The following is a 70944-nucleotide window of genomic DNA, read 5'->3' as shown; positions in this document are numbered from 1 at the left end:
CCTCTTGCAGCAGATCCTGAGGAAGGCCAAAGAGGTGAGTGTGTGTGTGTGTGTGTGTGTGTGTATATGTTTGTGTGTATGTGTCTGTGTATTTCTGTATGTGTGTCTGTGTGTTTCTGTGTCTGTGTGTGTGTGTGTGTGTGTGTATGTGTCTGTCTGTGTGTGTGTGTGTGTGTGTGTGTGTGTGTTTGTATCCGTGTGTGTGAGTGTGTCTGTCTGTCTGTCCACACACTCAACCTCTCATGCCTTGTGTGTTCATGTGTTCACAGGTCCAGGAGCACTGTCAGTATGAGCTTGTAGCGCCGCTTGCACTCATGTTCACCTCCTATCTCCAGCAGGTATGTGTGTGTGTGTGTGTGTGTGTGTGTGTGTGTGTGTGTGTGTGTGTGTGAGGCCACAGACACACCGCAGTCAGACAGCACACTGCACCTGAACACCACAGAGGCACATTCTCACCACCTCTCAGTGTTTCTGAAACTCAACTCTGGTGGTTCAAGCAGCTAATGTCACTTGGGTTTATGGATTATGACTGTAGCCTATTATGATTGGGTGTACTTTACTGTATTCGATAGAAAATAAGCTCCTGAATGCATTAATACATTAGTGAAATGCTATTAGTGAAATTAACTGTCAACTGAGCAGCCTTACCACTAGGTTCACTCCAGAATGTTTTTAAAGGATTGCTCAAGCTGAAGATTACAAATAGACATCAGTTCCAAGTATCCAAATAGGCAGACAGCCATAGAGTGTATAAAAGAGAGAAAAAGAATACATTACTAAGAAGTCCATCACAGTATATGTGTATATTCTGAGGGCACAACATGTCATGAGTGTTTAGTAAACCGCGGTGTTGTGGTGGCGTTGGGCTCATCTGGGCATCTCATGTGGGCATGTGTGTTCTGTGGCGTTTGGCTCATGTGGGCATGTGTGTTCTGTGGCGTTGGGCTCATGTGGGCATGTGTGTTCTGTGGCGTTGGGCTCATGTGGGCATGTGTGTTCTGTGGCGTTGGGCTCATGTGGGCATGTGTGTTCTGTGGCGTTGGGCTCATGTGAGCATGTGTGTTCTGTGTCCAGATGCCCTTCTGCCCTGCTGACGGGGAGCTCCTGCTGAAAGCGTACGAGGTGTTCCATGGCTTCCTGACCTGGCCAGAGCCCTACTGTGGAGTGTGCTCTAGCTTGTTGTCCACTCTCCAACAGGAACTCCGAGCCCCAGGTAGCACACACACACACACACACACACACACACACACACACACAAACACACCACCGATGACGACAGACACACAGAAGTATGCTATGTATGCCATGATGTATTTTTACCTTCTACCTTCTTGGGTAAACAGCTCCCCAGGATGCAAAAAGCCTCAGATAATGACTTAATGCTTCCTCAGTAGGCCTCAGGCTTATCCACACAGAAGTAGAGTTTGCATATGTAAATATGCAAGGGGAAATCATAAAGTCATAATATGTTTTATTACACCTGGGGAAATACAATGTATAAAAATGTATAAAACAGTAAAGTGTCCATCTTTATACATTGTATTGTGTTCAAAAACATGTGCTGCCCTCTTCTGGCTTGAAAAAAAAATGATGCATCTTTGGCCAACCTCTGGAAGGAGGAATGTCTGGCCTACATGACCACAGTCCACCCCTACTTTGTTCTTTGTTTGTTTGTCTGTTTTGATTATAATGCCACCAGATTACAGAAGTGTAACTCGGGAGTGCGTCATTATTTTAAGTAAAGGGTGAATGAGAGGGCAAATTGGGGAAGTCATCGGTCTTTTTTGGTATTTCACATTCTAACCTTTCTCAGTCTCACTCTCACTTTGCGTGGTTGTCCTTTGGCGGACGTTGATGGAAAGGAGATCTTCGTTTTGACAGACCCATTGTTCTATATATACAGTCTATGGACAGACCATACTCACTGAAGTCTGTTTCTTTTCTTTTTTCTCATTCTGTTTTCTTTCTCTCTATCTCTTTCTCGCTCCAGGGATTTCATACCACAGGTTGGTGAGGGAGGAACAAGGCCTGACCACCTCCAAGCATTACGCAAAGACCATGTAAGTCCACGTGATTTCCCCAGAAGGGCAAGGATGTCCTGTTGTGTCACCCTCCCATTACTCACGCTGTCTGTTCAGAGTCACAGAGTGGCTCATATCCTTCCTCTATCAGTTCTTAGACTGCCTTCCTCTATCTGCACTTAAGTCTTTTCACCCACGTGGCCAACCTTGGGCCAACCTGGACCAACCTGTGACAGAGTGACTACCACACTGTAGGCTACAGGTTTTCCATCTATGTCCTTGTCAGGAAAACAAACCTACAAGGCAAGAAAAAAGCCATTGTAGTCTCAATTTGAGTGATTTGAAAGTTTAGCGTAGTGTAGACGAAGACTCCGTAGTGTCATAATGTTTGTCTCTGAGGAGCTTTTGTTTCTGTGAGGACTACTGTTAAACATCTCAGAGGATATGTGGCTCTATCACCTCTTTCACTCATCTTCTTTTATCACCCTTGCACGTAGAGAGAGGAGGGGGGGCAGCTTCAACATGTCTCTGGTGTCTTTTCTCAGAATTGGTTCTTATCTGTGAACTGCATGTGACACCAGCCATTTTTTAAATTAGTTTTAAATGAGCATAGAAACATTTGTAATAAATAAAGTTTGTTATCTTTTTTAAAGTACAGAATACATTTTATCAAAGGCTCTTCCTTGACTTTGGATGTAGAAAAAGGAGCAAAATAGAGTTGTTATTTTTATTATTATTATTATTATTATTATAATAATAATAATAATAATAATAATAATAAATCATTCCTGTGTTCTCCATTTATCCAGTACGGTGCTGTTGATGAACCCGTCTGAGGTTCCCGTGGAGTTCCTGTCGGTGGCGGAGCAGCTAAGCGGTGTCCAGCTCTCCCGCAGGGATGTGTACAGCTCCCTCATCAAACACGCTTTCCAGTCCAGCCTGGGCACCAAGTACCCACTGCCCAGCATCCAAGAGAGCCTACAGGTAGGACACATGGATTACCACCAGAAGGTGCGAGTTAGTGCTAAACAGAGTGAGAAGTACTCGGTAAGTTATGTTTGTGTGGAATAATTAGCCCAGTTAACTTCATCCTTCGAGCTATGAGGATGATAAACGCTGGTTTACACAAACAGTAGTCCATCATACAGTAGATGGTGAAGCCAGCCAAGCAAAATTAATGATCAGTGCAGAGGCAGAAGTGTCAGTGTGTTAAAAGAGCACTGTAAGAGCAATATGAATAGTGACCTAAGAAAAGCAGAAATCAACAAAGATATTTGGCTTGATAGTTTGAAACACTATCTGTGTCCTTTTCTTCCCAGTCTGTCAGCACGGAGGACCTGGAGAGAGCCTTCTCCACGGTAACCAAGCTCATGGAGTCGGCCGTGTGCATGTCGGACCCTCTGAAAGCCCGAACCTGTTTGGTTCAGGGCCTGGAGGAGCTCCGGGAGAAACTTGGCGTCCCACCCTCCAACGGCAGGAAATCAGGGGGTGAGTAGCCAATGCTGCCGTCGCTAGGTGATATCCCACCACCTTGCTACAGGGATGACTTCAAAACACTTTTGCCCCCTGCACGTTGGATTGTAACTTTATGCAAAGTATATAGAAAGATGTTAAACTGTGATTATGTTGATGCCAATGTCTTTGTATTTCTTTTCTGTAGGCACATTACAGACGATCCCTGTCCCTGCAGCCAAATGCTACGTGTTCCACTGGGATAAGGACAATTTTGGTAAATCAAAATAGAACTGTTTATACAGAAAAAAATAAATAAATGATGTCATTGTAACTTGAATATACAACTTTTGAGCTGTGCATTGGGTGTGTAAAAAGGGTTAAAGCAGTTAGTAAAAGCGTGTTTCACGTTTTGAGTTTTGTTTTTCACACCCTCAATGCAGATCAGATTCATCGCATGACCCTCACCACACTAGTCATTTCAGCTACTCCCACTCTCACCTCAAACTTCACTTTCAGCTACACCTCCCTGACTTTCTGTTTCTGTTTGTCTGAATCCGTCTCGTTTAGCCCCTCAGCTCTCTGCCTCTGTTTCTTTATGTGTAACAGAAACAGTAAAGCGCTGGTGTGCTCTTTGATTTCCCCCCCTCCTCCAGATGTTCTCAACAACATCCCAGAGACTGACAACGTGCTATCTGCTCTTCACTCCTCTGGCCGGGCCGAGGATGAGGACGGGGACGTGGACGAGGACGTGGAGGAGGAAGACGAGGACCTGGAGGACATGGACGCGTTCATGGGCAACGGCTGCACGCTGGTGGACTACCGTGCCTCCACCATCTCCACCGTGTCCTCGCTGTCCACCGCCTCCAAGGACTCCATGTTCTCCACGCTGTCCGTGGCCTCGTCCGAGGGCTCGCCCTCCTCCCTCTACGCGGGCCAGTCGGCCGCCGGCCTCTCGGCCTCGGGCACGGACAGTGACTTCTGCGAGGAGGCGGAGGAGGACAGCCCCTCGGAGCGGAGCCCCGCCTCCACGCTGAGGCCCGGCGGCTCCAACCACGCCTCGGGCCACGGCCACGCCGCCAAGTCGGCCAAGACGCCGCCGCGCCTGACCCAGCGTCTGTCCAGCCTGTTCAAGTCACGCAGCAGCCACCCGCTGTGCCGGGCCAAGAGCCTGTGCAGCCCTGACGGCCGCGACCTGACCGCCAGCGTGCGCTCCAAGCGCTCCATGTCGCTACCGCAGCAGGTGCGCACCTCCGACCTGGCCAGGCTGTCGTCGGCCCAGTCGTCTGGCCCCGAGGGCGCCAGCATGGCCGCCGCCACCGCGCCACACCTGCGCCACGTCTGCTTCCGGCGCCGGCCCATCCTCAGCAGCGACGAGGAGGAGGAGGGGGGCACCACGCAGGCCACCCAGCTGCGGGTGGTGGTGTTCGGCGCTGACCACGTGGCGGGCAGGGTGGCGCGCGCCTACAGCAGCCTGCGGCGGCGCGAGAGCCGCTGCCCGCGCCTGCTGCGCTCCTTCAAGATGCGCTTCTTCTTCGTGCCCGTCAGGAGGGACGCGGCCACAGCGGCGCCCACACACACCATGACACTCTCCAGGACGCCCAGCCCGGCCGCCCAGCAGCTCTCCGTCAGCCCGCTGAGAACGGCCGTCTCTAATATGGTAGGAGACTGACCAACACGTGTTTGTGTCAACATCCCTTTTTGAATTAGTAGTAGAGTGTTAGTGGTAGAAGAAGTGCGATTTCTGGGGAAATGACATGAGCGATTTTCTCCTTCCTCCCCCACTTGTCTTTTTTGAGGTTAACCTGAATGGGTGGGCACAGTGTACGTGACCTGGCTCGGATTACTAAACATTTATTACCATGGGGATACTTCAGTGCTATATCTTCATGTATTGTCTCCTGAAACGGAACAATCTATTACAACCCTCATTACAATCAAACTGCTGATAAGCAAAAAGCCAGCTAGGGATGAGCACCAACAGTGTCTGTGCTGAGCCTGTACTTAGTCTGTACTTAGTCTGTACTAAATCTGTACGGAGTCTGTACGGAGTCTGTGCTGAGTCTGTGTAATGGTGTATGTGTGTTGTTCTGACAGGACCTGAGTCTGTGTGCCCCAGAAGACAGCACTAATGATATCGCTCAGCTGCTGGGGATGCTGGACCCCTGGTACGAGCGCAACACACTCAGCCTGCTCGACCTGCCCGTCAGTGTGGTGTGCCAGGTGAGAGTACACACACACACACACACACACACACACACACACACTTACACAGACACACACACACTTTTACACAGACACACTTACACACACACACACACACACATACACACACTTATACAGACACACACACACACACACACACACACGCGCGCACACACACACACGCACACACACACACGCTTTTACACAGACACACTTACACACACGCGCGCACACACACACACGCACACACACACACGCTTTTACACAGACACACTTACACACACACACACACATACACACACTTATACAGACACACACGCACTTACAGACACACACACACGCTTTTACACAGACACACACACACACACAGAAATAAAAAAATAATGAGAAACTTCAGAACTTCAGTCAACATACAATGACCTAAGAACATACAGTATGCACACAACACATCAAACTGCCAGCCACACATTTCAGATCCTATTTCAGCTGAACTCCAGCCCATAATGTGATACTGGGATGCTGTAGTATTGTGCCCATTCATACTTTTCTAAGAATGCAGAACAGAAGTCAACGGGAAGAACCCAGCGCTCTTCTCTCTGTGTGAGCTGGTGTCACCGCTTGGCAGAGGCAAACATCCTGTTTACGGCTCTGCTTTCATGCTCGTGGTGATGGTGGCAAACTTGTGCTAACTGTTGCTTTACATGTCGTACTTCTTTCACAGCAAACGTCGAAGATAGACTCGGACTCGTACGATGATTCCCTGGAAGTGCGTCTGCCGATCCTAGCAGACCTGGTGCTGTACTACTGCCGGCAGGCCGCTCGGCCCACCCTCATCCAGCTCTACCAGGCAGAGGTACCGCTTGGGGTGGATTAGAGATGTGTACTGTGGTGTAGTTAGCTGTAGTGTGTATACTGTGGTGTAGTCTAGTTAGCTGTAGTGGGTAAACTGTGGTGTAGTCTAGTTAGCTGTAATGTGTATACTGTGCTGTAATGTGTGTACTGTGCTGTAGTGGTGTAGTTAGCTGTAGTGGGTATACTGTGGTGTAGTTAGCTGTAGTGGGTATACTGTAGTCTAGTTAGCTGTAGTGGGTATACTGTGGTGTAGTTAGCTGTACTGGGTATACTGTGGCTAACATCGAAATTTAATTTTTCCAGCTCGCAAGCCAACGGAGAGTTGCTAGATTAGTCTGGGCAGCAAATTAAATTAAATTTGCTGCCGCTAGGGTGCGTCTAGATTTCTAGGTTAGATGCACGTTACTTTTGCCACTTGTATCGTGGGGAGCCAATCACATTGGTGTATCTGATATAGGCGGGCCAAAGGGCGAGCTAAACGATTCGATGAGTGGGTGATCATGAAATGTACAAGGCTGCAAACTGATGCCATCTAGTGACTACTAGTTTAGCACTCTGCTACAGTACACTGAAGTGATAGGACTTCACCAGCGTGTTGGAAAAGTTCTAGATCAAACTTATTTACATGGAAGCTGAAAGCAATAGGCCGAGAATGATAATGGTTTGTGCTCAACCGAGTCTCTAAAGACTTCACTTGATATGAATCACTGACAGAAGAACACTACCAACACTAACAGTACACTATACAAAGTATACAAAAACATTTAACCAAAACCAACAATAGTGTTAAATGGAGGTATACATGGATTTTTATGCCATTCCAGTTCATAGACTGAACATTAAACACTTATGTTCTAGTTGTAAATAATTAATCTATTTACTTATTTAGTTTTTTTTTGTATTCTTTTGAAGCTCACATTAGCTGGTGGCGAGAAGAGGAACGAGGTGTTCATTCACTCCCTGGAACTAGGCCACACAGCTGGGACACGCGCCATCAAGGCCATGGGTGAGTTCAGTGAGCCACCAACCATCCGCTCCAGCCACCAACACACGGCACACATCGCACGACACCCATCGCCCACCTCGCGCATGCTTTCCCATGACCAGTTTGAGCTGTGCGAGCTCTCGGTCTGTGCTGATGCTGGTGCCGCGCAGGGTGACCTCTCTCTGATCTGTGCCTGAGTTCACTGCCTATCTTCAGATGGTGGTGACCGGAGGGTTGCCGGTTCGAACCCCGACCAGTAGGCACGGCTGAAGTGCCCTTGAGCAAGGCACCTAACCCCTCACTGCTCCCCGAATGCCGCTGTTGTTGCAGGCAGCTCACTGCGTCGGGATTAGTGTGTGTTTCACCTCACTGTGTGTTCCCTGTGTGCTGAGTGCGTTTCACTAATTCACAGATTTGGATCAATGCAGAGACCAAATTTCCCTCACGGGATTAAACGAGTATATATACTTACTTACTTACTTAAACAGTCCCAGTCAAAGAATGCAGAGCTTTAGGAGTATGGACAGCAGTAATGTAATTTGATTGGCTGTTGAGCTGCAATATCAATAACCAAGACTGAACCTTTGAGTGTATGAAGTTGTGTTCCTGGCTGGTTTGTTCGATGCTTATGTGGCTTTGTGTGATGCTCAGGTGCTGCGAGCAAGAGGTTTGGGATCGATGGGGACCGTGAAGCCGTGCCTCTGACGCTGGAGGTGGCATATAACAGGGTAAGAGATTGACTTACAGTTATTTCTGATTGCTTAAGCACATTTTTTGTAACTATGGCTTTTTTTGCAAAACTCTACACACAAACAGGAAAACCTTTCACCCAATAAGCAAAACATTGTACAATGTGCCAACTACACACTGATGGTATGAATAAAAAACACATCTGGCTTTTGCTTTCTCTGTGCACAAGGTAGACTATGTCAGTTTGAGGTCATACTTTTGTCATAGTTCTGTAAACATACAGGGATCCAAACTTCAAGTATTGGTGTTTATTTACAAACATCAAAACAAACACAAGTGTGTTTTTCCAGGTCAAAACACAAAATAGCAATTTCACTGAGACAAAAAAATCAGTCTACATCGTGTCGTCTCTCTCAAAATTTCGTCTACATCACATGCAATGCCCTAGTCCAAGGCACCAGGGAAAATATATTCTGGAATGCCATACCCAGGCCTGACATGACAATAACCCCACATGTAGACTGATTTTTTGCCTGTAAAAGGGCTATTTCTTTCTCTTCTTACCCTTCCTCTTCCCCCTCCTTGTCCTCCTCTTGCTCCTCCCTGTCCTCTTCCTCTAACTTCACCTCCTTGTCCTTGTCATCCTCTCCCTCTCACTTCTTCACCTCTGCATCCTCTTCCACCTCTTCTTCCTCCTACTTCTTCACCTTCATGTCCTATTCTTCGGCCTCCTCTAATTCTTTCTCTTCCCACTCATCCTGCTCCCTCCATTGTACCCATTGTACATTACCTGTGGCTTATTTATAGTGCTTAGGCTGATTGCAAAGTGAACTAATTATCTAAAACAGTTTTCACATGAGAAAGTGTGCCATAGAGTTGGCAAAATAGTGTAAATAATGTGTATAGATTTGCTAGGAGTGTGTTGATCATTTGGAAATTGAGTGTAAAGCAGTGAGTTGTGTTTACAGTTCCGCAAAAATAGTGCTGTGCAGTGGATTATGCCTACAGTTGTGCAAAGTGTGTGTTACAAAATTGCAAACTGAGTGCAGTGTTTGTGCTTTTAGTTTTGCGAACTCAGTGAGTGGTTTTGCTATAAGTATTAATAGTTTTACAAATTGTGCTATAAGAATCACGGTTGTGTTTAAGCATTCAGAAAAACTGTAACATCCATCCCATGGTTTGACTGACACAATAGAAGGGGTGTGAAGGAATGAATGCCAGCATAGGTCAAATGCCAGTGACACTGTGAAACATTTTGAAATTCTCTCCCACAGGTTGTTATTAGTGGCAGAAGTAGTTCTACGAGGGCAGAGAAGGTCTGCACGTCTATCAACCTAACAAAGGCCTGCAAGAGCCCGGAGGAGCTCGGTGCGTTAATCTTATGGTGTTTTATCACCCAGTACATTATGTTTATTTGAATATCGACAAAAACGTCAGAAAATCAGTAGATTCTGATAATTTCCTCTGGTTATTATAGGTGGATGTTTCTACTCTGTTACATGAAGAACAGCTCAGCTCAGATTTAATTCACAGTCAAGTTGAGCACTCTGAACTGAGAGCCTGTTTGTCTGTGGTTGCTTTGCAGACTCAAAGATGGAGTGTCTGCAGCTGACAATGACTGAAGTGCTTAAGAGGCAGAACTCCAAATCGAAGAAGGGCTACAATCAGGTGAGCAGGAAGTGTAAACGAGTGAAATAATGCCCGTTAATAGACACGTCGAGAACAAAAACACACAACATGTGTCTGGAGAGGTCTGTTGTGGTGACAGGGGCTGACATGAGACATGAGAGACATGAGCACCTGTGCAGAGGAACTCGACTCGACCACAGATGAGCTCGATGAGTTCTCATGCTCACGTGCCAAGAGTCTGTAAACAACACAGTGTCTCTGTGAATGCTGGGAGTCAAAATATTCTGTTTGTAATTGTGTGTGAAAGTGTGTGTTTGTTGACTGCATGACTTAAGAAAGATGTACTGTGCTTTGTGTCTGCCTCATCCAGCAACTCACCACTACTAAAGTGAAAGTGGACAAGGTGCAGGTCATTGGCGCCAGCAACACCACATTTGCTGTGTGCCTGGACCAGGATGAGAAGAAGATTCTACAAAGTGTCACCAGGTAAGGAAACAACACTACACAAACTAGATCCTCTGAACAGCAGATGTTCCCTAAAAATGTTCTTCTGTGTTTGGCTAATTTGCTAACAGTCACAGAAAGTGTCACTCTCCACACCCAAAAGCATTACTGCACAACAACCACTGTTTGTCACCATGGTTACCACAGATGGTTATCTGTTTATTTGTAGCATTATTTGAATCTTTAAGCTTCTTTACCACTATTTCTGACTAATTGAGCAACAAAATGTGAAGATTACATTATAAATGAAAAAGTGGCACAGTTTTAAGTGTACTAAGCATTGTTATTATGTAAAGTACAGTATCATTCTTTAGTAGGTCGATCCAGTAATATGTGGCGTGTCTCTGTAGGTGTGAAGTGTCTGTGTGCTATAAGCCGGACAGCTCGGCGGACTGGTCGCGTGGCCGGATGCTGTCCTCTCAGATCCAGCCCCTCCACCCCACCTTCTGCTCCCTGCTCTGCCTGCCCGTGTCCACCTTCAGTGGGCCTCAGCCCTGACGACCCCCCCCCCCCCCCACACACACACACACACACACACACACACACCTCTCCCCTCCCTCACACTGACACACACACACAGGGCTCAGACAGCACTCACTCGGGTTCGGCCTCATAGGCCGCTCACTGGGATGACCTATATGGGATGACCATATAAGAGTGGACTCTTTATAACAGAGGAGGCAAACGTTGAGCCTCTGTAAATAGAACAGTATGTAAATGTGTATATGTTGTATGATTTTTATGTCCTGAGAGATTGGATATGATAAACTGATGTAATGTGATGATATATCATGGAACATTTAAGACACTCTTGACACTTTTTATTTGTATTTACGGTATATTTATTTGACTCAGGTTTTAATGCGTTTGGTCATTTTGTCTTTCTGCTAGTCCTTATATGTTTCAGCAGAGGGTGCTGTTTCCTTGCACTGAATTAAGACCAGCAAGTTTTTTTTTTTTATGCCTTTGAAAAGGAAATTGAAACACGAGATTGCAGGGTGCTGTCTTGTGACTTGTGCAGTAACTAAAAACAATAGCCTAGGGCTCCTCAATAACTGCCCGCACTTACAAAAGCCAGGCCTGTTAAGTGGACAGGGTGTTTTAATGATCTACTGTTCCTGGAAACACACTTAAATGGTTTATGGAATGATCTATGGGGATTTCTTCTCTAATGTGGAAACTTTAAACAATGTTCAGGGATGATCAACTGTGTATATAGCAGTTTAATTTCTAGATTTTTTAACATTTCTAGATTTTTTATGTTCTTTTACATGTTTCTTTTAACATCTAATCTGTCTATCAAATGGAATATTCAAATCATGACCACAAATCGATGAGATTTGAATCACTGTGCATTTTGTAATTAGTTTTTAATTATTATTATTATTATTATTATTGTATTATCCTTTCCTATCTCTACCAATCAAAAGTAATGTTAAACATTTAGATTTGCCGGTGCTTGAATCTCTTGCACATTTTATAAAATGACTTAATAGCAACCTAATCTTTTGTCAATAACATGGTACATTTGATTAATGTCAGACAACATGGTACATGATTCACTGTAACTTTCCATAGACCTCTGCACTTATTTCTTTATTTACTAAATGTATTTGGATTGTAAAATGTAATGTATAATGTGTAAAGCGTAATTAAAACATTTATGAATATTATTTTATTCACCTTGGTATTGAATACTTTTTCAATATCCTATTTAATTTAACATTATTATTTATTTTATGATGTGTGGATGAGATTTGTTCTAAAGTAGGGGGGTCAATTAATGTCATAAATTAAATATATTCTTGTGTATTATTTTAGATGATACATTTAGTGCAACACCTGTTTTGTAACATGTGCTCTAGCTACCACTAGGACCCTTTGGACTGATGGAACGTTGGAGTGGAGGCCTGTCAGGTTGGCACCTGTAGGGGCTGACGGCCCCCCATGGAGCCACAGAAGCTCGCCACCCCCTAAAGGTGAGCTCCCTGAGAGCAGGCATGGGTAACCCCGGCTGACGCGCATGGTCAGACATCTGCAGCACTTAAACATTACAGAACTCTGGCAGTGTGGACTACCCAGGAGTCGGTGCCCTCCACAATTAATGGCACCCCTGCTAATCATCAGAAAAAGGGCTTTAAGAATTAATCCTTTTGATTAATTAGCGTAATCCTACAATGGAAGAATGAGAAAAATCTGGCATTCAGTTAAAGTAAATTTATCCTGTGGGGGAGGGGGGACTCCTATTATGAAATAAATAATTGTGGCAATGCATGTAATCAACAAGTTATAGATAAGACTAAATTAAAAACAAAAGAATTTGAGAGAAGTGAGAACTAAGAATGTAATTGGAAAACACACATAAGGTCCAACTGGAATGCAAAGACCAATGAGAAGTCAGTAGACCAGGTTAGCTGGGAGATCAAGCTTAATGCTTGGAGAGAAGTGTCAGACGAGTGTGGCAAAATATTAAAGGAAAGATTTAGGCACAAATAGCCTTTTGATCATTCTGCCTGGACACAAACAGCTGCAGCCTTTGCAAAAAATAAGTACATAGTGTTTCAGGTTAGGGGGGTAAGTCAGTGGAGGGACTGTGGACAAGGACACTACAGTAGTCATTTCTAGGATCATTTTCAAGGATACTAGTCATTTCTAAGTGACCTTTTTACTGAAGGTGATATGTATAATTCTTACGAGAGTAAAACAATCTCTCCAAATTACTACTGCCTTGGCACTGGCACCTATCACCTGATATGAGTCAGTGGTTGTTTCTTTTTAATGTTAGCCCTCTCAGTTATGTCATGTTTTGCCAAAGGATAGCTGTTGCATTTGCTTCCCTTGATGGCAATCCCCTTTTTAGGCTTTGTAAACCAAAATCACACTCTGTGGTTAAACTCACGTGGTGATGCCACTTCTCCTAATCATTACGGTGGCACGTGGGGATGACATAACAGTGTGACATTATCCATCTAAAGTGAGCATAATGTATCTATAATACATTATGCACATTATGCATAATGGTCTACTTAATCCACATTACTTACCTTGACCGTACGCTACCGGTTTGCTTACCAAGGATTCATCGGGCAAAAGCCCCAGCTACATCACAACTTACGTCAGAGTGTTGGTCAACACCTAGTGGAGACATCCACAATGTGTTCCTTGATTTCCCAAAGCATTTCTGTTAAACTACATCAGTAGTTCTCAAACTTTTTCCATCATTCCCCACTTTGGAAGTGGGGAATTTTCAAGCCCCACCTGAGCCCATTACCCTGGCAAAATGGTAATGTTAAAATATTATTTTCGCATGTTGGTTTCATTTCCCGTCTCAATCTGCTGATTCTAATTTATTGTTATACTTCATATGTTGGTCTGCCTATGACTCCTATGTTTGTGTGTGGCTATTTTGTTTTGAATCTATGATCTTCCTTGTCAAAAAAGACAGACATTATTAAAGATAGGCACAAAAAAAAAATCCTCCTGTTCATGGGCCCCACTTGTCATCTCTAATGGGGCCCGCCCCACCCTTTGAGAACCGCTGAACTACATGGTTAAAAGAAATGGCTGTTATTCTGTAGACTTTCTATTGTGATGAGAGAGTTTTCAGCAGCTATAAGCAACACATAGGCCTGTCTCACACACCGGCAGCCAGTGTAGGACAGCAAATTATACAGATAATACCTCTGGTGTAATAATGTGTCACTATAAGATAGCATCAGATAGAGCATCAGTCTTGTTTTAAGAGTACCACCATATGTCTTTAACTGTAGTTATAAAACAGAGGGACACATGCAGCAAGGAAGCATAATTAGCACCTTTGTCACTGCAGAGAGCACACGCTGTTTCTCGCCATATTCCTTGGAATTTACTAAGCATTCACTTCATCAGCGCATTCATTTGCTGTGGCCACAACTGGACGGTATCATTCAATCACAGACACAGTTAAATGGAGTCAACTGATGACAACATTAGAAGGAATCAAAATATACTTTCATTCATGTGTGGTGAGTTTGTGTATATAACCATGCCACGTTTTAAGGCACAAATACAGCATGAAACAGTCGCTAATGTTATCGAACATCAGCTCCCGACTGTCTGGAATTTAAAAATAGGACCATTCTAACGACTTGGAGCACATGGGTCATTAAATGACGCCACTTTTGGTCATCTGACCATACTGACCTTCCTCCTCACATCTCAGATGACCACAGTCGCTTTAGGCCGAGGGCCTGTCTGAATGGAGGCCTCATAGAGCTCTAGGATGGGACAGGTCATTTGGGCGTCACAAGAGAGCATGAGGCATCATGCCTTTAATGTCACACAACAAGGATGAAGGATCATTCACACAAAGAAAATGCTTCAACCAGTGATGCCACAGGCTCCATCAAAGGGGATGGTACATTATAATATCAGTTAGTTAATTATTTACCCCAGTGTGTTACAAAACAACCTACTCTTACATTGTTAAGATTACATTTTTACATTTACACAGTTACATTGTTAATGTGGCATCACTCACTCTTGGACAATAATGGACAATCCCTGAATAAGGCAACTAAATGAACTCGACTACAATAAGCTACTTGAAAGCCTAGTGGTCAGAGATGGCAATAGACAAACAAAACAGTTTATAGCGGCATGCTTGTAGGCGTTGCCAATCAGTTAACGGCGCAGTGCAGTCTACATCGCCAGAACTGACTTCTGACTTTGACAAGGAGGAACTGATAGCCTGACTAACTGTGTTGAAGTTTATGTTGTTCACGAACAGGTAAGATTGATTTCCTCTATACATTGTATCTGCTAATCATCCTTTGCCTATTTTGTCTTGTTTGGTCGATTCCGGCTCATAAAAAAATCAACTTATATCATACTGTAGTTCCGGTAGCCTAACTGTTGTGAGCGTGCATAGCCATAGTTAAACTTTTGGGGTGATCACAGTTGGTCAAAATATAGGCTAGCGTAGCATAGTGTATTGTTGTCCAAAGTAGCCTAAGTATTTGGCATGTGCTGTGGTTATCACCATATACTGACACATCAGCATCTCGCGGATTGTTATTGGTTTGTTCAGAAGTTTCCATTCATTTGGAAAAAACAAAGGCACATTAGGGACTAGACGGCCATGGACCTGTATGCTATACATTGCTCAATCGTGCACTTCAGATGCCTGTATAATTTAAAGGAATAATGAGTAGACTGATATAGGCTGATATTCACATAAACTCTTTGCGATGTAGACAGTGCACGCGATGATCAGCGCCTGTGCAGTCCTGACGCACCGTTCTTCTGCCTCAGCGAGCCCCGTGCCGCGTGCATTCTTGTCAGATTGTTTCGAGTCAACTCTGAGAAATGATACAATGAATAAAGCAACATACCGGTGGCCATAGCTGCGCCCATTGTTTCCATTCACACTCTGGTGCATGCATGACTGAACGATTGAAGGCTCAGTCAAGGGCTCAGGGTTCATGCTGTTGTCGTCTATTTGCTGCCTTGGCTATGAAGTTTGACTTCAGCTCTGTTTTTTTTATCCAGATATTAGGCATCAACACACATGTAAGCCTACATCAAGTAGCCTACATATTAGCAACCTTTCATCAGCATGTCCGAAATATTCCACACTAGCACAAATTGTATGCATACAATATTAATTCAAACACAGGTAGGCCTGCTACTACCGTAGACTAATGATGGTGATGATGATTCTAAAATAGAAAACACTGATTAATTATTCATTTCTGACCACACCTCTGATAATTGTTCTCCAGGGCTAATACTGCTCATTTGTTTTAATGATAGGCTACAGATGGATGGAATCATACTAAGAAGATAATATACCGTTATTTCAGAATTGTATGCATGTCAGCATATACTGTTTTATTCTAAAATTATATTATGTTATATTATAAATATTATTTACCATCGATGCTTTTCAAGTCATACCTGAATGGAGGAAGAACAATGCTTCTATTTTTACTCCTTTTCACTGAAAATAGTTCATCTGTATCATGCAAGCTCAAACACAGACCCCCAATGACAGGAAGGACTTTTTCAGTTCAAACAAATAATACTGTTGTACTAACAATGTCAGTGTCAGAATCTTGTAGTGCTTAAGATAATATTTATATGAATTTATGAGGTCAAGACAAAAACAAGGCATCCTTTCTCATCAGGTGTTGCCACAGTCCGCCCTTGAGTTTTGGTGACCGCTAAGAAAGGTCTTTTTTGGGAAGCTTTGAAATTTACCAGACACTTGTTAAAAGAACAAGAATAAGATGGACTGCTGCTCAGAATATTTCTTGAATTTGTGTGACTACGCCATGCCTGCGTCAAAAATAGCACCGCTGGTTTTGTGGCATGACCTCAAGTGTGGCATTAGTTGCAGGAACTGTCAGACAACTAAATGATGCAATGGTCTACTTGTAAATATTTTTACTTAAGGTCTAGTTGCCATTGACAACTTTGGTATGCTACAGATTCTTTTTGTTGCTGTGTGACTGATGCCACTTGTTCTTGAGCCAATGAAGAAACAGAAGCAAATTAACAACATGGATCAGATTGTAGCCACATTGAATTTAATCTGACCACAAAATAAATAAATCCAGAGTCCATGCCATTAAAGCAGACAGGCCAAAGAAGTCTTAAGACAGTGGTTAGATGTGTCATGTATAGAGTAGTGAGCTCAAGCCCAAGGAATGATTATTTTGCCACCATGCGGTGGCTGCCAGGTCCTGTGTGTGTCTTCTCCACTGAGCCCAAGCTTCTGGCCTGCCAAGTGTCTGGGGCCGTGGTCTTCCTTGACGCACAAGGTACGTCCTGTTCCGACCAGACTGCATCACGTCTTCTGCCGTCGTCCAATACAGTTCTCCTGCATAACAACACCTTTGCCAAGAGAACGTCGAAAAAATCTGGGAAAGGCTAACTCTAATTTTACTCTCAGAGTGAAAGAACTCTGCGACCACAGCACTGAATCTTTTTTAAGACTGTTTTTTTTTTAATGAGAACTTGTGGGTTGTATAACAAATTGTATACAAGGTGTAACAACAAATCTATTAAGACATAATTTCTACTGCTGAGAATGCTAGTGATGAAATTGTAGAGAAGACAAAAAGACTGACCTAGCCATTTGTACAGATGTAATTACATTTGCTTGATATATATTGCTCCTCATGCCTGGCACTGTGTAGAAGGAAGAGAAACTGATGTCAGCCGGGTACATACTACTGACTTTAACAGGGCATACAGTATTCTGAAAACAATGTAGCCTATGTTGTTGTTATGGTTACAGGCTGGAAATGGACTTACATTGTATTTAGTCTTTGTGTCATGTGTCATGTTATTGAACATTATCAATATTAGCCAGAAAGATGTATTCACTTATTAGAAAACTATAACCTCATAGCAGAGATGGTTTGTACTTCATCAGGTCTGTGCAGTACAGCCAGGGTGATTTTTATTTGGGTCATACTTGTCCAGCTCATGTGTCATTTTTACTGCAGCAGTCATAAATCTGAGCGCAGCCACTGAGAGGGATGAACATTAGTGTTGTCCTGTCACCGAGTCAGGTGAGGAAGCCAGAGTGCTGCTATGGGAACACATGCGTTTATGGACAGATTGAGGAATTGCCCAAAGAGTACCTCATTTTCATGACTAAGGCTGTCACTGTGCTTATTCTGCGCTGTGGGACTTCCTCAAGCTGACCACCAAGCAGCACCATCAGCGTCATGTCACATCCAGCAGACAGAATGGGAAAAGGGAAGAGCATTACTCTCAACCCTCTTCTAGTTTTTGAATTAGTTTTATATTTTCACCAAAGAATTCAAAGAGATTCATGCGGCACACAGATGACCTATTTGATAAGTGGTGTGAACCAAGAGGGATGCTGATAGATAACGCCTTAAATGAAATCATCAGAAAGAAACAACAAAACAAACAATAAAAAGGCATCCCGGTCGTTAACTGCCAGTCATCCAAACCCCAACGGCTGCAGGGGCGAAGAAGGCAGTGTCAAGTCACAATATGCATTGGATGGAAGTTGGATGGAAACCTGCTTATTGTGAATCAGATAAACCTAAATCAATTTAGTTAACCAACTGCCAGTCACCCAAGCCCCAACGGCTGCAGGGGCAGAGGAGGCTCCGTCAGATGACCCTTTCCCCGGGCCACTGACCCACTTCACACTCCGGTCCTGGGGCCCTCGCCCTCCACTTCCTGCTGACCCGGCCCTGATGCATCGTCCATGTGTGTGAGGCGCTCGTGCAAACCTGCCGCTCACTCCATTGTGTCCAGTCAGGATGGTGATAGAGGAAGCAATCCCGCCCCCCCACACACACACACCTCAACCCCCAGACTCTCCCTGCCCCCCTGCTCAGAGCAGGTAGACGGCCAGAACTCTGGGCGCACAGGGGTCCAAAAAGAACTTCCGCACATTGTGCAGCTGTAAATACAGGAAGTCTTGTTGATTGATATTCTCCCCGTACTCCTTCTCAGTCTTTGAGTTGCCGTTGAAACAGATACCTGTGTTTTGTTTAGGCATTCTGTGAAATTTATACCATTAATGTTCAACTGCATTGGCTGCGACCTTTAGCGGTTTGTGCACTTTTTGTACAAAGCTATTATTCTTTTTGTAGGCATTGTAAGATGTTTTTGCAAACCTCTGTGTTTCTCTTTTCATTCTTTGGGTGTCCTCCCCCTGATTTCCCGGAGTGTGTGTGTTTACCCTTATTTGATAATAGTTCTGGAGATGGCACGTCACTTTTTCACACATACTCGCAGCTCTGAGGGTTCTTTCCCCAGTCTTGCGACCTGCATCTTAGTGAAGTTAAGGACAGGAGGTAGACAGTGTCCCCACACTGGGGATTTCCACTACTCACACTCTTCCACAGCCTCTTTGAGATGCCGCCACTGAACGGCTTCCTGTTTTTTGAGGCCCTTGTAGTCGAGCCGGAGGCAACAGGCCGTCCCTGCTGTTTTCACCTCATTGAGTCACTCTGTGTCCTTCACAGTGTTTCAGCTGGAAGTCAAAAATAGTAATCCCTTTCATCATTTGGCTGCATAAGACACGCAAGGATAAATACATGTAGTAAAACATATTTATTTTCCTAATTGGATAAGTTTAGCATATTTTTCAATTGCTGGAACATCTCATGAACTATATAGTTACATAACACTGCAAAAAGTAACTCCTAAACTATAAATAACATACCCAACATGGTGAAATGCAATTTGTGCCAGGGCCACGTTATTCACAGGCAGGACTCCAGTCTCACCGCCAGGCCTGGCCTGGCCTGGCACAGAGACGCCTCTCTCTCTCTCTCTCCCTCCCTCTCTCTCTCCGTCTCTCCCTCTCTCTCTCCCTCTCACTCTCTCCCTCTCTCCCCCTCTCTCTCCCTCTCTCTCTCTCTCCAGATGACAGGCAGGGCAAGTTTACACAGCCACCTCTTGGCACGGCGCTCTGTCTCTCTCCTCACCGATTTAGACCCGGTTGTCCTCCTTGTCACATTTGCATTTCCACTCTCCACCACCATGGAGCAGCCAAATAGGGCAAGGACGTTACTCATGCTCCTCCAAACAAGCAAGCAGGACTGAAGAGTGCTGGTGCTCCTGCAGTAACCCTCAGAGCTTACAGAGCAGAGAGACTGGATCCTCCTCTCTGATGTTCTCATCTTTCCACATTGGCACCTTAACGATTAGATCATCACATTGTTGGCCCTCATCTAATGATGGTTTGCTAGAAGGTGCTCTAAGCGATGGTACGCGGTTTCTAAGCTAAAAAACGAAACGGTCACATACAGCAAACATCTCCTCACCATCCGCCAGCAGCCTGTCCCTAGCCTAGAAATCTAGACGCTGCCAGGGTAGTCTGGAAACTCTCCGTTGGCTTGCGAGCTGGAAAAATTAAACTTCGATAAGGCCAATCACATTTTGTATAGAGTCAGTAGGCGGGCTTAACATAATGATTGATGGCAGAGTTGCAACGGTTCGGCGTGAATTCCCAGCTACTTGAAAACAAAGAAGATGGATGTTGCTGTTGGCGAACAGCGTGACATGAGTTAAGCTTTTTTTAAGTTGGCAGAAGTTGGAACTAGCCAACTCACTCTGCTGGTGGGAAAACGCATTGGACTCATGAGTTGTAGCGCTATCCTATTGCGTGTAGAGGGAATTTGAAAGACAACCGATTATCCCGCCCCTCGGACTGAGCACTGCGAATGGTGAGTCCCCAGACCCTACATCTTACACTGTAAAAAAAGCGTGGTCTCTGTGGACAGCCCAGCAAAATTGCAGCAAAAATAGCCCAGTCCAGCCTGGACCATGAAACATAACAAACTGTTCCAGCCGATCACCGATGAGTTGCGCATTCAGGACAGTTTCAGTTGCACTGGAGGGAGTGGGAGGGAGTCACGAGCTAACTCTCTGTTTTCTTTGAACGTCAACAGAAGTAACATTACCCAACAACACTTACACCTTTAAGTGGCAACAGCCTCAGTCTCTATATCCAACAGCATCAACCCTCATAAAAACATCATCCAGTCCATTCCACTCATCAATGTGGGTCATTTATTTACAGTTACAATTGCCAGTGTAGATAGTTCACTGTTGCAATTTAGTTTGGTGTTATTGAACAGTTATTGAACAGCAGAATAGAAAAGTAGCTGCTTGATCATTCTGTGGACAGCATGTGTCTGATATGACACCCTGTGGTGTATGAGGCTGTTGAGTTGTGAATGGACCCATTTGTGGCTGATGGAGCCACAGTGGATGGTGGGGTGGTGTGAAACTCCTGGAAACTCTGTGGGCAGACCTTAGCAAACTCTCCAAGCTTAGATCATTTCACACCAGAACATTCACATGTCGTCTACATACACACCTTACACACACACACACACACACACACACACACACACACACATTCACCGCCTCACCCTTAACATTCCTCACAGGAGGAAGGAGGTAATTTTTTTATCAAGCTTCTTTTGCAAACATCAGGCCCCAGTTGCACAAACTCACAGATGTCTCGAACGGACCGTTTTGACAACCCATCAAATCTATTTTGGTTGCTGCTGCACACATTTAGCTGTCGTCCTACCTCAGGGCCCGGGCTAAATATATCCGCCAGCACACACACACACAAACACACACACACACACACAAACAAACACACACACGCGTGGAACGCCTACTCATTCAGGCGGCAGGAAGTGTGTCAGGTCCTGTTGCTCGGCAGCGCAGGCTGATTGAGTGCGAGCTGAGCAACAGGAAGCATGCGGTCGGGGCTCTGTGCACCTCTGCTCCACTGCCCAAGCTGTGCTGGTGATAACCCTCTATGTTAAATCTTCGTGCTGCGATTAGGAGTTGAAATCTCCCCCACCCACCCCCACTCCCAAAATAATTCCACCCCCTCTGCATCTGTAGGTGGACAGGAGAGGTGATCTGAGGGTCACTGAGAGACATAGGAGGGCCCATAAGATGACCCATAGGGCCCATAAGATGACCCATAACTTATAGATAACTTCTCCAGCCAAATGTATTTTATTTTTATCATTAGTGAAAGTTGATGATGACAGCTGTACTTCCTCCCCCTGAGCTGCCCCCCTCGCTCTCTCTCTCTCTCTCTCTCTCTCTCTTTCTCTTTCTCTGTCTCTCTTTCTCTCTCTACCTCTCTCTCTCTCCCACACTCATGCGCTCACCTCCCCCTCGAGCACGGCAGCGGTGTGTGAGTAGAGTTCTGAGCTCTGAGAACAGCGTTGGCCACTGCAGTGACCGCAGCAGCAGCAGCAGATAGAGGAGGTAGAGGCAGCAGCTGGAGCTCCCGTGCGACGCCTCTCTCTCTCTCTCACACACACCCGTGCTTGTCGGATCCACGTGCGGCCTGCGTGACGGCAGGTGCCCTGAGTGCGCGAGCGAGGCGAAGATCCCTGCAGGTGAGAGGGCTCCACGAGACGGAGAGGCTCGTCCTTTTTTTTTTTTTTTTTCTCCCAGGGGCCTCTGGGAGCTGGCCGGCTGCGTTGGAGCCTGAATGTGTGTCCATTCATGGCCTGAGTCAGGGAGAAACTGAGCCGCTGGGAAAGTCGCTTCGCTCAGCATGTTCACTCGCGGTTTTAAAGCCACAACTAGTTTCAGCTCTTTCCTGGGTATTAGTTTTGTGGTGTTCCTGTAATCTGTCAAGCTCATTCACACTTTGAATGGCCCTGGCAGGTTTGGCTGGTGTTAATGGCCGACACCAGACTGTATGAGTGCTGTTCACAGTAACAGGTGTGCAGATGACAGCGTACGCGTGCTGGCATTCTGTGTTTTTGTTTGGATCTTGCTGTGGAGGAGTCAGCAGATCATTCTATGTGATGTGTTTTGTCTGTATGATTTAAGTAATAGGCGTTTCGCTTTCAGCTGGGCAAATATTGGAAACTCTTGTGGAACTTTTTAAAAATCACACTTTATTTTTTTCCCGGTGTTTTTTCAGACAATCCCTTTTAAAATTGTTTTTCTACCAGAGGTTCTTGTGGTTGTGATTCATTTGGTTTTGTAGCATATTTCTTTTCTCTTGTGGAGCGTCAGAGCCTCCCACAGATGTGGCTATTTTCAGTTTGACTTTTCATGCCAGTGTTTAAGCTAGGTTGTTGAATATGCTCACCCCAACCACGTGAAGCTGACAGCTTGTGTTATCTACAAACTGAGATAAAGAGGTTTTTTACCGGCATGGGAAGTGGTTTCTGTTTAATCAGTGGTTCAGGTGTTTTTGTATGAGGAAAAGTTAATGTGCCACTAGAGTTATGTTGGCATACCGTTGTCTTATGTTGGCATAGCGTTGTCCTGGTCACGTCCTAATGGTAGGAGATACGTGTGTGTGTGTGTGTGTGTGTGTGTGTGTGTGTGTGTGTGTGTGTGTGTGTGTATGTGTGTGTGTGTGTGTGTGTGTGTGTGTGTGTGTGTGTGTTTGCGCGCGTTTGTGTATTTGCCATGTTTGCATAATGCTGATAGCAAAACCATTTGTGAAAGTTTGTGAAAGTGATTTCAGGGCCACTCTAAATCCTACTGAGAAATGAGAGGTGTAAACGTACGACCATCTCAGGAACGTGCTCCTCTTCACTCCTCTCATCTGCACATTCATGAAACATCGATGAGCACCTGCTTGTAGGATCCACATTTCTAGGACCATGATACATCCTAAGCGCTCTTCAGCCTTCTGTTCTTCTGTTTCCCTGCGCAGGAGTGTACAGTAGGCCCACGCCACTTGACAATGACAGAGCCCCAGTAGCAGCATGGCCCTCTGGGATGTTCCTAATAGCCAGGGCAGCAGCATGGAGCCCACAGGTAACTACTCCACTCTCAGCTCCACCTCAGCAGTCACAGGTAACTACACCACTCTCAGCTCCACCTCAGCAGTCACAGCACCAGCATGTTGCCCATTTGGTTATATCTGGATTCTTGGTTGCAATGAGTAGATTAAAGAATAACTGGATGGTTAAGAGGCGACATCGTTGTTCAGTGTACATATGAAATGAATGATTAGCTCCGCTAGCTGAACGTCAGACCTACCACTAAGTTCCTGCTGTGTTGTTGACATTAGCAACTGATGAGGCTTGCAAATCACTAAACCTTTAAAGCTAAGATTTGAACTGTCTACTTCTGAAATTGAAATTGAAATGTCCACTACTGACTGTATCCCATGTCACCATATGGTGTAGTGCCATTGAGAGTGAAGGTAATGTCCACTACTAACTGTATTAGATATCACCATTATGGTGTAGTGCCATTGAGAGTGAAGGTAATGTCCACTGTATCCCATGTCACCATATGGAGTAGTGCCATTGAGAGTGAAGGTAAATGGTGCCTCCTTGTTGCAGATGCTGGTGTCTCCACTGCTGCACCAGAGTCAGACATCTATCGCAGTTTGCAGGCTGTGCTCCGAGAGCTGGACAGCCGACATTCCACCGCGCGGGTACACAAAGGTACGGCCTCCACCTCCACACCATACTCACCTCCACCTCCACACCATACTCACCTCCACCTGCACACCATACTCACCTCCACCTCCACACCATACTCACCTCCACACCATACTCACCTCCACCTGCACACCATACTCACCTCCACCTCCACACCATACTCACCTCCACCTCCACACCATACTCACCTCCACACCATACTCACCTCCACCTGCACACCATACTCACCTCCACCTCCACACCATACTCACCTCCACCTGCACACCATACTCACCTCCACCTCCACACCATACTCACCTCCACCTCCACACCATACTCACCTCCACACCATACTCACCTCCACCTCCACACCATACTCACCTCCACACCATACTCACCTCCACACCATACTCACCTCCACCTGCACACCATACTCACCTCCACCTCCACACCATACTCACCTCCACCTGCACACCATACTCACCTCCACCTCCACACCATACTCACCTCCACCTCCACACCATACTCACCTCCACCTCCACACCATACTCACCTCCACACCCACATGAGGAGCAGGAGGTCTTCGGAGGACATCTGCAAGTCATCCATGTTTATTTTAGTCTCGCCATCATAACATGTTTGTTTTCTAGTTAGGCTTCCTTCCTGAGTCTGCATCTACTAAACATAGCAGTATCAGTCATTGGTCAAGTGTGAAATGAGATAGGGAGATTTATCAGATCTGCTGCACACATGCAGAATTTGGTGTTGGGCTCTTTATCTGCAACTATAAATATGCCCTTATAAGCCCAGAGCACATGAGGATATGACTCAGTCACTTTTTGACGTTCACAGCAATTTAGCTTTTACAAACTTCTCATATTACTTCCAGCTTTCGGTGTCCATCGTGATTTATCAGTGAAATAGTCCATGCTGACTGGGCAGCAGTGTGTGTGAGCACGTGTGACATTGCTCATGTGTTTGGCTTGTTTGCTTTCACAGGGATGCTGAGATGGACTCTTCACAAAAAGGTTCAGAAAAACCCACAGTACAACCTGATTTTAGTCAAGGTGGTCATCAAGGAACTAGAAAAAGTGAGTCAACAACATGCATGAATTGTAGGCCTCAGAAAACAACCACAACAACAACAACTTTTATTTAAATAAATTGTATGTTAAATATGTTACATTTGTTCAATATGTCTTATGCATACATCATATTTTCCAGACAGTTGAGTATTTTGAATGCTGTGTACATGGTGTTGATGTTGATTGTTCTAATGTGTGATGTTGTACTGTATGTTGGATTCTCTAATGGGAGCTTTGTGAGTAAAAGTGTCCTTGAAATGAATGAATCTAAATGTGGACAAATAACAATAGTTATTCATCAGCCACTTTGGAACAAAATCTCAATCTCTGTTATTAACAGAGAATAGCAACAGTAGGCTGACAATTGATATTATGAATTGATATTTAATTAAAAGCATGAGATCCCAACCTGTAGTTGGTGTACAGAAGGGGTAGATGACTTGGTGGGTGCACAGGGGGAGCACATTTCCTGACGTGTCTCCAAACATGTTGTGTCTCTAGGCAGAGAGGTTGGACTGCAAGCTGCACATCATCCCCCTGCTGCATACCCTGATCTACGCCACCATACAGGTACAGCACACACACACTCCACTAAAGTCTGATCTACAGTATGCCATCATACAGGTACAGCACACACACACTCCACTAAAGTCCGCACGATGACTCCGCTCATGCGCAGCGCTCCTCTCAGGCTGGTGAAGGCTCTGCACCTTGCTCCAAATGACACACAAGTGGTTTCATTTCATACGCACACCTCACACCTGCATTTCCTGGTCAAGATGGAACGTTTCTGTGACTGATATTTACCCACTGTTTGGTGTGCGTGTGTGTGAGTGTGTGTGTGTGTGTGTGTGTGCGCGCGCGCGCGTGTGTTTGTGCCTACACAGACTGTAAGAATAAGCTGCGCTGTTCCGTCGTCATGTTTCCACTGATTAATGGCCTTGCTGTAAATGCATCTTGTTCTGAAATCATCTGTGTGTGTGTGTGTGTGTGTGTGTGTGTGTGTGTGTGTGTGTGTGTGTGTGTGTGTGTGTGTGTGTGTGTGCCCGTGTGTGTGTGCGCGCGCGTGTGTGTGTGTGTGTGCGCGTGTGTTTGTGCCTACACTGACTGTAAGAGTTAGCTGTGCTGTTCCATCGTCATGTTTCCACTGATTAATGGCCTTGCTGTAACTGCATCTTGTTCTGAAATCATCTCTCTCTCTCTGTGTGTGTGTGTGTGTGTGTGTGTGTGCTCATATGTGTGTGTGGTTTCCAGACCCCGTTCATTCCTGACGACCTCTATAAGAGAATGTATGACTTCTGTAAGAGGCTGCTGACACTGCCTCAACCATACTGCACCGTGGGCCTCACCTACTCCAGACAGATGAAGATGGAGCGGGGGACCCCAGGTACGCACCCCCCCCCCCCCCCCCATACACACACACACACACAAGTCAACCACTAAGTCCACTAAGTCAACCAAACAGCTTTAACATCTTTGCTTTGTCCTAACAGGTGTTCTATACCAAAGACTGCTGGTTTCAGAACACAGCCTGAAGAATGACAGCTATCCTCTTCAGGAGAAGTGAGTGATGCATTAAAGTTTTAAAAGTTTTAAATTCAGGCCATGAATAGTTTTGTGTGTGTGTGTGTGTGTGTGTGGGGGGGGGGTCTGAATATGTGTGTGTGTGTGTGTGTGTGTGTGTGTGTGTGGAGGGGGGGGTATGGGTTTATATATAGCATAAACAATGCAGTGCTGCAGTGCTTCCTGACTTGCCTCTTGTGTGGCCTTGGCCATGAGCGCTAAAAGTCGCTGAGTACAAGCGTGAGTCAGCCCTGTGGTGGCGGCCACTGAGTCACCGTCCCCGTGGTAACCGCCCCTGTGTCCGTCCTGCTTCTCCCTCAGGGTGTTTGTGTTCGCTGACCCTGCCGTGCTCGCGGGCTCCCTGGCGAAGGTGCTGAGGGTGGACATCGAGTCGGGCCAGGGCTTCCAGAGCCCACTGGGCCTCATGCGCTCGGCCGTGCAGCACAGCCTCCAGGCAGCGCTCGGGGAGGACCGGTGCCAGGCCGCTGCGCTGGCTCACGCCCTTCAGGTCAGTTCATGCCGCCCACGGTCAAGTCCGCACGCCTGTGTTCTTTCTTGAAAGTGATTCTTGGGAACAACAACTATTGACCACTAGCCTTCATGACACTTCATCTGCGGGGCAGCCCTGACACATTTGTACTCTTCAGAGCTTGCGAAATGCGTGTTTGTTTTCGATGTGGTTTATCGCTGTGGATTGTAACATTTGTGAGGATCAATCTAATCTTAATCTTAATCTGATTTAAAAATGTCAGGACTCTTGCCAAGAAAGGTTGTGTCTCCTGCGTCTTACATCTCATGTAATATCATGTGTTGTGGTGTGTGCGTGGGTGGGTCGCTGGTCCGACCTCTTTCTCGAGATTGCTGGTCCTCTGTGGTTCCCGTGGTTGCAGTTTACAGTAAAGCGTGTTCATTTCTCACAGCTGGGGTGCGGCAGCTGGGACCCTCGCAGTCGAGGCTGTGTGTAGGAGGCTCAGATACTACAGGGGCCATGCGCATAGAGTTCAGCTTTGGCATTTAACTTGCACTGCAAGTTCTGTTTCTCTTTTTGGTCTTTTAAACTGTTTCCAGACGACTCAAGTTCTTAGATTCTCAAGTTCTCTTAGTATAGGCAACAAGATTTGGTTGGCATTGGCAACCAAAACCTCATAAATCCACTTTTAGCCACTTTTAAAAGTCAATGTTGAGCCCTGATCCACTGGATTCATTTATTCAGTTGAATTAATGCAGGGCTTTAATGGCTGTTATTGTTTTTAATGGCTGTTATCACCATTTCTCAGCTTTTTCATTTGCGTCTGCTGAGCGCAGTACATTGGCTAATGAGTACTGATACTGTTTCTGATTGAGTCAGCTAGTCATTTACTGCATTAGGGTGTAATCTACCACAGTAATCACACTCAGTGACAGGAGCAGTCTGCCACACTCCAAAGTGTTAGCCAGTACGCACCGCAAAGATTCTGAATGAGATGAGAAGTCAGTAGCAGTCAGAGCGAGACCTGCTCCTCCCCCCGGGTGTAAAGAGTGCTCTGAGTGTGTGGAGTTTATCATCAGTGCATCGTCATTACCAGAGACGCCTCAACAGGATGCCCACTGGAGCGTCCAGCTGCTGTTGTCCCCGACCCGGATGGACTGTCACCTGTTTTTTTTTATCTATTTATCACTCAGTTTTTACCTTTGTATTTATCTCTGTCTTTCTATGTGTGTGTGTGTGTGTGTGTGTGTGTGTGTGTGTGTGTGTGTGTGTGTGTGTGTGTGTTTAGGGTCAGTCATTACAGGATGTTGAACCGTACTTCCAGGAAGTGCTGTCGGCGATGGAGCACAGTGCGGAGGCCAGTCGGAGTGAGCGCTCCCAGCTGACCGACAGGCTGCAGACACTCTACACTGAGATCCTCAGGTCCTCAGTTGACCAAGGTAATGGCAGGTGGACATGTGGCCAGGGAGGGTGGGGGGGGGGGGGGGGGGGGGGTGGCAGGGGAAGGCCTTTTTTTGGCCGAAGTACTCATTAATTTGTTGAGCAAAACAATTTGATTTGGGTTGTTTTAAAGATGAAGTTGCACTAAACGTATAAGGGAACTATTTTCTATCTCTTTCTTTTTTGTGTCAAAGATTTAGGGGGTACTGGGGGGTATTTGGGGGGCACTGGGGGGTATTTGGGGGGCACTGGGTGGTATCTGGGTGGTATTTGGGGGGCACTGGGGGGTATTTGGGGGGCACTGGGAGGTATTTGGGGGGCACTGGGGGGTATTTGGGGGGCACTGTCGCACCGTGCCACCTTGTGTCCAGGTGCCTTCAGGGACCCGGGTTTGAGTCTGACCTGGTCATTTCCCAAACGCCACTCTTCACTGTCCTCTATCAATACATTTCATTATGTTTTTTTTTTTTTTTTAAATGGATGGTATTTCACTTCCAGTTAAAAATTGTATTCTATTTCTGAAATACATTTCAGATTCAGGGATCCCCCGAGGAAAGCTGTATTTCTCCCAGTTCTATTTGCTCCAGACAGTTTGTGCCTCAGCCAATGCATCCTCCAGTCCCTGCGGACTCCTTTCATGCTCTTTGTCATGCACAGGATGCTGGCGTTTGTTTTTGGTGTCATTGTGACGGGTTGGGCTTCTTTCCCTCTCTTTTAGCTCCATTGTCCCACAGCTCGCCGTGTGACGTTCCGCTTCCCAATCCGGAGATGAGCTTCCACATTTGGAGTGAGGAGGAGGAACTCTGTGAGTGGGCCTGCATTCAGACAGTCCTTATTACTGTATTACACGGCTCTATTGGACACTGGCTCATTCAGACAGTCCTTATTATTACACGTCTCCTATGTCCCTACTGGACACTGGCTCATTTTTGGACATTTTCATTTGTTGTATTGATTATTATTGTTAGTGGCTTAAAGTTCACTCTCTTCACTCAACATTTAGGTGGATATAGTTTCATAAGGAGCTCAGTGACATTGATATATTTGCCCCCCCCCCCCCCCCCATCTTGCTATTATTTATGTTGTACTTGACTTTTGTGCTGTTGAATCATTTATTGTGTGGTTTAAGAGTTGTTGACAGCCCTTTTTTCATTTCCTCTTTCTTGCATTGCTGTGCGTGACAGGGCGAGAGCTGGCCAAGTTCATCCGCTCCAACTCCTTCTGTGAGCCCTTCTCCTTCCCGGAGGACTTCATGGCCGACCTGTCGACTGACCTGGACCCCGAGATGCCTCGCCACTCCGTCATATCCACCGACAGCGGCATCGAGCGCGACCTGCCTGAGGCGACGGAGCAGGTGGCACCCTCGTCGGGGCGGCTGTCTCGGCGCGGGGGCATGAAGGTCAAGCCCTCGGTGACGGACAGCGTGGCGCTGATGCAGGACGCGTTGGAGGAGACGGGCGCGTGCGTGTGGGGCGCCGCGGGCAGCGGGGCGGGCATGCTGCAGAGACGCGCGGGCACCAGCGCCATGCCCTTCCCCAAGCAGCAGCAGCGCCAGTTCACCGCCCGCATCGTCATGATGGGGGACGACAGGGTGCTGGGCAGGATGGCCAGGGCTTACTACTGGTTCAGGTGAACACTCACACTGCTTTGGTTTAGTTTGTTCCTGGCCTCAGTGTGTGTCTGCTTACTGTATACTGCATTAGGGGTGGAATGAGTGCAATGGCTAAGGAGCTGGGCTAGCATGCAGCCACCAGATGTGGGGATAATTCTGGGTTTCCACTGTTGTGCACTTGATCAAGGCACTTCATCCTAAATTGAGATTACCTTGTAAAAAGTAGATTACCACTTTTTTACTTTGAAGTAGCTTTGTAGAAGATTATCTGTTAAATGAACCAGATAATGTGGAACATGTGCACACAAGCTTTTACTGTATTTTTACAATTTAAATAAAGGAAGTGGACAAATCTGTTTGTGCGCGCGTGTGTGTGGGCACAGATTTCATGCCATGCACAAATCGCATCAGCTCTTTTGGTCTTTCTAACAGCCCTCGGAGGTCACTTGAGGGCTTCTGGTGATCTAATTGCGGTTCCTCCATAATGGCCTTCTGCTTCTGTTTGCCAGGAAAAGGGAAGCGAGAAGGCAGTTCCTCACAGCCAAAATCAACCTGCAGATTTACTACATCCCTGTTTCTGACCAGACCAGCTCCCCAGCCAAAGTAAGACTTTCACGTGGTGTTCAACAGATCCACTCAGATCCTCAAATCGTGTGCATCGCCCGGTAGCTGCCCCTAGTGAGGCATCAGATAAGAAATAAGAAATGACAAAAGGTGTGTCATCTTCAGTTCAGCATTGATAGTGTTTGTCTCATAGTCTGTGTCTATTTCTTGATCTCCCCTCAGGAGAATACCTCAAGCGTGGCGAGCAGCCCTTGCTCCCTGGCGTCCTACTTGGGTATGGTAGATCCGTGGTACGAGTGCAACATAACCAGTCTGGGCCACATGATTCCCAAGCTTGCCAAAACGGTATGCACTACAACTGCTCATGTGCTTTAAATAGCCAAATTATAGTCAGTGCTAGCAGCAGTTAAATGTTACTTATCCTGCATGTAGACATGATCACACACACGCACCACTGAGTTAACGCCTGGAAAAAAACAAACTGAATGAAGATTATTGGAGATCTGTTTCTCTGGTGCCCTGCTCCATCAGACACATCCCTTTGTGAATGTTTTCATCATGGAAGGGAAGAGAAACTTCCCTTCCATGATGGGAAACTTTATGAACGTATCTTAAAAAGAGGGAGGAAAAGGAAATGAGTTGTGGCCTTCTGTAAACAACAACACTCAGGATCAGCTACCGTCAGTCTGTGTTGAATGACAGAGCTATGGGTGTCTGACCAGTGGAACTATGTTAAACAACAGAGCTAGTGTCTGACCAGTGGAACTATGTTGAATGCCAACAATTGTAAAAACTGCCTCAAAGTGCCTCAAAGTTCATTTCACAAGCAGACTGACTCTACAGTATGGTCATATATCATTTTTGCAAGTGGGATTAGTTGAGATTATCATGCACACAACCTGTTTGCAGTTATGAATGTGTATTCCTATATTGTGAATGTGCTGCTACAATGATCTCTTCCGTGTGACCTTTGACCCCATGTAGCATTCCAGCCCTGGCATGACATGTGAGCCCAACCCCTTCCTCTCTGATGTCATCTCTTACTATGTGCGCACTGCACTGCAGCCGGTCTACTTCACCATCTATTACATCAAGGTAGTGAATCTGTCCTCAACACAACCAAGCAGAATGCGTGTCCTATAGGAATTCAAAAGAGCTGTCATTTTCCTCTCCATATATGTATATACAGCTCTGGAAAAAATTAACCACTGCACATTTTACTCATATCATCCTAGTCGCTGAGTGACATTCTAATGAGTTGACGGCCCTATTCAAAATTAAGAGACCACTGCAAATTTGGTCAACTCATTTGAATGTCACTCAGCAACCACAGGATGACATCAGAAAAATGTGCAGTGGTCTCTTCATTTTTTCCAGAGCTGTATATGCAGCGCATAACAATAGACCTTTTGATTTTAACCAGATGTATTGCTGAAGATAAAGGGTGCCATCAAAAAAGGAAAATAAAGAAATAGTGTAAAAATGTATATAATGAAATAGTGTATATAATGTTTTTTGTTGTTTTGTGTAGTGGGCACTAAGTTCATTAAGTATTTAAAGTCACGGTTTCCATTGTTTCCACTCTTTCCATTGGACTGTAAGTGTCTGTGTAGGCGGTGTCTCTTTGTTCCACCAAGAGAGTCTTAGCAATGGGAATGTTCACACAGCATCTGAAAGCATAACAGTGATCTTGACTAAATTCTCTCACATTTTCCATTTCTTTAGTACTTTGTATGAAACCCATCTTTACTGAGATTGCGTATAGCATTTGTCTACTGTGGTGTACAATTCCAGTGGAGAAAAAGCCTCAGTGTTTTCATGAGTCACTGTCATTGACTGGGATGGGCTCTGTTGAGCTGAGCAGGGCACAGTCGATCTAGATGTATAGAATAGTGTCTGATGTAACTGCAGGATAGGGTCATTTTATAACCGTCCCTCAGTGCTCTATGGATTCCCCCTGAGGTGGCATCAGTAAGCTGAAAGTGGTGATTGGTATGTGCTTCCTCCTCACAGATCTCATTTTCTAACCTCACAAAAGAGCCAGTAGAGGAAGTGTTCCTCTCTCATCTGGAGCTGGACTTCCCTGATTTTAAAGCCCTCCAAGCCTCTATGAAAGGTACATTAGGAGGGGGAATGCAATTATCTGTGTGTGTGTGTGTGTGTGTGTGTGTGTGTGTGTGGTTGTGTGTGTGTGTGTGTGTCTGTCTGTCTGTCAATGTGTGTGTGTGTGTGTGTGTGTGTGTGTGTGTGTGTGTGTGTGTGTGTGTGTGTGTGCGTGTGCGTGCGTGTGTGCGTGCATGCATGTGTGTGTCATAGTGCATGTTTGTTTGTTTATATTTGGTCTTGATTGGCCACTCCACAGTCTGATTGCTTGGTGTTGACCCATTGTGTGTGGCTCTAATGTTTACCCTGTATGCTCCACTCAGACATGTCCATGAGACAGAAGAGGAATTCTCCGGAAGTCTATGGTGCCGCCATCTCAGTCAACTACAGAAAGGTGACTCATGCTAAACAACAAACAAGAAAACAAGAACTTGATATCACTATAATAGATGAAATTATATTGCTCACATTATGCAACTTACAGGTTAACATTTTGCTGAAAGTAAGCCTCCGATCTATAAACCCTTAAAGCAAGCTTTGAAGACTACATTTGCCTTAGATATGGCCTGAGAAACCACACCGGCCAAAATAACTCTGATCATTATTTTGCGCTAAATAACACAGACAGTGTACCCAATGGAAAGATCATATCTTGTGGATGGAATGGCCTGTGCTAGGCTACTCCAGAGCTGCTATAGGAGCACGGGAATAGAAAGGATTACTTTACTTTACTTAGAACAGGTATCATGTCAATTCAATCATTTCCAACATTATCATTCTCATGAAACTGATCAAATCAATACAAATCATCACTACCAAATCTAAGACACAATTTCAACACTATAAGAATAAAGTCATATGCCAGCGCTAAATTCCACAGTAGGCAACATTTAGGTGGCCGGTGCTCCACTTACACACTGTGTCCAAGCGGTGATGACCAGTGCCACTCAGAGTGAGGACCCACAGGTGTGTGGTCAGCCAGTCTAAGCCACAGAATTACTGGATCACTGGCTCCTGTGTCCCTGTGTCCCGTATCATGCTAGATTTGCTTCTCAATTGTTATCGTTGACCTTGTGTCACCATTCTCACAGGTGTCGCTAAGCAACAGGGAGGTTGACAAAAGCCTGTCACTGAGGGCATCTGGGGTTCAGATCTGCGCCATTCCCCCAAATGAAACCGAGGGTAAGGCCTCATAATAGGCACTGTGCCACATCCATTATCCGCACTGCTACATTCACTCAATGATTGCATGATGGTATTGTGGATGATATCTTGCCCATTTGAATGTGCCTTGACTTTTAGCTGCCTTCTTGTACTCAAATGCACACTTGGTGGACTAAACTGTAAAAATAATGATTGCTGATGGTATTTAGCAACTGGATACTACTGGATAATTTGCAGTGTTCATTTTGAAATAAGTTCATTTTGAAATAAGTAATTTTGGGCTGCAAACCACATACTTATTCATGCTTTTGTTCTTTTCAGATTTCAACTGTCTTACTGTTAGCTTTACTGACATGAAACCCAAAAGTAGCTTGGTAAGTCAATTCACATTCAGTGTCTTTTATCCATGTTGTGTGTCAGAATGTTTATGCTGACTGAACACCACAATTTGTGTGTTACATTGACAGGAACCAAAGATTTGGACCTGTGACATAAGAATCAGGTCTCTAGAAAGAACAACATTCACTGTTTGCCTGGACAATGACTCACGCAGGACTTTTAAAGATGTTCAAAGGTAAGATCACAAGGAACTATTACTCTCAGATGTAGACCGTATCTATTAAACATCTGTCATACACATATCGTGTTCATTATTTGTGACAAGAAGACATATTTGAATTGAATTTGAAAACTTAATTTTGTATAATTGTTTTGTTTGTTTGTTGTTTATTCACAGTATTGAGATTGCTCCCTGTCTTGATCCGGGATACTGCCTTCAAAAGACAATGAGGTCAAAGTTTAATGTCGCAGACGACATTGAGGCTGGCCTTAGCAAGTACATAAACAAGCGCCTGTCGCTGCCTATTAACACATTTGCTGGCATCATTCATTGACAAAAAGACAACGGGACAGAGTGGACAGTGGACACCTCTGCTGGTCACTTCATGGAGGTGGTGAAGACACCAGAACCGTAGACACTGGAACCGCCAGCCTTGTCACGCCATTCTGATGGACTACCGTTTAAGAAATAACTTCCCTTTTCACATGCAACAATCTTTGAAGAACACAGGCTGATCATGTGTAAAGAAATCATCTTTATCCTCACAGAAAGCTGAAACACAAGTCAGTTCATAGTCATTCAAAAATGGCTGGGTGCTTGGAGTGATATGAGGGACTATGGGGCAATAGCTGAACCATACTGTGCTGTAATGTACTAATCTATCAATACTGGTATAGCAATATTGTATGATAACACCTCTCTCTCTCATCCATTGCTCAATCCATATGACACTAATATTGATGATTCAGTGGTACCTGTACTTAGCATGTGGTATGATTCATTTCAGGTGCATATCAGTCCTTTTTCGTCTGGTTAGGTATGCTTTTGTCATTTAGTGGTTTGAAGACCTAGTTTTCAAAAGCTATTCTTCATATCTAACATTTCCTGTTTCAGTTTAAAGGTAGATTCCTCAAGTCTAATTCGGTACACGTTAGTACACTCTCTGTCAAATGTAACAAATGGCTCATCAGGGCCCTCTAGCTGTTGGTTCTGTCTGTGCACTTCAAAACACCTCTAGTGTTCATAGACTGCCCTGCCCTTGTAAGTGGGAATCAAATAGTCATAAACATTTCTAGCCAAATAGCCCGTTGCTTTCATGACCACAGACGGGAAGGGTGAAATTTGGTTATTTTGTTATTTCACCAACAAAGGTGGGTGTTGAAGTCAGTGTGAACACACTCTGAGCAAATGCGTCATGGACTTTTTCACACGCTCAACCTTTTTTTTCAGTAGAAAAGGAGGACTCATCATTCTTGTTAATTGTTTATGTGTTTTGCACATGTTTTTGCACACACTGGTCTTCCGTGAGAGCCTGTAAACATGCACCAAATGGGGCTGATAACAGACCAGCACAGACACAGCAGCCAATGGCAAAGCTCTGTGCTTGTTTGAAGCAGTGACTGCAGACTGTGTGGTTTTCAAGGCCAAGTATCGCTCCACTTTATATAAATTGTGCAATATCCTGTGAGATCAGTCATGATTATGTAAAAGAAATGGCATGTCCAATTTGATAAGGGTTTTTAAAGCATTTTCATGACATTGCCTGTAGTGTAATTTGTAAATCAAGACGTTTTTCCAGTAGGCCCTACCTTCTTTGATGTGAGATATTCAGAATTCATCAGGATATGAAACTGCACAAAATTGCCTCAGCTGACAATAACAAACCTCAGCAGACTTTGAGCAAAAAACATTAATCAATGAACCTAAATTAGCCACCAAATGCTTACTAATTATGCTATCACACATGATCTTTTAATGTGAAAACAGACTACACACACATACACACACACACACACACACACTATATTTAAACATGTAAAGGTCTACAGTTACTCTTTTTGTAATTTATTTTATCATCATTTTGTAAATGATGTTGCTTGTACATATGTATAGGCCTACTTTATGTAAATAGACATAACATTTGTAACTCAACATTAAAGTATTATGTTTGTAGAGAACAATGACTGAAATAAGTTGTTTTAATACCACGGTGTAGCAGGGGTTCAAACCTGGTGACAGTGACCGCATCATGGACTTTAGCCATGCACCTGGAACACCTGCTCTGTCCGCAGTTCATTTTTAAAGCGCAAGATGGTGCCATTGGGCAACGTGAAGTTAATTGGCGCGCAGATCCCACGACTCGTGTTGAAATCATCAGAACAGGAGAGTGCAGGGAAGCATTCACAAGCTCTTGTGCCAGCATCCAATATGTCGGATTTTACATTTATTATAGTTGTATGAAAACGTGCCGATCAACTCGCCTCTTTGGTTGCTCAGTTCAGCTGTTGTCAGTTTCTCTGCTGGGGTGAAATCTTCACTGTGGGGTGATGGACAAGGAACGGAGAGCCTCAAACCAGTACGGGTCGCTGGAATGCACTAAATGGAATACGGAGACCGAAAAAGTGACAGGCGACAAAACAGGTAGATTTTCCGTCGTCAAAAGCTATGAAATCGTATAGGCTACGAATACAGCTGATGTTACACATCTGTTTGTCTGTCTGTCTTGTAATATAGCTTTTATATAGGCCTACATATATATGTACATGCAGCAGCATCCCTGAGAAGGTGAAAGAGCTTAGTGTTTGTGTGTTATCTGGTGATAGGCTATAAGTTATAGAGTGGAAATTAAGTTGGCCTAATGATAATAGTATACAGTGTCTTGTGCTAATGTGCTTATACTGCAAAACAAAGTAGCGTAATCATGCGTAATTCTAGCTAGCGTAATTCAGTAACTTTACAAAATTGTAGCCTACCAGCTGGGTGACCGCCAAGACCAATTTAATACTGGAGTCCTGTTTAATTTGGTGATCAAGATCCAATTATGGTATTAAACAGCAGCTTACCCACTGAGTGCTGAAAACACAAGAATGTGAAATAATATGCATCCTTAATCAATTCATATTTATCTATAGCCAATCCTAAAAAATGTTTGACGTATTCTTGCTGTCAAGAATTTGCACCAAACTAAAAGCCCATTTTGCACACAGCATCAGCCAAAATCATCCAAAGTGACTGAAGTCTATGGGAACATTGTCAGATTCTTCTTGCCCCTCATTCAACAGTTATCAAAGGCTGATCATCGATCATAAAAACAGGCCTACTCTTACTAATTTGTAAGCCATCGCTAAGAGATTTCGCTTGGCCTTGGCCAAGCTGTCTTAAAAGAAATAGGGCTTGTATGACAAACTGTCACTGGATGCCCCCTTGGCCTGATGGTTGCCATGCGTGGGAGTTTCTCTCATTAGCTCAGAGGCAGTATAGTGTCATCAGTGTAACGACCAATGAGGTGAAGAATTTCTAGTTTTGTATGCCAGAGCTGTTTCATGGGGCAGAGCAAAAACCTATAAAAGAACTTGGCTTGTGTAATTAAAAGGTTGCTTCTGAAATGGATGCCTGGGGAGAGTTGGGTGTTGTACATTTGTAGTGGAAGGATCTGGCGTTGATGTTCGAGTGTGGGGTATTCGGTATGATAGAAAGTTCTTGTGTAATGAATGACTCAAAGCAATGACCCTAACTCTAAGTTATACACATTTCAACATGTGCACAGATACACACATATATACATACACACACACACACACACACACACACACACTGTAGAAGCAAGCATGTGAGCTTGCTGAGGCACTTTTAGAGATGATGATGGCTCTTTCGGTAATAGGGGCTGAAGGCTGGGAACAACCTGAACCTGAAGCATGCGGCACCTTCATATCAAAGTGTCAGCCGAGATTTACCAAACAACACACTGATCTGCTGTTAATAATGTGGGCCTACAATATGAATGCATCAGAGACAAGCACCTTGTTAATAATGTGGGCCTACAATATGAATGCATCAGAGACAAGCACCTTGGTCTAATCTTACTAGATTGAGGCGTGACATGAACATGGTTCTTGGGGTTGAATGTGTTGGAGGGGGTGTAGAGCACAGGTTCAGAGTGACCCTGACCCAGAGTGACCCTGCATGGAATATCTCCAGTTGATTGGCCAGATCATGTCTCGGGTACTATTATAATATAAAGTTGGCCTATCATGTAGCAAATGCAACTGCAACGATGACGAGAAGGGTGGGAAGGGTTGCTATGACAGTTTGTAGTGGTGTGGATTTTCAGGATTTGTTTCAGTTCATCACCATCTTGCGTGATTTTAGTAGATTGCCAGTAAACACAAAATACATATCTCTGCCATCCTGGTGTGATCAAATAAAGTCAGTCTCCCAACCTCTGTAGAATCGCTTCTGTCTTAGAACCCTTTGGAACTCACATACAGTATACCGTTAATTCTTCAGTTCCTTATGCATACTAAATATTTGTGTCCATACATCTTATACATTTTAAACAGAAAAAGAGCCAGGCTTTCTAACCAAGCATGAATGCCTGTCAAAAATAGTTTTGCCGTTGAGTTCAATTGTTTCATTAGCATATGCAAAGCAAACACTTGATGGCAGTGGTACCATTACGTCACTACGTCAGTAAGCCATTGATGTCAATGGAGACTGAGATGAGAGTGTGATCTTGATGGGGGTTTTGGTCTTTCACACAATTAAATATTAGAGAACAAAATATCCGGCGTATGCATATTTCAAATATACACAGGATAGATGTTCAATTCCTAGTGCTATAGGTAGGGGATTTCACACAGGGGCCAATCAACAACCAAGCCTATTTACAAAAACAAAATCACTAACAAATCAACCTTTATTGGCAAAAATCATCACCAACAGAACAGCCTTCAAGAGTTTTTCACTGGTTTATCAAGCAGGCACCTTCTTCCACGGGTGTTTCATTGAATTATGTGATATAATGGACATGTGATCAGGAATAATACCAATAAAGGTTGGTTTCCAAGACAGCCAGAGCTTTACGATGTAATCCTTGGCCACCTGTTGAAAGTTATTTGTCATTATACCCATTTCAGTTGTTTCTCATTATACCCATTTCAGTTATTTCTCATTATACCCATTTCAAAATGGACCTTATTTAGCTTGTGCTTGACAGGCAGCTTGAGACTGTGCTACCTGCAGAGCCATTGTCCTTGTCAATGGTAAGAGAGGGAGCATACAAGCGAGAGAGGAAGAGAGAGAAGAAAAGGGGAGAGAGGGAGACAGAGAGAGAGAGAGAGAAGGGAGAGAGATTAACATAATTAATAGCAGTTTTAGACAGGGAGTTATGCCAGCCCTGGTTAGCGCTGACACGCAATAATTTGCACCCCACATCCAGTGCTCACCAGTCAGCCCGCCGAGCTGTAATTTCAGGCTGCGTCTCTGACACTGATTTATGACCCTTGCTTGTACACTAAGTAGGGGTGTGTGTGTGTGTGTGTGTGTGTGTGTGTGTGTGTGTGTGTTTGTGTGTGTGTGTGTGTGTGTGTGTGTACATCTGTGTGTGTGTGCATGCACACATCTGTGTGTCTGTATGGTAACTGAGAAAGGAAAGTCCTGAATAGAGTTGTGATCAGTGTTAATGTTATGCTTGTGCTCTTATCCAGACATGTAGATCAGTTATGTTTAAAGAAGTGACAAGGCTGAATAAGCATTATTTAATGGGTTGAATATTGTACATATTGAATATAACACAAACCACTGTAAAAGTACTAAGAAAGTAGTTAGTTGTAATTAAAGATGTATTTAACGACACATTTAACAACATGGAACAGATCTGCGATGACTGATATTTTGGTTGTTAATTGTTTCACAGAGGAGGACGTGGTGTCCATGGCAGACTCCACCATCACTATAGATGACATCGAGGGGGAGCTCTTTAAGATCGAGCGCATCCGTGATGCATTGGTTAGACGCGAGTCTGAACTGAGATACATGTGAGTACTGAGCCAGTCTACTCTACACATGCCCAGTTTCTGCCCTCTCTCTCTCTCTCTCTCTCTCTCTCTCTCTCTCTCTCTCTTTCTGTCTCTCTCTCTTTCTGTCTCTCTCTCTTTTTCTGTCTCTCTCACTTTCTCATCCGATGTAAGATAAATAGCAGCTGTGACAGACAGCCATGTGCTGCCACTCAGATGATACATTTGCATGAAAATGAATTGCATGGCAGTGGCTTTGCCTCCCATTCCCAAACCACAGTGCCTCAGTTATTCAGAGGAAGGCCACAGGTGTGTATAACCAGATCTCCATGATGCCCAGGGTGGCTCACAATTAATCTGTTTTGACTGTCATCATGGTGAATGAGTTATGAAGAGTGGTTTGAGCATTCCTTTATTGGAGCATCACATTTGATTTCAATGAGTTGCATAGATTTTTGTCAGTCTGAATACATTTTGCCGCAGATTTCCAGTGAGCCGTTTATGATACTAAATTTAGCAATCCAATGCAGTTTAGCAATCCGTAGCCATGTGTATGTATGACGATTTATGCATATATGGTAACAATGTAACAACAGGATTTTAAGACCATAATCACAAAGCTTTAGAATCATGTCACAGTGTCGTGTACTGTAAGTTGGCCAACAGCAATCCACAATATACTGTACATGTAAGCTATGTAAGATGAGTTAAAAGTTCTAAAAGTTATGGCCTAGTTGTTTTACCTGCAAAAGTTTATTTGTTCCAGTTTTAGACCTATACCATAGTTCATTGGTTTAGTGAAGCACTTCTTTGTTGTAAACCTGTAGCTGAACCTTTCATGCATCCCAGTTTGATTGCCCATCTCATATCTTCCCAACTCATTTTGTGTTGGGAAGATACTGACACATAGTGAGGGGCAGTCCACCTTTTTGATAGATTGCATGCAAATAGAATGTCTCCAACCCCTGTTTATTTCTGATGCATATTCCTGGTCATCACCTTATGTCTGTGCACATACATTCAAAGAATATTTGATCATGGAAATGCCTGGCCTCATGATAAATATCATGTCCACATAAGGAAGGTTTCAACTGTATGCTTAACCTTATACTTTCATCGCAACTCTCAACTCAGCTCCTCTTTTCTCATCCTTTGGTCGAGTTTTTCCAACTCGTTCCCCCATGCAAGTGTGCCAATGTGCCTCACGTCCTCTCATATGCACTGAGAGCTGTTCTTAGATCAGTTATTTCTGTTGTCACCTCTCCAGAAGGCCCTTGTGCTTTCATCACCCACAGGCATCTGATCAGCCAGCTGCCCCTCATTAAAGATTCAGTGGGTTTTGCTTTCACTGTTGCCACCAGCACCTCTGTGCTCTGTGTTGGTGCATGTATATTAATCTCTCCCCCGAATGACTTTGCAGATCAGAGACATCTGAGGCGTATTTAGCTCAGAGGAAGGGATCTGCCTTATTCAGTGGGGCTTACAGCCAGTGGCCACCCCAGATGTGAGTCATGATTGAGCTAAGTGATGAAACTGAGATGAGTCAGTTAAGGAGTAATGAAGCCGCCGAGAATTCGGCAGGCAGGAAATTTGCATGGCAGTTAGGTTCGCTAAGTGACTCACAATTTGTCAAAGCATCCAATTATACTTATTATGAGAGGGCTTATTACTTTTGTATTACTAATACTATTACTAAGTTTTAATGAACATTGTGACAGAATCATGGATAATCCCATCATTTTAAGGCAGGAGCTAGATATTGTTTAGATGTGCAGTGCTGGCCACCAGAGAAGCCCTGGTGGTATCTCATGTGTAATACTCTCTGGCCCTCCACTCCATTCATTAACAAGCCAGTCATGGGTAGATGGTGACATGCTCTCATTTGTTCTTCAAGAGGTAGCATTTAAATGGCGGACATTTCCTTTAGTCAAATGCCACCACAGCACAATTGAATTGATGTTTCCTGCAGCCAGGAAACAGGTGAAAATGAAAGATCAAGGCAAGATCATAGCAAGTACTGTAATTTGGAGGCTTCATGTAAGGCCACATGTAACATCTCTGGTTATTTTATGCTGTTTGGTCGTCTGAGGACTTTGGCGAATATGCGAGTCAAGGGTTGGGTTCCCATAGAGTAGAGTTTTTAACTGATTGTGACCCTGGGACCACCATTCTGACCAAGGAAGCAAGATGAGGTGAACCGCAGAATAATCAAATAGTGATTCCCACAGTGTAACTCCATTATTGATTGACCACTGGTTGAAAACTTTTGTCATAGAACACACGTAATGATAAAACATATTCCTTACTTTGGGCCAAATACAGCTGGTACAATACAAATTTAAATAGGCCTGCAACAATGTATCTGTTAATCAACTATTCAATTAAACACCACTTCCATTCATGAGTTTGGGGTCATTTAGAAATTTAGATTCTTCTCCATTATAGACAGAATACCAGCTGGCTGCTTCCTTTCATCTTTCATCCTGTACCAGTTTCCCAATTCACCACCAAAACAACCCCAGAGCATCCCGCTCCCTCCACCATGCCACTTGTGCTGCAGCTCATGGATGTTCCCCTTTGTGGCCAGAACACCTTCGATTTCTCTGTCCATAACACTTTTTTCAAGTCCTCCACTATTGACAGCCTTTGTTCTTTTGCCCATCTTAATCTTTTCTTTTTATTGGCCAGACTGAGATATAGCCTTTTCTTTACAACTCTTGTCTAGAAGGCCAGCATCCGGATGTTGACACTGGTGTTTTGTGGGTATTTAACAAAGCTGCAAGTTTAGGACCTGTGAGGCACCTGTTTAATCGAACCCACAACAGCTGGTGAACTCCAGATGGCAACTCATCGATAGATGGCCAGTTGTATTGCTTCTTTAATCAGGGCAGCAGTATTCAGCCATGCAAACATAATTGCAAAATGGTTTTCTAATGATCAGCTAACCTTCTATATCGATAAACTTGGATTAGCAAATACAAAGTGCCATTGAATCTGCCATGTCCTGTTACAATAGTCATTTGTATTTCTGATTGATTTGATGTTATTTTAATGGACAAAAAGCTTTTCCCACAAAAGCAATGGAATTTGTAAGTGACTCCAAACTTTTGAACAGCAGATTTTCTGACTCCAGATTCTCAAACTGTTTACTTACTCCTCTATCTCTATGACAGTAAACTGAAAATCTTCAAAATAAAACATCATCTTGGACTTTTTCTCCATATCCTGGAATTTTATAGACCAACCAACCACATCGATTAGTCTAAAAAATAATCAGTAGATTGATCGTCTATGAAAAAATGTATTTATGTTTTGTTTTTCATGACCATGAGATAATAAAACTCTCTGTCTCTGTATTGGGTCAGTTGTTATGCTTGGCTGTGCTATATCAACCACTACGGTAACTTAGTGTCAAATTTACTCCTCCGTCCCTATAGGATGGATGACATTCAGCTCTGTAAGGAGATCACACGGCTGAAGAAGGAGCTCCAGAAGCTGGTGTCCATTCCAGGTAGAGCACCTGTCATGTCTCCCCTGGTCGTCACCGTGACGGCAGTCCGGGGCTTTGTGGAAGCTGCAGTGAATGCTGTGTCACTGGGTTCTGGGTCCTAGTGTCAGACCGCGTTTGAGGACAAGTGTACTTTGACAGAATGTGCCATTTAGGCAAGTGTGCTGTGTCTCTGAGACTTTGGCAACACTTCAGTGGGTGCAGGCGCCCTGCAGGCGTCCTCCATATGCCAGAAAAAAAGTGATGCTACTGTGCTAATTGGCAGAATTCATTATTTGTAGAATGTGTGAATTTTCTCAACCACTAGTCTCTGTATTTCTCTGGAGGAAAACTCAAGTGCCTTTTGAACATCTTCGGAACTGTATCTTTCATGGAGTGGATCTCGTCAGCACCCCAGCAGTCATTGACATTCATAGAAGAATTACTTGTTGATTGGAGAGGTTTAGTGGCATGTGTTTTCTTTTCAGATAATGACAAATCAAATGAAGACAAACAGAAGGAAGAGGAGCTGCTCTTGCAAATCCACAAGCTGGTGGAGACCAGGGACTTCCTGGTGGATGACGTGGAGTTTGAAAGACTGAGGTTAGACATCTCTCTCTTTGTCTTTCTCCCTTTCCCTCTCTCCCTCCCTCTCTCTCTCTCTCTCTCTCTCTCTCTCTCTCTCTCTCTCTCTCTCTCTCTCTCTCTCTCTCTCTTTCCCTGAACATACATAGCCAGCTACAAGACTCACACCAACAAACAAACAGCTTCCTCCGAACCGTATTAGCCCAGTGACCATGCCGGGGTATTCTTAGCATACTGTAGCTTGTGTGAACACCTCCATTTACATGGTTATGAGACCAAATAACGTTGTGGTTCAGGGAAAGCATTTTCACTTCCAAGAAAACCCAATAGGCTGACATGAGCTAGAGAAGCATAAGGAACAGAGGAAATGGCCGAGGCACAGTGATAACGAATCGCTCCAATGCATTGTAGAGACGTGAATCCAGTAATACAGGCCAAGCCCAGCCTTTATTTCATTGTTTATTTGATAAGCTGGCAAGCCCAAAGGGCAAACCCCATCCTGGCTCAACACTAGGGCTCCATCACATTCATTGTTAGAGACAGATCCTTATTCTGTCATTCAATTTTACTCAGATCATTCAATGAAATCTCGCGCCATGATATATTTTCATGAAGACACAGCGATGTTAATGAGGTTTATTTTTCTTGCCCTTTCTCTCTGTGGCACATCAAATAGGCAACATCAGATAGTCATCATGGCCTTGACAAGAACTGTTCACACACGCGCTGCATGTTTGTATTTCCAGTCGGTAGGAGAAAGAGAATACAATCAGTTTGTAAAAATCTACCGTGATGCAAGTGCCATCTAAAGAGAAAAGAGCCATTTGGTGTTCAAACACATAAACATTTCACAGAGAACAGAGAAAGCCTGGGGTTATTGTGCTTAAACAATGTGAGCAAATGACACACCATCAGTAACACAGCGACAATACCTGCTATGATCACCATAGTAACCTTTCCTCAACAGGGAACGTGAGGAAGACAAAGAAATGGCTGATTTCCTGAAGTCAAAGTTCCCCAAGAGCTCCAAGAACAGAGGTACTCTCCTAAACGGTGTTATACTCTGGCAGTATAAAAGTACTCACAACAAGGAGGAATAACTGTATTCCTCTTCTTGCAGTTTTGTTTCATCTTGATTGATGTGGGAGTTTTGGGATGAATAATGTGGCCAGTGAATCTCTGGTGAATGCTCAAGGTGGACTTCATTTGTCTCAGTCAAAATAATCATAAATATGGAAGCACTGACAAAAGTTGCAGAGTTGCAGTTGGTAAAATAAGGCAGAATTTCTTTTTCTGAAGGTCGCTCAATGGTTGCGTAAGATCATTTGTCTTCCTACTAGATGAATGGTAAAGCCTTCAAAGGCTGATGTCAAACAGGGAACAATTAATTAGAAGTTATCTACCAGAAGCCTGTCCAGACATTTTCAACAGGAACATTTGGTCATTGTGAATTACAGGACTCTTTATTCAGTGAGTCAGAATTGTCACTTCTGTTACCAAAGGCTTTTTTTTTTTTAAAAGAGATGAGATTAATTTCTCTCCCTAACAGGGACTCTTTTGACAGGGAGTCTTTTGATTGTGATGAAAAGTGCGGTTTCTCACAGAACAAAACAAACTGCTTAGAGAGCATCATGCAACTATTCCTTTTGTGAACCTGTTGTTTGCATCCTAGTGTGCGCACATTCACAACAGATCATATTTGCTAGCGCTGTCCCATCTCTTTCCTTCCTGGGAAGAGAAAGTGTGTTTGTTTGTGTGTGGTCACACATGCATGGCTGTGTGTGTGTGTGTGTGTGCGTGTGTGTGTGTGTTTCATTTTCATATATCAACAGGTTTTCATGTTTTTTTTTGGGTTGTTAAATCTGTGTATGCACTGGTCATGGCCAATACACCATGAATATTACAAATGGAATGAATGAAAATATGTTAATAGGAAAACGATTGGCAGCATTCATTTGTTTGTTTGTTTATTTGTTTGTTTATTTATCTGTTCATTTATATATTTGTTTCAGATCCATTGTCCAACCGCAGACTGGCGTCCCGGGCCCAGCGGTCCTCCTCCTCCCCGTTCGTCACTAAGACGGGGCTGACCCTGCTGAAGGAGTGCTGCGGCTTCACCTGCTCCGTCATGTAGGGGGCGCAGAGGCATCGGCACGAGGTGCCACCGCAGGCCCACTGGCTGGTTGTGCCACCACAGCACCCGATATGCATGCCACTTGTGCTGCCCGTCCAGTGCACAGAGAGGGTTTCCCTTGAGAGTTGTCTTTGTGTTTGTACAGTCTCTCTCTCTCTCTCTCTCTCTCCCACTTTCTCTCTGTCTTTCTTCATCTCTCTCTCTCTTTCTCCCACTCTCTCTCTTTTTTTCTTCATCTCTCTCTCTTTCTCCCATTCTCTCTGTCTTTCTTCATCTCTCTCTTTCTCCCATTCTCTCTGTCTTTCTTCATCTCTCTCTCTCTTTCTCCCACTCTCTCTCTTTTTTTCTTCATCTCTCTCTCTTTCTCCCATTCTCTCTGTCTTTCTTCATCTCTCTCTTTCTCCCATTCTCTCTGTCTTTCTTCATCTCTCTCTCTCTCTCTCTCTCCCCTCTATATCTGCACATCTATTGGCTGTTCATTTCCTCCAGTGGATTCAGCTGTCAGACACTCTGCTGACGTTGCTTTCATCCTCGTCCCCCCGCTCTCATTTCCCAGAAGGCATTGCAGCAGTCTGTTGCATCTCTGTTGTTCTGGCTTCTGTCGTTTGTCATTTTTAGAGACTCTCTTGTGGTGGCCTCTCCTAAAGATCCTCATACATGCACAAACATCCAGGCATTACTGTTGTAAATACAGTAATAGGCATCATTACCGCCTCAAGGATTATTTGTCATTCTAATAACTCATTTTTGTGGCCATTAAAAGAAACCAGGAACCAGACTAATCATCATGCAGAAAGCATTACTGTCCTAATTTAGCACAAATCAGTGACTTAACTGCATTGAACTGACGTGACTGCCACTGTAGCTGTTCTCTCTGCAGCTACTGTTGGTCCTCATTAACAGGCAGCAGCAGCATCCAGCACAATTGATCAAAATATTTAAAAGTGAATCTTCTGTAAACATGTTAATGTATTCAGAGCTTCGTTTCTGATTTAGGAGTGCAGTGATTAATTCTGAGACTGCTTGGGTAAAATTAGGAAAAGCTTTAAGTCCAGCAGTGTCATTAACATAACAGGTATTTAACTTCCATTACACATAGGGGTGCACTGACTGGACCTTGTTAAATCTAATTGGATATAAATGACCTGAAATGAAAGTTTAATGTATCAGATTATTGAAAGCCAGACAACCGTTTGTGCCATTTTAACACTGTTTTATGCGAGGCTGTTCCCCTTAAAGGACAGTTGATCTCACAGTCCTTTCAATTAACATTGCTCTCCCTGATACATAAATAAATTGCATGAGCAATTTGAAGGAGAACACTGCCCTTTAATGTCTCAGTTGGGTGATAGTTGTGTTCAGTGCGGACCAAGGCAAGCATCTAACTACCCACACATCTGTGACTAACTTCTTGAGGTAAAAGGAGTTTAAGTCCTCCTTAATGATATCAAATGAATTGGCCACAGTACTGTAGCTGTGGTCAGAGTGGAGAGCACATGGGTGGGAACACTGCAATGCAGTACATTGAGTCTGCACCAAAGTTGCATGACAACTGGTATTATACAATACAGTTCTTACACGTTTCACCTTATTTTCAAGCACATGGCCTCAGCATCCACATTAAAACACTGCCAACATGTTTATTTCATTTATTTATTGTGATGATTACCTCGGTTCCTATTTGGAGTTAAGATTGTTAAATCAGAGAAGGATATATAGGAGAGTGCTCTATGTGATTGTGTAGCCTTCATTTGGGTAGTGGACCTGAGCTATGATGGCATCACTGCCACTTTAATGGAAGATGCTGAAGCACTCGCTGCACTACCTGTGGTGGTTAATTCTAGAACCCCTGTGGTGCACGGACATGACATCTCCACACAATCCATTTGGGACTCCATTGTGTCTCTAGGAGCCTGGGTGGTTTTCCAGGGTGGTCTTCTTCTCCGAGGACGGGCACTCTATTAAGTATAAAGAGCTCTTCGCCGTGGAGACCAGTCTCCATAGTTACCAGAGAGTAGGCACTCCATCCACGTACCTGGAGAGCTGGGATCAGGTGAACGTACATGTCAGGTTCCCAGGCAGAGCTTGGGGTGAAGTAGGTGATAAAGTCCTCTTCACTTTTTCTGTGGATTTCTGTCTTTAAAGGATTACAGAAGCTATTCGACAATTTATTGTGTAGCCAGAGGTGTGAAAAAAAGATTGCTGTCTGTTATTAACTTGCCACAGGCGTTTGTAGTGGGTGTGCATATGTAACGTGAAACATCCACACAACTGCTTTTGACCTCATATTAACACTGATTTATGTTTAATGTAGGGCTGTCAAAATAACTGATTCATTTCGATTAATTAATTTGAGAAAAAATAACTGATTAAAAAAATTAGTGCAGATTAATCGGTTCCGTATGACCTTTGACCCCGAGCTGTTCTAGTCAGTAAAAATTAGACTGTAAAATGAAGGAGAGAGAAGAAAACGTGCTGCCTGGATCATTGATTGGAACATTTACTTTTAAAAAATGGCCTGATGGTGTTGATAAAAATAAAGTGTTGAAAATAAAGTCCTTTGCAATGTCTGCAGCAAGGAATTTGCATATCACCGGAGTTCATCAAGTCGGCTTTTATTGTCAATTTCTTTACATGCACTGGTCATACAAAGAATTGAAATTTCGTTTCTTACTTTCCCATGCAGACATAGACATGCTTTAAATACAGACATAGACATACTATGGACATAGCCATAGACAATAAACATTAAATTAAAGTGCAAGACTGAAATATAGAACATGTATGTATCAAAATAGAAATATAGGACATATATATAAAAAAAAAATAGAGGTAGTTGTGTTGTATATTTCTATAGTCTTAACAGTTACATGAAGTTTAAACTTGTGCTTGTGTGACCTGTATATTTACATTGATATGCAGTATGCAGTAATTCAAGTATATCAGGCTTGATGTGAAGCAGCAACACGTTTGGCTGCGCAGTCACAGTGCAGTTCCACATGGCGGTGTTGGGGGGGGGGGTTTGGTAGACAGGATCCTAGTTTCCTAGGTTCCTGGTTGGCTGGTGGGTGGGGGGGGCTGTCAGTGATGGGAGAGTGGGTAGAGTGTTCAGCATCCTGATTGCTTGGTGGATGAAGCTACTTGCCAGTCTGGTGGTGCGGGAGCGGAGGCTCCTGTACCGCTTTCCAGAGGGCAGGAGGCTGAACAGTTCGTGTGCAGGGTGGGTTGTATCCTTGACAATCATTAGTGCTTTGCGGGTGAGGCGGGTGGTGTAAATGTCCTGCAGGGAGGGGAGTGGTGCTCCAATGATCCTCTTAGCTGTGTTAACAGTGCGCTGGAGGGTCTTCCTGTTCTGATCTGTGCAGCTTCCGCCCCACACTGTGATGCTGCTGGAGACGCTATAGTTCATCAACTATAGTCGCACATCAATGCAAAGAAATAAGTGTTGACATTGAGGGGAGTGTTAATTTATTTTCATTGTGTCCCCTAGGATATATCTGCCTTGTATATGAAAAAAAAACTTCTTCCCGAAGACCTTTTGAATTTATTTCCTCAGCATAGGCCTATTAGGTCATATCATAGATTATTATGGCCATTAATTTGAACAGTGAAAATAATAATAAAGAGTTTTTGAACTTTAATGTCACTAATGCTGATTATTCATTTTAATTTAAATATTTAAAATACTTAATTTTTAATCGATTGACAGCCCTAGTTTAATGCATTTGCTGTTGTCTCTGTATATTAGGGTCCTTGGTAAAAATAACATTTTCCTTGGAAAACGTTCAGAAAAAGAGATTAATAGAACTCAATGTAGCAGAGGCAAGTTTGTTATCTGTAGAGTAGCACAGAAAACCAATATATTACTTCCTCTTTATATTCTCCCCTCTGAAAATACATGTCAACAAACCATATTTCCAGCCACATTCTTTCTTTCTACCGCCCTTTCTTTTCACTGCATAGCTGGAATACCAGGAATGCAGGAGTGAACTGCTCAACAGTCCTTGTCATTTTCCACCACTGTGAAGGTCATCCCTGTCAATCACCCCACACTCCCTCACACTGCTGTGTCACCAGCAGGTGTGTGACTCACCAGCAGCGCTCATACACCTCCTGTTCTCCATGGTAACGCCGTCTCGTCTCCTTACTGATGTGTTAACCTCACAGCTGGCATCAGATCTAATGATGTGGTCACTGACGAACATCAAAGTCTCGTCCAAGCGTACGCTGCTGTGGTTCGCAATCGATAAATAATAAAAGTGTCGCGTGATGCTTTCGTGTTGAATTCAGCGTGGCGTTGTTCTGGAGGTTAACAAAGTTTAAGTGGCTTGACACGAGCCCATTGTGTGAGGCCCAGGGGCCAACACTCCTAGCACTCTGCCATCAGAGGTGTGAGATGCGGCTCCGCTCCGCTCCCGGAGGCCCAGATGGACGGGTGCTCGGCTGTCCTCTCAGGGGGAGTGGTGATCAGGATTCCATCCGTGGGCTTTTTAGAGGTGACATCCAACTTCACTGGATCTCAGTAGTCCCTCCAGCGCCAGTTTAATGCTGTATTGACACATGTATGCTTCTGTTTTGGTGAAATGCTTTGAGGTGGGACAGACTTTTATTTCATGTTTTTCAGAAAGCAAAAATGCTTTCTCTGTTGCAAACATAATACTGTAATTTATGAATGATTCATATCATATGGTACCAAAACATTCTATATTCTCAAGAAGACAATATGCATTTTGTAATTATTTGACTACAGACCGCATTATCATCGTTTCTGATTTAATATGTCGAATATTTTGAAGTGTTAATTTCTATAGAATGTTAAGATGACTCTATGATCCTATGAGCTACATCTACAGCTCATATCAAGGCACAACTGAGTCCTTGTCATGGTGCCACTTTCTCTTAGATCTCTGCGATCTGATGAAGGCCTTGTAGGCCGAAACGTTATCGCCTATTAAACGTTTTTTCATTTACTTGGAGTGTGTGGCACCTTCCTTCTCTTACTTTATACACACCGGTAGCCAGCACCTCATCTTGGTGTGCGTTACATCTCTCCTCAATAAAGTCACTGTCTCTTCTCACAGTGAAGTGTCATTGATTAATCCATATCTCTGCCGCCGTGTCCCAGTAGGCTACTCCCCAAAATGTCACTGCTGTGGGAAATAATAAAATACGAGGGAAAAGACAGACTCGTTTTGATTCTACTGTATAACCCTGGGGAAAGATCCCTAAAATATTCTTTGGAAGGAAGCTTATTTTAGCTATCCTTTGTAATATATGAAGAGGAATGAATAATGACATTTTGTGCCTCTGCATCAAAGCTACAGCTGAAGTAGAAGTTAATGATGGGATCACTATTAGGATTAGGTAACTTTACAGGCCTGAGATCAGATCTGTCCCGGAAATGCAGCAAGATCCTGTTACATCCTCTGATGAGCTTCACTCTGCCTCGGCCCTCAATTCCTTCCTTTTGGGCTCTTTTGTTTGTGCCGCTCTAGCATGTTGTCTGAGAAAGGAGGAGAGAGACTGTGTGTGTGTGTGTGTGTGGTTTTGTGATGCAGTACATTGTTTTGGTCCATCACCCAGTCAGCTGTCAACATTCTCACATAAAAATTTGTGAACCAAAACTGTGTTGCTTAAAGCCCCCATCTCTCTCTCTCTCCTTCTACCACATTGAAAGACATGGATGAATGCTTTCTGGATATCGTTTTTTATTCAGGAGATTTGCTCAGTGTATATATTTTTGTATCTCAATGAAACAGCCCTAATATTTAGTTGGTTAAAGTTGTCTCTGCGTTAAATATGAAATGTAAAGTAAGCAAACATTTTAACTATATAAAGAAGTAGGTATTTGCATGCCTTCTCTTCACATCGAGTGTGTCATATAATGTCCATGTTTGTACCTGGATAGGCCAGGTTGGCTGTTGATGAAAGTTACTTCAAAATGAACATTTTATTAATGTAAAATGCAATCACTGTACATGTCAAAAAATATATTAAAACAAGTAAAACGTTTAACGACATTATGGACTTTTGGGTTTTTCATGGAGTGTCTGTTTTTCCAGCTGTTAATCTGAGGGCCATTAGAGCATTAGAATGCAGACCTCAGGAGCTTCTTCAGCAGGATGCTCCGAGTCTGACCTGGGGGTTAGATGGCCAGCAGAGCCCCACCAGGGCCTGCCTAATTGATTACCAGCATGTGTGCAGCAGTAGACATGTGCACATCTGCCCTCGGGGGCCTTGAGACACAGAGAGTTGTCACCAGTTATCAGTAACCTGAAGCATTCCTCACTCCCTATGGTTACAATGACAGCTGTGAGAATCTCCATTGATTTCCTTCAATGTCCTCTCTACATCACTTGACATTTAGAGATGTTTTATAATTCACCTCCTACTCGACATTTTTGAGAAATACTGGAACACATAGGTAATGATATGCTGTAAGAACATTCTGATTTCTGCAGTGAACTGCCAACATATTAAATATTTTACATTTTTCACAATCATTGCTCAATTCTTAGGTCTTAATTTTATACAATTAAGATTTGGAAGGGCAGGATACTTTGAAGTTGGACTCCGTATGTTGTGCTCAGCTTACTAATCCACCTCAAAGAGAACCTCAAGGCAAGTGTCATCAGAAATGTCTCTGTGCCAGCACTCTCCTGTTTAAACCACAGGCACGCGCTCCTTACTTCCTGCCCTTTTCTTTTACTTCATGAGCAATGAGTCATCGCTGACTCCGTCCACACGGCTGGCAGAATAATCAGCCTATTAGCATTCGGGCAGCTTGACGGTACGCTGTCCAACCCACTGCTTATCGCGCACGCATGAGATGTAAACAACACGGAGACGCGCCATGCAGATGCAGATGCGGTCGCCAACGAGAGATATTCTCACTCTCCTGGAAAACAGAGCTGTCCCTGTAGACTAGTGATTGGAGTCTATCACCCCGCATTACTCGCCGTGGCAGTGATGGATGAGTGCAGGTTCAGGTTGTGTGGCCGGATGCGCTCGGCCAGAAACCTGTTTAATATGTATCACACAGTGCACAAGGTTTGCGCATCTCTTTGCGGGTTAACGCGTCTGAGAGTGACGAACTCCGAATTTTTATTTGGCCTCCAATGCTTGTAAAGTGCATGACTTCGGCTTCATGTATCTACTTCAACTACAAAGGAGTCTTTTGTGCCCTAAATGAAATACACTATCTACAGTACGTCAGTGTATGCAGTCAGAGTGCTTATGACGCTTACTTTTCTCCAGGAATTAATTAAATGTTCTCTTTAACATGTGCACTAGCCCAAATATTATTGTGAATGAGTGTGTGTGCCCTCTCTAGGCCTTCTCAGGTGTAACAGACATATCCCTTCTCAGGTGTAATGGACATATCCCTCTTGACTTCTAACGTAAGAGCTGTGTCAGTGGTACTATATTAGCTCCTCTTTGACCTGGCTCATACCCTCTAAGAGGTCCCATGTATTTTATTGTCATGACAACAAGAATCTGATTGCAGTGTGTGTGTGTCTGTGTGTGTGTGTCTGTGTGTGCGGGTATGTGTGTGTGTGTGTGTCTGTGTGTGTGTGAACATGAGTGTGGCTTGGGTGCTCTCTGAAGCAGCTGTGGGCTTAGCTCTGTCTAAATAGAGCAATGGTGCATTGCAGAACCCTGATGACTCATCCCCAGGTAGCCTCCTGGAGAGAAGCACTGAAGATGGCAATGGGCATGAGTCCCTGACATGCCACAGCCTACCAGCTACGGGAGTCCAACCTCTCAAGGTTATCTGGAAAACTGGGGTAAATAATCCCTATGCTATAAAACAGTCATGATGAGCATGGGGAACAAAACAAGATGTTACCACATGCAGCGTTTGGCAGTGATTTATAATAATAAACATGGAGCATTTCCAAGAAATACCCAATGCAATTTTCTCAAACAAATTAGAAAATGGGGCTCCTGGAAATGCATACTTTTAGTAAAACATTTTTTTAATTTCTAAATGTCAGCCATTATGGACTTACCATATGACACATGACAAGCTCTCTTAAACATGTAGGCTACAGACAGGATAGTATGGCAAACAGGCAAACTGTCATTTTGAATCATCCTTATATATATATGTAATTGCAAAATGTTCTTATGCTCATGGTTGTAACTTTGAGGATGCTTTATCCATTGCTTTCTTGTCATAAAACAATAAGTCTGACCATTCTGCATAACAGGCTGTTTATGTAGTTGGAGCCAAGCTGTGTTTGTAAATGCTGTGTTTCTACACGCTTTGTCTCTAAAACTTTTTGCACTAGTGGGGTCTCTGGAGGCTAGCAGATTGAGTGATGTTTAAAGCCCTCCCTTCTACTTTGACTTCCTCATATCTTCTTATTCTATCTCAGGGTGCAGACAGCTTAAGCCATAAACATGTGTGCAATTAGGGGCCCTCGCTTGCTGTGTCCTGCACTGTTACCTAGCAACATGCCAGCATCCTAGCCAGTTAACATGTATCCTGATATAATTATTTTACTGATGTTGGGTAAAATTGTGCATGTTGGAGTGGTTGTGTATGTGTGTGTTAGTTTCAAGGCCTTTGTAGAAATGCCATGAATGCATGTCCCTGGTATGTTTCTCTTATCAAAAGAAGCTTGTTTTGTGGGTAAGATAATGGCCTTCTGCCTTCACTTCTCAAGTTGCACTGGTAAATATTGCATATATAGATATTGGTGGACACTGGATCAGTCACATTCACCCCATTTGAGTACATTTGTAGCTGATAACAGCAACATCTGGAACAACAAATGAATGAGATGGGGGGGGGGGTGCTGTGGTGCAGCAGGCTACAGCAGGCCACAGCGCCTGTACCATATACGGGCCAGAGTGCCCACGGGGACCCAGGCTCGAATCCGACCTGCGGTCATTTCCCGATCCCACCCCATCTCTCTCCCCCACTTGCGTCCTGTCACTCTCCACTGTCCTGTCCAAATAAAGGCAAAAAAGCCCAAAAAATATTTACTTAAAAAAAAAAGTATGAGATGAAGCTTCCTTTCCTTCAGTTTCTGATCACCTCCACTTTAGTTTCGCTCTACTTCATGCTTTACTGGGGTTTTATTTGCAGTTTTAAAAGCAACTTCAAACTTTTCCATCTCACAAATGATGGGCACACAGTGCTCAAGAGTCTAGGCTTTCTTTCCGCAGAACCAAGCTTGCCTGATTCATCATGTGCCCTGTCTGAAAGATGATGATCATTCCGGCTGAGCGATTAAAAATCTCATGTTCTGAGACCTCCCTTTAACACACTTCTAAAAGCAGAGATAACAACCCAATCACATTCAGATGCGCTTGCTTGTGTTAATGACTCTATAACAGTTGTGTGTGTGAGAACGAGAGATATAGATAGACTGTGTGGTTTTGACAGCCTCTCTTTGGGTACTTTGAAAGTGCTATGAGTGTGTATTTATTGGCATGCATGTGTGTGTGTGTGTGTGTGTGTGTATTGTAACACCTTACTAAGTGCTCTCTGCATGTGTTTAAAAGTAACCAAGGCAGCCCTCTGAAAGTGCTGCTAACTTCCTCCAACAGCAAGGCGAGTGTGAGCGATCTTTGCCAGGTCACAGTCTGGTAATTACTGCATGTGAGGGAGGACGATTGGATAATTGGTGTCTCTGCTGAGCACCACCCTCCTGCTCCGAACCTCCTCGCTGTCCTCGGCCCTAATGAAGGAGCTTAATGCCACATGGCTCCCGTTTCTTCCAACTGATAAGCACGCCGACCACATAAAGAATGTCGTCCTTTCCACTCTGTCCCTCCATGCTTTTCTGTTGGCTTGTCCACATAATTATCGCCATGGCTCCAGCAAGCAAACTGTACACTCAATGCCGGTATGAAAACTGGCAAAATGTTCTTTGCTTATAAAGGTGGACTAGTTAAGTCCACTTACCTTCATAAGTTAGTCCCATTTCTAGCAAAATATTTTTTTTCACAGATTGTAAACAGCATGAATAAAATTGTTTTCCAAGAATAAAATAAACTGCATCACGTTTGCTCATGTTTTTGTTTGTTTATAGGTTTACAGTATTATCCTTTGCATAAATTAAACATAAATGACATCAACGGCTGCATCTCAGATGTATTTGTTGTGTATAGTGATATTTTCCTATCTGCCAAGGCATGCAGGCTGAGAACAGTATATGTTAGAGTGGTTGTTTAATACCTCTTTAACAGCTACTGTGTCCAAACATGTTCATTTAGACATATATCTGGTAGGAAAACAATTAGGTCTATTTCTGCTGTCACTGACTGAGGAGGCCCTTATAGGTTAAAGCTGTACTTGTAGACGTAAATGTGATAACACATTTCACTGTGTGAACACTGATGAATGTAAAGAAGTAGCGAAATGACACTTATTTCTATTCAACCTACAGGCAAACTATCTATTGTAAATAATCATATTATGACGGCAGATTATTTTCTATTGGGTGGTTGCCCGCTTGCTTAAACAGATCTCTAATTCCTTTAGTTTTAGAGTTTCCTTGATAAAGTGTGCTTGCTCAATGTACAACTGTGAACTATGTGTAGCTGAATGTTGCATTTGTATTTGTTTTGACATCTTCCCAGCGATACAACCCCACCCACACATTATGTATATATATATATTTTCTTTTGCTGTGCACTGACCAGTTACTTAGGGATCAGCAAATTGGTATGCAGTGAACTAACAATTCCAAGAAATGTTCTCTCTGGTAGACATCAATGACTCCCCTTACCTTGTCTGACCACTAAAACCAGGCCCATAACAACACTGTGAGTGTGTTTGTGTGTGTGTTTGTGTGTGTGTGTGTGTGTGTGTGTGTGTGTGTGTGTGTGTGTGTGATTGTGTGTGTGTTTGTGTGTCTGTGCGTCTGTGTGCCTGTGCATGTGTGTGAGTAAGTGTGTCTGTGTTTGTGTGCGTTTGCGTGAGAGACAGAGTATGTGTTTGTGTCTGTGCGTGTGTGTGTCTGTGCGTGTGTGTGAGTGTGTCATGTCTGTGTTTGTGTGCATGAGAGAGAGAGTATGTGTGTGTGTGTGTGTGAGTGTGTCGTGTCTGTGTTTGTGTGCGTGAGAGACAGAGTATGTGTTTGTGTGTCGTATGCCCCTGGGCAACACAGCGGTCACTGCCCTTTGGAAGATAGAATTACAAGAAGTCATGCAGACCCACAGGGCACTGGTCCTGATTCAGAGATGATGGGGAGAAAAACATCATCAGTTCTACTCACAGAAGCAAGGGGAATATAAGGCATGCACTTTGTGTTTCTCCACCCATTAATCAATAACATTCATCATTCATCGACTCTTTAACTATTTTCTCCATCAGCTGGCAGTGTTGTGTGTGTATAAATCTACCACAATCGAACACAAAAGCTTCAATAAAGCAGCTTCAATCAAATAATAGTACCAGTCACTCTCCTTCGAGCCTAGATGGCTAAAACTGGTCGGTGTTTTTACTTCGGTACCCCATAATTAAAATAGAGGGTTTTTAAACTTTAACTAACTCGAAGGAGAGTGCCTGGGGTACTATTATTTGATTGAAGCTGCCTTATTGGAATAACTCCAAGTGTACCCCTTTATCTGGAGATAAGACAATTAGAGCACTCGCTAACTTCTCATTTTGTCTAAACAAAAAGCCTCCCAGTTGCAAATATATTGTTATATCATCGGGGTATTGAGGAGTTTCTATATCTCTAATCTAATTTCAGATTTGCTATGGCAAGAACACAGTACACCGAGTGGGGCATCGAGTATTTAAAGTATCCATTAATTAAAAAGATTTAACCATCAGAATGTTATGTGTAAGATTTCAAATATTTCGTATATTGATATACATCGCTGGTAGGTTGACTACAGTGTGGATTTGGAGGCACTCAGAATGGCATCTTACAATGACCCCGGGGCACATGGTTAATGGCAACACATGCTACAGCCGTCTGTGACGCAGGGCAGTCAGTCAAAAACAATGGCCAGTCAAGAGGAAATGTGTTATCCTAGGAGGCGTGATGAGTCATAGCCCTGTCCACGTCACTCCATAGACTGAGGAGAGAGTGAGAGAGGTGGAGCGGGCCGCACATAACCCAGACAAAGATAGAGCACCACAACAAACTGTCAACGTGGTCAAAACAAATGCATGCTGCTCGTGCAGAATGGCAGGCCCCGACTCTGAGCTGCATCAGAATCACAGTGAAATTACTGGTTCAGCAGACGGTCCACTGTGTATCACTATGCATCAGGTTTGGACTATACAATCACAGGTCATACAGTTATATTGAGAAATATTGTAGTATGCACATGAACTTTAATTAAGTAAACCCAAGTTTAATTCCAAACAGATGGAAGTGCTTGAGATCATCATTTCAAATTTGTCCATATTTAATAGCCAGCCTATTCATCCTCCAGCTTCACTATCAGTCTGTGTCACTGCAGTCAGTCAGTCAGGTATCAGTCAGTGTCACTATACTGACCTCTAGTGACAACATTTCGCCTACATTATTATTTTTTCTTTTGAAAACTATTGTTTAAATCAACTAAATACCCACGATGACCCATGATGAAATAAAGGCAACTGAACACACACTCACACACAAACTGTTTTTTTTTTTCAATTTCAATTGCTAATGTCATGTTGGTCAAAATGCACTATTGGTTCCATGCTGAATAGTCTTACCCCATAAAACAAATGGGCCTGATTTGTCATTTTACTGTGAAATACCTACACACATAAAATAGTGCTACATTGCTGCATTTACAGTAAACTGTCATATTGACAACATAACAAAACATAAACAATGGCTTAATGACTTGTCATTGATCGCACTGATAGTTTCACTCGCATAAATAACCTATGGGTTTGAGACATAAACTAAGCATTTTGAGCAGGATACGTGCTTTTGCAGGTAATGCATGATGTGGTGCAGTTTGCACTAGGCTAATTGTTTTGAAAAATGCATTAACTGCTGTGCAAACGTTAATAATGATTCGAGAAATGCACCAAAGCTACTGAGAAAAACTGTAATGAGGCCTATAAGCTTGTTGATATTTTCGACCAGTAGATGGAGCTATCTTAACGTCAATTAATAAAACATAGCCTACCTGTTCAAAGAAACGTAGCCTACAGACCAGACCCACCTCATTCTACACGACTTATTGAAGGTGACAGTAGCCTAATTGATTCGGCAGTTCATTAGACTACCTCTTTCAGTCACCAATACACGTGTTACACTAATTAACTGAAATAATACAGCACAATTCAAGGTAATAACAATTTAAATTGATTACATGTAATGTCTGTTTTCTGACTATCTGGATGCGCACAGTCCCCTGTATTCTGTCATTGATGCATTCAATTCTTGCACGGTAAAAGATCCGTGATATTGCCTAATAAGCTACTTGAACATTTTAACATTTATGGTCTTCCTTTTGTTATTAAGAGACCGTAAATGTCAACATCAGAACTATAAAATAATATATTTTATATAATATAAATATATAAATGTTGGTGGAATAAGTTGCCCAGTGCTCTCCGTTCCTAGTTTTGGGTGTTTCAAGAGGGGTCTAAGGCATATCTGTTTAACATGCACTTATTTCATTAAGCGCTTTTTATGCGTTATATTGTATAGTATTTTATATTTTCATTAGGCTGTTGATTAATTTGACATTGTTGTTTATTATTGATATTCTCCTTAATGTAGTCTTTGCTGTTGTTATTATTATTATATTATTGATTGAATGGACATTTTTGTTTATTATTGCTATTTTCATTGTTTATTTCATTAGGCTATTGATTGAATTCACATTGTTGTTTATTATTGCAACTCTTCTTAATATAGTCTGACCAACATCTTAATTCATCTTAAAGCCAAATCCCATAACCATATATAAAACAATTCAATGTTATTCCAGTTCCAACTGGAATCTCTAAATGCATCACATGAAGTCTCATTCCTTATGCACGTCGTAGACTACATGCAAACTGAAAACTGTCTGCAAACCTTTTCACGTGCTTTCCTTCACAATGCTAGGTCTCAACCAAAAATGTTGAGCCACACGCCGAATGTTCCCACTGTGATGGACATATCGATAGCCACTGGCTTTCCACCCTTTACCAAACTAGCAAATAAAGCATCCCGTTTTTTCAGGTACATGGCAAACATTTTCTCACCAGCAAGTGCAACAATGAATCCGAGCGAATGGTCAATTAAATTCTTTGAAGGCGATGTATTAACAAACCAATAGATTGTGGTCCTGATCGGATACAGTCCAATCAAAATCCATAGTTAATCAGTGGGTGTGCCCTCAGAGCGCCAAAGAGGCGGGAATAGAAAAAGCGGTATGTGAGTTCGGTTGAGCTGTCTGGTGGTGGGGGTGTACGTTATCATTGGTGCAGAAGGAGGACGAAATAAGGGAATATTGGCTGAATTTCTCCGCACTTGGAATACAGTTTCGTGCTGCTGGATATCAATTTATTCGCCTTAAAAGTTGCACACGTTTTATTATCAAGTGCATCTGGTAAGTTGAAATGGTCTGGGGCTGTTTTTTTGTGGAGTGTCTCAAAGCTAACGGATTATTTGTCATGACTTTTCAATGATGGAGGTACATAACCTAGCAGGCTAACATTAGCAAGCTAACCGGTTGCTTCAGAATAGATGCTCAGAATTGTATGTGCAAAATTTGAATGAAAGTGTTTACATTGGTGTTAGTTGTTCAATAAGCTATGCTTTAACGGCGCTTTAACGGTAAGCAATAGATATTATTGTTGTATCATGTAGCTAGCCAACGTTAAGATGGTTTGGGCCACCCACTTACTGATGATGAGGCGCGTGAACTCAGATACCACAGTACCAAGTACCACAGGCACTTATTTAGCCTGCTAGCTGCTGCAGCATCCTTTCTCGAACGTTAGTTGAGAAATATGTCTGTCTTTTCATTTTGAAAATATGTACTGTACGGTGTTGTGTTAAATAGATCCTTAAGGGTAATTGTTTAACGTTAACTAATACCGGACCAGTTCTAGGCGTACATAAGTTAACGTCCGTGCTGACACAAGCCGGCTAATAACGTTATCCAGTCATCTAGTGCTGTTTCGTGTGAACTAAGTGAACATGACGACATTTTTACCATATCACTGAAAGACTGTGATATCGCGGCTTAATATTTCCATCTGCATAAGGTCCGTGGGACGTGGGCTGTGTGTTGTTACCCCGGCTTGGGCTGGCCATTTGCTTTGGCGCACAGTCCTATGATATCATCCTAGCGGTTTTCAGGGGCTCTGCGCCTGGACGCACACGCACGTCAGTTAGCTGGGTCAGCTGCACTGATCTCTGCATTCATAGTCCTGACCCACTTATATTGTCACCATGAAGCTGGAAAGAGGTTACTTTATTTTAGCATATTTATGGTCATCTTATAGAGCGATCATTAAGTTATTGAGTGTTAAACATCAAGCGGTATAAAGTTCCAAGGGAAAACGGCTCTTTTGTGGTCATTCATTTGGTAACAACTCGTGTACCTTGCCTATCGTTAGTTGCACGTACAGTTACTATAAGCAGTCCTGCGTTACACAGTGTATTTCCATTGCAATATTGCAGTACTATTGCCTCTCCTCAAGTCTGAGGCAAAAAAAAAACTTCCCATTTGTTGTCACCGTTCAGCCCTGTTGTTTACATCGAGAGCATAAACCACGCAAGTAAACAGTCTACAGATGCTGTACGTGGTGCTAACCCATGTGGATAGCGTGATCTTTGCAATATCATCAATATCAGGTTCAGGATTCTATTTGGAACTTGTGGTTTGGGTTTGGAGAATCGCTTTTCAAGGCTTATAGGGCATTTGGCAGCGACCACAGAAGCGCAGTGTGCTTAATGAGAGGTTGTAAACAAACTGACATTCAAGTTCCTTGCTCATTTAGCAACAAATTATTGGGGAATTCAATTGAGACCTCAGGGGCCTTTTGGTTAAGAATGATTAGTAGAAATTGTGTTACCAGATCATGCTTAGAAATCTGTACCATTTGGCAACAGAGAGTTTGCCAAATACATAGATGGATTAAAGAAGGACGCCTTTTATTCTGAAGTAAATGAGATTGAGTTGGCCTGAATTTGGCCTGAAAAAGTGGCGTCCTCAGCATCTTAGTACACCTAATGAGCCCTTCACAGTGTATGCTGACTGCAAATTAGCTGATATCTTTCCTCTTTGACAGGCGGCCAAGGGATGTGCCATTACGCCATGTGTGGTACCATACGTGCCTGAATCCCTAAAGAGTGGCCAGCGATGTGAAGTACACATTTGTGTAGGGCCTTTGTTTAGCGGAAAAACAGCGGCTCTTTCTTGTGGCCGATGGAAGCCCTTTTATCTGAGCTTGAAATGACAGCCATATTTATTCACTCACATTTCAGTCAGTTGTGAAATGTCTCAAGTCAGCTGTGAGATGTGCTTCATGGCCAAAGCATTTAGTGTTAAAATAGAGCAAGTACTCTGCTGTGGTCAGTGCACTCAATGGGTCATCCTTTTTCTGGGCTTTAATCCACTTGAAACGTGTCCTTTTGAAGTAGCCTACTTTTCAAGTTAGAACATAGATAATTCTTGATTTATAGATGAAGAAGGCTGTGTGACATGACCAACATCTTGTATACTGATATGGGTTCATTCATATGCCGAAAACAGAACACATCACAATATAGAGAATGATCTGTAAATTCAATGAAAGCACCACATGGAAAGGCATTTTTCCTATTACATTTTGAATCATATACCCTTGACAAACAATATGTAAAATGCATTTTAAATGCAGCCCTATTCCAACACCCTGCCAATATCAACTAACGTTTACAATTGACAAGTGGCAGGGGATCAATCTGAGCCTGGTCCTGTTCATATGCAAAAACAATATACTGCAGACGATAGAATGTGGCATAGCCCAAGTAGATAGGAATTGGTGTGTCAATGTGGCACAGTCCAAGTAGATGGGAATTGGTGTGTCAATGTGGCACAGTCCAAGTAGATGGGAATTGGTGTGTCAATGTGGCACAGTCCAAGTAGATAGGAATTGGTGTGTCAATGTGGCACAGTCCAAGTAGATGGGAATTGGTGTGTCAATGTGGCACAGTCCAAGTAGATGGGAATTGGTGTGTTAAAGATCATGCCTGGAAATCTGATTTTTCAGATTTCAGTTTTTCTCTGTTTTTGTAATTGCTTTGAATGTTCATCAGTGTACATCACTTGAAAAAGAAAAGTGTGGAAGGGGTGTCTGCATTCTCATGCTTTACTGAAATGAAAAGGTAATTGAAGTCATAAATGTGAAGTGGTTTAGGATGTGTTATAATTCAGAATACTGAACTCAGGTATGTCAGAGTAAATCCTCCCCTGATCTTCAGAAACTTGACACCTAAAGACCATGACCATGTGCCTGTTTTGTCCCCTGGCTGACTGAACCCACATGACTGTTATCCCTCTCAGACTCAGGTGTCTAATCTCTCTCTCCCTCATCCTCTGCTCAGGTGGCCTGATCTGTCCTGACGAGCAGAGATGACTCAGCGGAGCGGGCAGGAGGACCCGGAGCGGTACCTGTTTGTGGACCGGGCGGTGGTCTACAACCCTGCCCAACAGGCCGACTGGACGGCCAAGAAGCTGGTTTGGGTGCCGTCGGAGCGGCATGGCTTCGAGGCGGCCAGCATACGCGAGGAGCGGGGCGACGAGGTGGTGGTGGAACTGGCCGAGAATGGCAAGAAAGCGATGGTCAACAAGGACGACATCCAGAAGATGAACCCGCCCAAGTTCAGCAAGGTGGAGGACATGGCGGAGCTCACCTGTCTCAATGAGGCCTCTGTGCTGCACAACCTGAAGGACCGATACTACTCCGGCCTCATCTATGTGAGTGTCCAGCCAAACCATCTCAGATTTATTAGAACAAAGTTAAAAGATGGTTTCAGATCAGGTTCTTCAATCCTCGAAAGCTTTTATATGTCTAATGTGTATCAAAAGAGTATACGGCAAGTTTTCACATAGATCTCCGTTTCTCGAGGTCACCGAGTACTGTCTGTACGAAAAAAATGAAAACAATCGTTTTTTACCTAGCTCGATTTGCTACAGCCATCAACTAATGCAGCCAGGCAGCTACAGCGCTACACTCTGGGGGCATGTACATGGGGGCTCACGGCAATTATGTGAAAACTCGCCGCATTTCTCCTTTAAGTTGTTATAACTGGTCATATCCTCCTTGTTCTGTGAGTGTTTGACAGGACTTGAACTCTGTAGACACTAAAAGTAATATGATGTCACATTTTCAATTGCAAGACAGAATTACAGTAATGCATCTCACACATCAAACCCTTGCACTGAAGAATTAGTGGGTGTGGTTTCATCATCATAGTGAATAAAAGACCAGTAGAGACCTCTGCCAGACTCTCATCTTGACAAGCATGGCTGGTGTTTGATGTCTTGGTGTTTGATTTGACTGTAATGGAGATGGTTTCAGGGAGATCTGTAGATGATTAAGTGCTGTCACAGATCATCTGCTTCTGAGATGTCCTTAAAACCCCTTATCTTGTGATATTAGTGACGTGGAGACGCCACTAATAATGTGCCCGTCCCTCGTGGTCTTGACCTACTTTGTGGCATTCATTCCAAGAATAGAGGGATAGTTTGGTGGTCGCTTGAGACGAGAAAGAGAGAGAAGGAGAGAGGGATAGAGAGAAAGAGGGAGAGAGAGCAGAGGACAGTGCAGCTGGTTGGGCTCCACAGCTCAAGTCAGTTCTTTCGTTTCCCTCAGTGGCCAAGAGGGCCTTAGATGAGGTCATGCTGGAATTTCAATGGGGGCCACTCTTTCACTTGGCTCTTTGGACGAAGCCTGAACGCCCAAGTGCCAAAGAGATAATGATAATTTGTCCTATTTGGGTTTCGGTGAGTTTCAAGGACTGTTTAGCGGCGTTTAAGACTCTGAAGAGAAATCAAATGCATAATGTGAACGTGCTCTTTGTCTGTCCTGGGGGGTGGTTGTGCGTTTCCTCCACAGAATTCCCCCTCAGCCCCCTGGCCTCCTGTCAACAAGGGCTGCTAACACGCTCGGCTGCATTTAAGGTGGGATGTTCCACCGGCTGAGGCCATCGTCATGGTCACCAGCTCCCTGCAAGGAGGAGGCCTGGCCAGACGCTGCTCAGCCGCGCTCCTCTCCTGCGGGCTGTTTTTGTGGGAAAGCTCCAGGCTGTGCCGGGGGCCTGCTTGCCACCGCTAGCGAGGCTGAGGCTCCAGGTGGCGGCTCTGGCTGCCGGCTCTGGGCCGCCTGCCCTCCTCCTGATGGAGGTAATCAGCCGCAGAGGCCGTGCTGAGTCACACACCAGCCCTGACGCCAGAATGGGGCCTTTGTGCGTGCGCTGATGGGCCACAGCTGTCCCGGAATATCTGGCATACTTCAATGCAGAGCTCCAAACGCTGCCCCTTGATTAAAAAATAACTTCATGCCAAGTTAACGGGCGCCACGGCCCCTAATCTGGGCCCCCATCTGCAGCTCTCCGTGCTGACCTGTCAGGCTCCTGCTCCAGACCTGGGCTCAACTGGCACATGAAATGTGCACTATGTCAAGCATCCTCGTGCTGAAAGGTGCTTTGCAGAAGGTTGCAGAGACAGATGAGGGATGACAGGCTTCACTGATCTCTCTGGTCCAGTGATGTCCTAGGCTAGTCTTACCTCTGAATGGTCAACACTCACTCACTTACTCACTCACTCACTCACTCACTCACTCACTCACTCACAATGCTTTCATTCTATGTAATTTGTAGAAGGTTTAAATACATTTTTATTTTGGATTTCTGATGCTAGTTTGATATAGAAGCATTCAGTTAAGTTATATTAAAATGTATCAGGCTTATAGCACCAGCTCTGAATCTTTGTAGAGGCTATTAGTCTGTTCTGTCTATTAAACATATGGTTACATTGTTACTGTCGTGACTATCTTCTGATTATTGTCTCGTGTAGAGAAATGTGATCCTCAGAAGCACTGATAGAGGCACACGATGAGCCAGACCACTTCCTAAATCGATGGCACTCTCCTCTGCCTCTTGCTGATCTAGTGAGACCTCCAGTCTTGCTTTTAGTCCTGCTGGCGTCGAGAGCCGTTTGCGAGTGATGGGATGTGTCAGTCCACACGCACACCGCCCTCCCACTCGTGTCCTGCAGCCGAGCAGAGAGTGGGCCGAGAGGCTGACCCGCCGCCGCGGCCACGCCGATGAGTCAGCGCTGAGCGCTGCGCGGAAGAGCCTTCCGCGAAACGATCAGTTTTCCACCTCTGTGCTTACGGATGGGACTGTGGGCTGCAGCCGTACCCGACAGGACGTGTGTCTCCCAGGCTCTCTGTAGAACAAACGCCACCCCATACCATGGCAACCTTCACAGTGGACATCGTGCCCTTGGTGATAAATTAATGGATTTAGGATATGAGATTTCACAGAATGCCGTGTACCCAAACGTTAGATGTCCTTGGAGTTCATTGTTGCTCATACATACATATCAGTGGCTTCTTCTGAGCTACACACACACACACACACACACACACACACACACACCACACACAGTTAAACAGTATGTGGGAAGAGCTGTGAACTCTGGTTCTGATCTCACAGCCTCCCACTCCTCAGCCCAGAATGAGCATGTGAGTGACAATGTAGAGTTTACTGACCACCTCTGAAGTCTGATGAAGCTCTTTCTCTTCAACCCTTTATGCATGTGACATGCATATTTGATCCCTTTTCAACTTTGCTTCACACACAGATACGAAGTCCACTGCACAACAAGTCCACTGCACACACACCCAGACCAGAGGGTCAGTTGATTTTTTTTTCTCCCTTTCTTCCTCTCGGAAACATCCCCTTTTTGTTTTGGCTGCTCAGAAAAAAGAGGGCCGATGTGGTTGCTAAGCTGGACTTGGCTGTGGGAAGTGTTTGGACATGGGCACTGGGCACCAGATCAACTGTGCTAGAGGCCCTCTGGCCCCTCCGCACTGTTCCGGTCCCCCCTGGCAGAGGTGCCCAGTCACAGCAGCGCTCCGGTGGGCCCAGGGCCAGCCACGTCTGAGCGCTCTCTTACCCCTGGGCACTCTCTTACCCCTGCTTCAGCCTGTTGGGGGGGGGGGGGCTTCTCCGGGACATGTCAGCTGAGTCATCCCCGCACCCCAGCAGGCTGCTGATCCGTCTGCCTGGCACCGCGCCCGTTTTGGGGCAGGGACACGGATATGCCGCCCAAACCCCCCACCCCACACCCCTACGGGCAGAACAGCAGGGGTTCCCCTCGCAGCATCTGCAGCCCACACTGCCCTGGCCGTCCCCTGCTCCCCTCCCTAGATGGGCAGACGGACATCTTTCTCATTTCATGCAGCCCGCTGCCTGCTCATGCATTTTTTATCACTCAACCCGAGACAGGAGAGTCTCGCTTGGTGGCCCCACATAACGTGCAGAACGTGCAGAACCCACCGCACACAGGCTGTGACCTTGACCTTTTTAGAGGGGGATTGAGATGAACTAAAACCTAATTTAGCCACTGAGGTGTTTTGTAATCGCATGGGTAGATGTGTGCTGGCAGCCAGGGTTGTGCACAATTCGAATTGCAATTCTGCTTCCTGTTTGCTACCTCAATTGAAATGCAAGTGAAATTCAAGAATTGAATTGGCCAGTTTCAATTCAATTCTGGAGCCAGTTTCAATTCAATTCTGGAATTTTGCACAAGCCTGCTGGCAGCGTTCACCTTTAGAGGTGTGATGAGGCTGCTGCCTGATGTCTGATGTAGAAACTCTGTAGGTGCCCAAGGGCACTACCAGCTCAGTGCTGCTGGCCCAGGACCAGCTCCAGACACATTCCACTGAGCTGCACAGCTGAGTAGCTGTGTGTGTGTGTGTGTGTGTGTGTGTGTGTGATTGTTGTATTTACACTACTGATTCATGTAAACCATTGATTAGATGATCCATATGAATCTCACATGGAAGGAGGCTACGTATCATTCATTCCTCTTAAAATGTAGTATCGTATCATACGCCTCACTGCACACAGTGATTTTGTGAATCCTCACAAAAAATAACCCTCGTCTGATGATCTGGATTTAGGCGAAGCTACACTTTCGTTCATACGCTCACCCGTAATTAACGTTCCAGATCGGATGTGCGCGCTGGTTTTAGGTGGAGTGCCGTCGTGCAGTCAGACGTGTTTGTTTTGGTCCCCGCGGGGGGTCGGCGATTGAGAGAGCCGCCCCTGTACGGCGAGACAGAACCCGTGATGGGCGCTGTGGGATCTCTGCAGGACCCTGCGGCTGCCCCCAGCATGCCTGCGCCACACACCCATTGTTCCAGCTTGACAACTAGGTTAGCCGGCTGTGGGTCCTCTGCACCCCTGCCCAGCACAGACAACATAATTACTGGAATGTAGTTACATAGCCAGGCAAGGCGAGAGGGGTTTGGACATGGGCTGTCGACCCCCGTTCCCTTATACACACACACACGCACACACACACACACACACACACACACACCTCCCCCCACCCTTCTGCTGCAGCTAGTGGAGAGCCCACCCGGCAGACAGACAGGGATTAGCCCTCTCTCCCGACCTGCCCTCTGCTGTGTCTGCCATGTGTCCCGCCACTGCTGGTCACAAACACACAGGACGGACGCCCAGTGCAAATGGTCGGTCACTCTTAGGGGATTGACATCCTGTAAAAATGATCAGAAGATCACTGAACCTGGCCAGGCACTGTGCCCAGTCCATGCCCATATTTATTAAAATGAGAGAGAGGAAGTTTCTTCAGTTGTCTGTGTCCTATGAAAAGTCATCATCGGCACAGCTTAGCCAAAGCCAGTCAAACTGGGACATAAGCTGATATTACCGTCAGATCTGCTGTCATGGTATTAAGATTTTTTTTCTTCAGCTGGCTGGCCGGAGCATTGAGACAGGAGGTTATCCTGACTGTGTGTGTGTGTGTGCATGCACAACTGCCTCTCAGCTGGGCATGCATGTAAACCTACATGGGTGGATCTGGAGGACTGGAGGACAAGCACTGATCAAGACAATTTGATGCCCATCCACTTGCAATTAGTGCAAATAGACTACTGTTTTCAAATCAGAATAATACATGTACAAATAAGGTGTCCTTTGAAGGGGACGTGGAAGACTAATTTTAGGTTGTTGAATTTAAACTCTCTCTTAAATAACTGACTTGGCCTTGATGGTGCTCAGTCTGTTTGTCCTCTCTGGTCCGTGCTCTCTGAAGGAGAGGAAGATAAAGAATGATTTATCAGCAGGTTTCTTCTCCCTCTCCAATCTCTGTAAAAGGATTGATTCACTGGTGATTTATGACCAGCCTGCTCAAAGTTGTATCTGATCTGCATCATGCAGAATGGCCCTCAATGAATTCAACCCTCTCTGACTAGCCTAACAAAGACTGTATAGATTACCTGTTCAAGTCAGCTCAATGGCTCTTGTTCATAATGTTCTGTGTGTTACACTCTCTGCTTCAGATACTGAAGTGATATTATATCTCGACTGGTAATTAATGCTTTTTGTGTGTACTGAAGTGAGTGATATTATATCTCGGCTGGTAATTAATGCTTTTTGTGTGTTTCTGTCTTCTTCAACAGACATATTCAGGGCTTTTCTGTGTCGTCATAAACCCCTACAAAAACCTTCCCATATACTCAGAGAACATCATCGAGATGTACCGCGGGAAGAAGAGGCATGAAATGCCCCCACACATTTATGCCATCTCAGAGTCCGCCTACAGATGCATGCTACAAGGTAAGCTTCCCTGAAGAAAAAAACGACAATTTTTACACTTTTCATTGTACAAAATCGTACATGTGTTGAGTGATCTGGGCCCCAAAAGAGATTGACCAATGGGAAGGAAGGGCAAGGGGCAAGGAAAAAGAGGGGTGTGAGAACAGTACACATGAAGCAGAGAGTTGATTTGTTGAAGGAGTGGCACCAGGCAGGTAAGGCAGGTAATATATTGTATAGTGTGTGGACATTGTGAAAGTCCATTTTGTGCTCATACCCCCTTTGTTTTAGAAATAAGTCCATGTGGCTAATTTGGTGATTGCAATGTATGCATGTTTGAGACAGTTTGAAGTCAAGAGGCCAGAGGAACAGAGCTC

At 44.2% G+C, this 70944-nt stretch overlaps 4 protein-coding genes across 8 annotated transcripts in view; all 4 read left to right on the top strand.

Annotated features, from left to right (window-relative positions):
* The window catches only part of pik3r5 (phosphoinositide-3-kinase, regulatory subunit 5), a 22076-nt gene extending 10065 nt beyond the window's left edge, over positions 1 to 12011 (top strand). For both annotated transcript variants that reach the window (XM_042104830.1, XM_042104831.1), the window contains exons 3-18: positions 1 to 34; positions 270 to 338; positions 1075 to 1213; positions 1991 to 2060; positions 2831 to 3005; positions 3341 to 3509; positions 3682 to 3750; positions 4130 to 5133; positions 5571 to 5696; positions 6400 to 6531; positions 7443 to 7536; positions 8167 to 8243; positions 9480 to 9573; positions 9791 to 9873; positions 10205 to 10320; positions 10689 to 12011. The exon at positions 1 to 34 is cut by the window's left edge and continues 67 nt beyond it. In XM_042104830.1, the coding sequence (XP_041960764.1) occupies positions 1 to 34; positions 270 to 338; positions 1075 to 1213; positions 1991 to 2060; positions 2831 to 3005; positions 3341 to 3509; positions 3682 to 3750; positions 4130 to 5133; positions 5571 to 5696; positions 6400 to 6531; positions 7443 to 7536; positions 8167 to 8243; positions 9480 to 9573; positions 9791 to 9873; positions 10205 to 10320; positions 10689 to 10836 (2599 nt within the window). In that variant the 3' untranslated portion in view covers positions 10837 to 12011. The remainder of the gene's footprint in view (positions 35 to 269; positions 339 to 1074; positions 1214 to 1990; positions 2061 to 2830; positions 3006 to 3340; positions 3510 to 3681; positions 3751 to 4129; positions 5134 to 5570; positions 5697 to 6399; positions 6532 to 7442; positions 7537 to 8166; positions 8244 to 9479; positions 9574 to 9790; positions 9874 to 10204; positions 10321 to 10688) is intronic.
* A 2993-nt stretch (positions 12012 to 15004) lies between these two features.
* Positions 15005 to 36771, top strand: LOC121719371 (phosphoinositide 3-kinase regulatory subunit 6). 3 transcript variants are annotated; one of them, XM_042104885.1, is made up of 20 exons: positions 15005 to 15106; positions 23537 to 23679; positions 24174 to 24278; positions 25254 to 25345; positions 25841 to 25909; positions 26594 to 26726; positions 26833 to 26902; positions 27224 to 27410; positions 28660 to 28810; positions 29530 to 29616; positions 29996 to 30440; positions 30933 to 31026; positions 31210 to 31332; positions 31972 to 32082; positions 33001 to 33103; positions 33414 to 33484; positions 34182 to 34272; positions 34576 to 34628; positions 34722 to 34828; positions 34991 to 36771. In XM_042104885.1, the coding sequence occupies exons 2-20, from the start codon at positions 23589 to 23591 to the stop codon at positions 35145 to 35147; spliced, it is 2340 nt and encodes a 779-aa protein (XP_041960819.1). In that variant the 5' UTR covers positions 15005 to 15106; positions 23537 to 23588; the 3' UTR covers positions 35148 to 36771. The 3 variants fall into 3 exon arrangements, with proteins under 3 accessions (XP_041960819.1, XP_041960820.1, XP_041960818.1); XM_042104886.1 differs by lacking the exon at positions 15005 to 15106 and adding an exon at positions 22116 to 22253 and having other exon boundaries at positions 23537 to 23640; XM_042104884.1 differs by lacking the exon at positions 15005 to 15106 and adding an exon at positions 22116 to 22253.
* A 169-nt stretch (positions 36772 to 36940) lies between these two features.
* On the top strand, positions 36941 to 47015 carry pik3r6a (phosphoinositide-3-kinase, regulatory subunit 6a). The gene is made up of 6 exons (XM_042104803.1): positions 36941 to 37234; positions 40509 to 40629; positions 44046 to 44119; positions 44584 to 44698; positions 45648 to 45718; positions 46693 to 47015. The coding sequence occupies exons 1-6, from the start codon at positions 37141 to 37143 to the stop codon at positions 46812 to 46814; spliced, it is 597 nt and encodes a 198-aa protein (XP_041960737.1). The 5' UTR covers positions 36941 to 37140; the 3' UTR covers positions 46815 to 47015.
* Positions 47016 to 61167: 14152 nt separating this feature from the next.
* Positions 61168 to 70944, top strand: part of myh10 (myosin, heavy chain 10, non-muscle) — a 56087-nt gene continuing 46310 nt past the window's right edge. For both annotated transcript variants that reach the window (XM_042105609.1, XM_042105608.1), the window contains exons 1-3: positions 61168 to 61331; positions 64319 to 64691; positions 70432 to 70588. In XM_042105609.1, the coding sequence (XP_041961543.1) occupies positions 64347 to 64691; positions 70432 to 70588 (502 nt within the window). In that variant the 5' untranslated portion in view covers positions 61168 to 61331; positions 64319 to 64346. The remainder of the gene's footprint in view (positions 61332 to 64318; positions 64692 to 70431; positions 70589 to 70944) is intronic.

The sequence above is a fragment of the Alosa sapidissima genome, chromosome 9, assembly GCF_018492685.1.
Source record: "Alosa sapidissima isolate fAloSap1 chromosome 9, fAloSap1.pri, whole genome shotgun sequence".
NCBI classification, from domain to species: Eukaryota; Metazoa; Chordata; class Actinopteri; order Clupeiformes; family Clupeidae; genus Alosa; species Alosa sapidissima.
The sequence above is the reverse complement of the archived record's forward strand: the minus strand, read 5'-3'. Positions and strand labels throughout refer to the sequence as shown.

Bases quoted from the DNA above. Each gene is read 5' to 3' on its own strand.
- LOC121719371 (XM_042104885.1), top strand. From the start codon at position 23,589: ATGGCCCTCTGGGATGTTCCTAATAGCCAGGGCAGCAGCATGGAGCCC. The intron at 26,727-26,832 runs GTACGCACCCCC...TTGTCCTAACAG, and splicing joins GATGGAGCGGGGGACCCCAG to GTGTTCTATACCAAAGACTG. The intron at 28,811-29,529 runs GTAATGGCAGGT...CCTCTCTTTTAG, and splicing joins CAGGTCCTCAGTTGACCAAG to CTCCATTGTCCCACAGCTCG.
- pik3r6a (XM_042104803.1), top strand. From the start codon at position 37,141: ATGGACAAGGAACGGAGAGCCTCAAACCAGTACGGGTCGCTGGAATGC. The intron at 40,630-44,045 runs GTGAGTACTGAG...CCGTCCCTATAG, and splicing joins GAGTCTGAACTGAGATACAT to GATGGATGACATTCAGCTCT. The intron at 45,719-46,692 runs GTACTCTCCTAA...TATTTGTTTCAG, and splicing joins CAAGAGCTCCAAGAACAGAG to ATCCATTGTCCAACCGCAGA.